The 72089-nt window shown below is 38.3% G+C and overlaps 2 protein-coding genes across 2 annotated transcripts in view; one reads left to right on the top strand and one right to left on the bottom strand.

Moving 5' to 3' along the window:
* The window catches only part of LOC139722635 (large ribosomal subunit protein uL30-like), a gene marked incomplete at its 3' end in the record, with an annotated part of 11150 nt that extends 180 nt beyond the window's left edge, over positions 1–10970 (bottom strand). Inside the window, exons 1-2 of the mRNA XM_071633925.1 lie at positions 10948–10970; positions 2502–2607 (exon numbers count right to left, since the gene is read on the bottom strand). Coding sequence (XP_071490026.1) covers positions 2502–2607; positions 10948–10958 — 117 coding nt within the window. The remainder of the gene's footprint in view (positions 1–2501; positions 2608–10947) is intronic.
* Positions 10971–24912: 13942 nt separating this feature from the next.
* LOC139722640 (uncharacterized) lies at positions 24913–50502 on the top strand. Its single transcript, XM_071633934.1, has 10 exons — positions 24913–24928; positions 27903–28035; positions 32353–32425; positions 34108–34206; positions 37719–37780; positions 39785–41140; positions 41609–42029; positions 42224–42329; positions 49381–49528; positions 50165–50502. Exons 2-10 carry the CDS (start codon positions 27951–27953, stop codon positions 50275–50277), a joined length of 2463 nt encoding a protein of 820 aa, XP_071490035.1. The 5' UTR covers positions 24913–24928; positions 27903–27950; the 3' UTR covers positions 50278–50502.
* Positions 50503–72089: the final 21587 nt, after the last annotated feature.

Raw genomic sequence — 72089 nt, forward strand, 5'->3', positions numbered from 1 at the left:
TTGATTTTGTCATAGCTTACTGTACTGTATATTGTACAGATTATCTCCCAGCAACTCTACCACGTTAAATTTATGAAGATACATACCGAAGATACATACCGAAGATACATACGACAGGAGACATTGAATTATCAGACTGATCATCAGACTGATGTCACAGTCATTTGTTTCTTAACCCTAATCAGGCTGGGGGGGGGGGGGGGGGGGGGGGGGGGGGAGGGGGTGACGGAATCCACCCCCCCTCGACGTTTCGCGCAATATCTTCGCAGCGCGATAAGCTCCCGCCGCGATGTTTCATGACTTTCTTCGTTGAAGTATCACACAACTTTTGAGATCAAAATTGTTGCGCATGCGCATACCGTTTTCACGCAACGCCCGTTTGAAAAAAATTTGTCAACCCCAAAATTGCTCCAAAACGTGATTTTGTGTACAAATCCAATGCAAATTGTGTTTTTTCAATTAATTCACATAAAAATTCATATCTTGACTTAGAATGGATGAAATTGATTTATTTTAGCTGAATAAAGCTTCGAAAAATGTCTGTGACAAATTTTGGCCAAAAAACAAACAAAAACAAAAGGTCGAAAAACAGAGAAATACATAAGAAATTAAAAAAACAATAAAATACATAAGAAATTAATTTCAATACAGATCTTTTTTTATCCTATGTCTCAGGAGAATGATACAAGAAACATTTTAAAATAGAAATTAGCTTAATTAGAGCATTAATAAGTGATTTAGAGCCCCAAACTGACTTTATGCATAAATTACAATAATTATTTAATATAAAATATAAGAAAAATTTTTCGGAGAAAGCAACCATACATTTTGATAGTATACGTCGCGGGCGTTGCGTGTGCCGATTTTCGGCGCGATCACGCCTTCCATAGGCGAGATCTGAAGGGGGGCGGAATCCCCCCCCCCCCCCCCCCCCCCCAGATATAGGGTGGGAAATCTGCATGATTCACTACGACAACTTCTGACTTCATACCTTGCAAATTACATTTTACTACAGGGCGTATCAAAAAAAAAGTTACACTTTTGAAAAAAATTGTCTGAATTACATTTCAAAATATATATTAAATTTTGTCATATTTATGGATACCCAATAGTCTCATCTATCAAGTGCAATCAACAAAACAAATTGTTGTTCACGATTGGCTGAACACTGACGCTCTTTGTCCAGAGTGTGAAAAATGACTTGCGCCAAATTGAAAGAAGATGGAAAATTCAGCCAGCAGTCCAAGTAAGTGTTCTCATTCAAACAAATTGGTCTTTGCTCACAGTTTTGATAATGTTATGATAGTTTAGGAATTTTCTGGCGATTTTCTGTCACGCTTTAAAGCATTCCATCAATTGTGTTATGGAAAGTTGATTAACAACATTAAGATCTTTTAAGCACAGTTATCACAAATCATGCACAGACATATCGAACCCACATGCCAGTCACTCAGTCAAGAAGAGCAGTACAAAATTAATGCATCCTCAGATCAATCGATCGATCGATCAATCAATCAATTAATCAATCAATCAATCAATCAATCAATCAATCAAATCCATCAATCAATCCAATCAAGCAATCAAGCAAGCAAGCAATCAATCATTCAATCAATCATTTAATCAATCAATTAATCATTCATTTAATCTATCAATCAATCAATCAATCAATCAATCAATCAGTCAGTCACAATTGTATGCATGTTTAAAGTGGCAGATCGACATAGGGAATATCACCTCCCTATTTTGTTTTGTTTAGGTTTTTGGTACTTTGTTCATCCAAAATTGTCACTGCTCTCTTCCATTGTTGTTCCACCACCGGCCCCTTTACTCATGTATTGATGGGTTGATTGATCGATCGATCGATCGATCGATCGATTGATTAATTGGTCAATCAATTGATTGATTAAGGGGATGAATTATTTGAATGTTGATTAATTTGGTACCACTACCACATTAATGAATAGCAGGCATATGGTATTGATGTGTCCGTGTATTGTGAAAACTGTGCTTTAAAGATCTTGAAGTAATTACACACTCTAATTCTCACCAATGAATTTACATATGAAATCATTAAAATTACGATAAAGCTGAAAAAAAATCTCAGACTATCATAACATAATCAAAGCTTTAAGCAAAAGAACAATTTGTTTGAATAGGAACACTTATTTGGACTGCTAGCTGAATTTTCCATCTTCTTTCAATTTGGCGCAAGTCATTTTTCACACTCTGGACAAAGAGCGTCAGTGTTCAGCCAAGCGTGAACAAAAATTTGTTTTGTTGATTTCACTTGATAGATGAGACTATTGGGCATCCATAAATATGAAAAAAATCTTCCATATATTTTGAAATGTAATTTAGACAATTTTTTCAAAAGTGTAACGTTTTATTTGATACGCCCTGTATAAGCAGCATGTGTCATGATGCAATCCAGAGCACATACTGATATTAAGGAGAGTGCTCAATGTAATGATATGCAAGTTAGCTACAAAGTTTAATTATACCTTCTTTGCTAGGAGACGAGCTTGGGCCCTCTTCGCCTTCTCTGTCTGCCTGTTTTTCCTCTTCTTCAGGAGGGATTCAGGAGCCGTTGGCAGCTTCTTTGGCTCACTGTAAGAACGGAATTGAAAAGTATTCCAATCAGACATAACCCACTGAGAGACTGCAACCTCAAGATAAAATATGGCTTTTGGATACACCATGTACAATAGTCCTGAATCTGCAAATAGCTCTAGATAGCGAGTCTGAGCTCAGCACTGCAGCGAGGTTGACTGTCACACATAAAATCTGACTTACGGATTACTTTTTGAAAGAAGAGTCTCGCATGGAATGACAGTTGATGGTTAAAGACTTTGGAAACATGATGCCCAGCAAAAGGGAGACTAGACCTCACTTTTGACATTTATGTAAAAAAAAATATGAGAATGAAAAAAAAAAATTGCATGTACGACCCAAACTACTCCTTTGATGGCATACTCCTGGCACAGATTGCCGAAAAATTCCATATTTAAGGGCAAAATTATACGGAAAATTTACGTTGTTTTCCAATAAGCCATAGAGGAGTACTTGGTACCAACGTAAAGCTTATGAATGGAAGAAAGCGATGATGTCATTTTCGAAAGGCACTGTGGGAGAGCAAGCCGACCAATGAGGGAAAACCTTTCATATTTGAAAGCAATAGCAAACTGATCATCAACCGATACTAGCTTGCCATCATCTGCTATGGTAGGGATAAACGGCATGGTGCATGCAGTGCACTGAGCGAGACATGACGTCATCGCTCATGAACGGTGGCAGTGCGAACCGTAGTGCAACAGGCGCCGCAACGTCCCCGATGCAATTTCCCGCCAACAAGGTATAGCGCGGCACATTTTTCAGCGGCCTCGAATGCGCAGTGACATTGAACGCGCATATCGCCTGATCGAATTCTGGTCGCGGTGATCGTATTCTGGGGGATTTTCAAGGTGATATAGACACTAGACCTCTATTTTGGGATTTTGTGAAATTCTATAACGTAGAGTCTAGATCTATTTAACAAAATAAGAATTGAGATGAGTGAAATTTGATAGATTCTATGGTATATTTAACATACATTGCTGGTATTATTTTAATTTAAAAAATATTGCAGAAAAGCTTAAGTGACCGAATACTGGGGGTTTCACTCTACAGATCCTATGACAAGACATTGAACAGACTGTAATCAAATGCCTGGATCAACACATGCGCTCAGCGCTAGTGTACTTTCACTCCTGTTTGTCAATCGACCTCCAAACATGCACAAACTCATCCTAGTTATTCAGTAACTTAAAATACTCGCACCTGAGTCTCAGAAGTCAAATAGAAGTGTTCACACTTTATAGAGTTTACAAGTGTCGAAAAATTGTCAGAAAATCTCTATCGCTGGAATTGCTGCTCTGTACACAAGCACAGTGCGAATACGTTCAGCGCATGCACTAAGCCAGGGTCAATTTTGGTCTGAATGTAGCGACACAGCGGCTTTTTCTATCAGTGTTGTTGACAAGCTAAAATTTGTTTTTCCCTTTTCCTTGGCCAAGTCTTGCATTAATAGCAGTTGTAGCTTCATAGCGGTTGAGCGCGTGCGTGACTGTATGCTGCCACTTATATCTTGCATTCTTTCCCTTTTATTTCTATCTTTTCTTCTTTCATTTTCAGGTAGAATCTATTCCTAAATTTCCCCTTCCTATCAATCATTTCTTTTTGGTTTACCTCTTGTCAAACTTTCTCAATTTCCTATTTATCCGTACTTTCTGCCTAATTGTTCTGCTTCCTTCATGGGTTGTTTTTCCCTCCAATTACAAGGGTCTTTCCATCCTCTTCAATATCTTTTTCTTACGTGTTGTTCGAATGAATCATTTTCTTCATGTCCTTTTCAACCTGTGTAATTCTTTCTTTCCTTCCTATTCATCTTTGCTTTCATCAAGTTCTGATTCATCTCTCATTCTATTATTCTACCTAGTACTTGTTTTCAATCTATATTTTTTTCTTAATAGTAATTGCTTTCCTCTTTTCTTTTCAAAAATAGCTATCTCTCCCTTGCTTTCCTTTATAATGCCAGTTTCTCTTCTTTCTTTCCTTCCATCGTCTTTTAGCGAACTCTCTATTTTGTAAACCTTTTGTTTCATTTTTTCTATGTTTAACTTTTTAAGACAGTATATCTTTTCTTTCATTTCCTTTTCCCCCTTTTCCTACCTACCCTTTCCAACAATTCTTTCACCCTTGTCTTATCACATTTTTCACAATCTTCTTTCATTCACACACCTTTTTTGTTTCTATCAATCTTCTATTTTTCTTTTTTATATAAATAATTACATACAAATTATTTAATTGCAAAATAATACACATTTCATTGTGGCAACATAAATTCCACATTGTCAATATCAAATACAACATTCTTCACTTAACATCAAGGTAAATCAAGGTAGATCAAGAATTTTGTGTATACACACACACCCACACACACACACACAATATGAACAACCCCAATCCTCAAATCAATCGCTATCGCGCTGCGACTCGGTACAAGCTGAGAAAAAGGGGGAATATCTTTTTAAAGACACCTAGAAGAACTTGCCCTGGCCACTACTATGAGATAGCTACATTTAGATCAATCACTGTGCTTGCTGCCGTGCTGCGCAAACATGTTTTGTAAAGCAAGTTGCCCTAGATTCGACCGTTTCCATGAAAAGACCACTCTAACAAATAAAAATTCCCTGAAATTCATGAATAAAAAATGGCGCAAATCAAGTGCGAAATTCAAACTATGCAACTACCTCCACACGTGTTCCAAAGAGCTCCACACGTGTTCCAAAGAGCACAACAGTGGGCCACGTCGCCGGACCCCCGAAATCATTGTCGCGACCCTCACGGGTCAGCTCGCATAAGCAGTTCAACGGGTAAGTAACAGGTATGTAAAGTTGCATAGCAACACATATAGACTTGTTTCATTCCAAGTTTCGAAGTTACTAGTCCGTTTATCTGCACTGAATCTGTACAGCGTGTACACCTACAGCCACGATGGCAGCAATTTCTGAGATAACTTGAGCGTTTAAGCGATCGTTATATTTTGCATGCCACCCGTGCCAGAATTTGCGGTATCGCCATAATTCGATCGCAACGTGTCATGTATGCGTTGAATCTCTCGCACAGTGTGGAGTACATGGAGTAGCGCGCTCTCATAGTGCGATGTACTATGTATACAGTTTCGCACACACTAATCCATTCATACTTTTAGTAGGCAGGGCGAGCGTACGGCGCGGTACGTCGCGAGTGTCGAAGCACGGACATATGGGGTTGAACAATGAGCACAGGCGTTCGAACGATGGTCGCAGCGCAGGTGTTCGAATCATGCACACTATTTTGCTTCCGCAATTTAGGCTGTCGAACATTGGGTGACTTGCTCTAATTGTACACCGTGCTGCCGCGATTTCTGCTCTTGTGCAACGCAATTATCGCAGAGCAAGTAGCTACATACGATCATGATCAACATCACTCTGAGAAGTAGAAAAGTGTCAAAATGGTGAAAATTCCATTTCTAACTTTTACTGGACTTGAATCTCACTCAGATGCTAATATCTTCGGCAAAAAGGTAAAGGTAAAGGTAAATATTCGTGGCCATACCAGTAGAGTGAGTTTGTGCATGTTTGGAGGTCATTTGACAAACAGGTGCGAAAGTACACTAGCGCCCGCACACTCCCTCTTCAATTCTGGGTGCCTCATTCGTACGCACGCACGTGTACAGTGCTTACTCACTGTTTACTACAGTAACTCATATCTCTTTGACCCTAACAATTACATAACCCTAACCTAACCTAGCTAAGGCCAAGTAAAAAAAGAAACCAGTTTCTCGTCCTCGCGCGCATCGATTTTGGCCGCCGCATCGATTTTTTTACTATTTACTATTTTCAAAATGGCGCTGAAAATACCAAGAAATTCATAATTCTTGTCCCAGCCCGCTCCCCGCCCGCATCGATTTTCAGTTGCCGCATCGACTTTTTTGATATTTACTATTTTTTCGGCCGCCGAAAAAAAAAAAATCAACAATTCACCTACCAATCGTGATGTCTTATTTCTAATTACGCCTTGCGTCCTCTACTTAGCTGTAGTACAGCTGTAGCTTCTGTAGTGCGTATGTTACAACGCATGCATTTCACACTGCGAGCTCGGCAAGAAGGAATGACCCACAAGGCAGTTGAACTGTAGTTGGATGGGCGGCGGGCCTGGGCTGTGATGTACAGCGCACTCGGTACGTCGTGATGTAGACAGGACGTTGAGCACCTTCTGTACATTTCTCTCGTGCTGTTGCCCGCTTCGTGTGCTGCTATAGATTGATTGCGCAATGTAACCACAAACCCCGTTATTACGAGATCCGTGGGACCGGCGATATTACCTCGTTATAACCGGTACCTCGTTATAACCATACTCATTCAAAACAAAAACAAAAAATATAAGCATGACGTCATATACCCATCCATGAAACTTAAACATATCCTTTGCGTTATTATTACACAATTATTGAGCGTTATTATTGAGAGAATAAAGGGAGATTATTTGTGAATTAGATGAAGAAATAGAGGCTGAAATGATAAGTTAATTCTTTATTGTAATTCTTGTTTGTTAAGCTTTTTCTAAACACCAGCGCAAATATGGGGGCAAACATATACTGTAGAGTAACATACAGGCCTTGTTTACCGTAACTTGCTAGGTATTTTTACGCTGTTGGTGCCCAGCGGGAATGCGACGATTTCATGAATCATTTCGGCTGTATCTGGTACTGTACATGTACAATGTATGATCGTTGCGCCCAAATGGATTAAAAATGCGTTCTTTATTTTCTTCCGAAAATCTCTTCGCGTTTTGTACGACCGTTCTTGAAAATATGTGACAGGATTGAATGTGGGAGGTTGTCATCCTGTTTATGCAAATCTGTACCAGATCTATTCAAACTAATAAATGCGTTTGTTTCTTTTTCTGATTTAGGTTAACATCCGTCATTCAACTTTTTTTTTTACGCTACTGTCACCTGGCGAGATCGCGATGATTTCAGAGTAACATACGTGCGTTGTTTACCGCTAACTTGCGAGGTATTTTACGCTGTTGGTGCCCAGCGGGAATTTGATAATTTCATGAATTATTTGGCTGTAATTTTATATAATGTATGATCGTTGCGCTCGAAGGGATTAAAAATGCGTTCTTTATTTTCTTCCGAAAATCTCTTCGCGTTTTGTACATCCGTTCTTGAACTGCTGAATGCGTTTGTTTCTATTTCCGAGCACCGATTAAGTAGGTTAACATGCGTTATTCAACAATTTTTACGCTACTATGTCACCCGGCGAGATCGCAATGATTTCATTCATTATTTCGGCTTTAATCATACACACTCATATTTAAATTATCATTCGTTAAATGATGATGAACACATCCAGATCTATTCAAACTAATACATGCGTTTGTTTCTTTTTCCGAGCACCGATTAAGTAGGTAAACATGCGTTATTCAACTATTTTTACTCTACTGTCACCTGGCAGGATCGCGATGATTTCACTAATTATTTCTGCTTTGATCATACACACTCATATTTAAATTAACATTTGTTAAATGATAATGAACAAATCCAGATCTGTTCAAACTAATAAATGCGTTTGCTTCTTTTTCTGAACACCGATTAAGTATAGGTTAACATGCGTTACTCAACTATTTTAACGCTACTGTCACCCGGCGGGATCGGGGCGATGATTTTATTATTTCGGCTTTAATCATCCAAACTCATATTTGCTCAAAACCAGCAAAAGAACTGGAAGTCGGAACTAAAATTGGAAAGGATATAATGATGAGTTGCACACGCATTCCAATTGTCCATTTTTTATCAAATTTTATTGTCGCTACATGAAAAGTTTTTGAATGCGTTATCTATTTTCTTTTCTCGTTGCGCTGTGCTCTGACCTCATATCACGCACGCGTTTCTCGCGAAAAAGAAAACCGAATGATTATGTTTAATAATTAGTAGGAACATCGGAAGGTGTTCCTGTGTCTTATCGCGTGATTAAGAAGAAAACATGGAAGGAACGGTTCACTGCAAAACGGGAAAAGACGTGGATAGCGAGATTTCGGTTTCCAAAGTTTCATTTGTCGCGTGTTTGAAAGCGGCAATTTGGTCAAGAAATGGAACCTCGTTATATCCGATCAAATTGTTTATGTTTTTCTTTATCATGATTTAGCGAAATTGTCCTCGTTATAACCGGAATCTCGTTATGACCGAACACGTTATAACCGATTCGTTCTGCCATTACACGCAAAGGAAAACGGGACCGACGCGATCACCTCGTTATAACCGAACTCGATATAACGGGGTTTCCCTGTAGTAGAGGGGACTAGCCAGCCAGCATAGCATGCGTTCTGGAGCTGGAAAAAAAATCGTGGAGTGATGGAGAGAACCGATCTCAAGCACACGTGTGCACAGCGAACGGCTTTAAATAGTGAATATAGTATTCAACTGGTTCGTATTGTCTTTCAGTAAAAAGGAAATCAGGTGGTTGTTTCACAGGGTTGACAATTGGCAGCACTGTCTGCGGCATTTTAAATCCTTGAGCGAATAAGTTTTCATATGAGAAAAGATCTAACTCAGTAAGTTTGTGTTGTGTTGAAAGGCAAAAATAATGCTATGCATTTCCAGAGATAATGGTTGGATTCGTAGGTTCAACAAGTGATGCATAAATGTGTATATTTTATGTTGAAAAAAAAAAACATGTTTTTTTTTTCCATACCCTTGATATGACTGAATGAATACAGTCACAGTGTAGTTAAATTGGTATACTTGTCATGCATTAACAGCAATATACGCAGATTTGGTGCATCACTCAAATGATAAGTGGTTTATATCACACATATAAACACATATTACTTTCATTTTGACAATCCTCGAAAAAATAGTAAGATATCAAATAGTAAGGACCTCCCTCATCGCCTTGCTCAAAAAACCCGGACGAGAAACTACTTTTTTTTACTTGGCCTAACATTAAACAGGCACAGAAACCCTCATAACCATGTAATTGCTTGCTAACGCACAGGGTCTATGCAGATGATCATGATGATGCACGCGCACTGCACTGCCTAGAATCTAGTCACATACTAGAGTAACTGCGTCAGTAAGCGGCCGTGCAGCCGTTCGCGGCAGGTACAACATACACGGTAATATACAGCTAAACACAGCATTGCACCGTTACATGAACACTACACATATACTAACACACTAGCAATCAACAAAAACCAACCGATAAAATGGGTACGATCTCTGACGAAAGTGAAATTTTCTCACCTAAATGACAACATATAGCATCCAAAATGAAATTTTCGGTACTTCTTAACATAACAGTTAAGAAACAATGGTCCAAGAAACTTGATTTTTTGTCATTTTCTCGATGTTCATGGATTTTGAAAACATATCCTCACGTAAAATAGAATTTTCGTGAGCCGATGTGGGCCGCCATTTTTTTCAGAAAGGGGATGTTACCATCGAAAAAAAATGAGAAAAACACGAGAAAGACATCAACAACACCGCCAGAATTGCGATCTTGTTTGCGGCCAATGCATGTGCGCACGCTATTTTCACGTGCTTTCGCAATGCGAATTGGCGCTTACGCAATGTTCGCGAGACATGTGAAGGCGTTCAGCTAAAGATCGCGGAGCACACGCGTATTGCATAGGGATTGTACATCGTGCCGCAAGCAGAAATACTACGTCGCATATCGCCCTTATCGGCGAAAATTGTGCCGGGTTTTGCCCTGGTAAATCATGAAAACTGCGTTGGTCAATGGTAAATTTCTTTCATGAAAACAATTGCATTAATGAATAATCTTGTCTATGATATATGAAATGGTTGAAAATAATTTGCCTGATTTGTTTACAAGTTGGAAAAACTCTTAACAATGCTTAAACTGCCGCAAACGGGATATCTTACTCTACATAGTGTGGTGGGGCATATTTTTCACGATTTTGCCATTTACTTCACAACATCAGGACTGTGACTGTGAGCAGTTTTGACATTCCTCACTACAGTGGCACAAAACGTAGGATTTAGACGAAGCACTAGAGGTATTTAAGAAAGAGCTCCAGAGAGTGCTAGCATTATGATACGACGACCACGAACAGCACTAACTCAGTTAGGCTAGGGCCTACAGTGACAGTGTTTGGTGAAAGACAGAAACATGTTCAACACAGTACTGCACAGGTCACGGACAGTATTCGAGAACGTAAGGGATGCACGGCCACTTTTAGGACGTAAAAATTAGTATAGCAGTGACAATTTCGTCGAAATTATACATTCGACTGAATGAAGTGATTATGTGACATCTTTCTCTCTATCTTTAAGTGCTATATTAGCCTCGATTGTTGAGATTGTACAGGATATCTTATCAAGGGATCACTCTACACTACCTGTCTGCCATGTTGGGCTGTAGGGAAAGAACGAACCGGAGGACGCCCTCTATTAATCAAAAGAAAAACTTGTGTAGACTCGACTATTATGTGTCTTGAGAGCGAGCGCAAAGAGTTTCATAAAATCGGGATCCAATGGGTTTATTAGTAGATCCTGCTGTATGCGCATGGATATTCATTGGCTTTGAGTTTTAAGTAACAGGGGCCGCGGAACCGGGTGGCTGGGGGGGGGGGGGGGGGGGCTGCAGCCCCCCACACTTTTGGATCGTGAAAAAAAAAAAAGAAAGGGGAAAAATCGGGGGAAAAATCACACTACCTGAATTTCTCACAAAAAGTGTTCTTCAACTGATCAGATCGCTTCATCTTGATTTTAAAAACGCAATTTAAGCTCCGTCGAGTGGGAGGGGGCATCCCCCTCCCACACCCTCCCCCTCTATCTCATTAGACTTTGTACATACACGTAGATGATGCACACGAGGAATAAGAACTAAATGCCGTGATTTTGCTATTAACACTTTCCTGAAGAAAAGTCCAAATTATTTCCAGAAATATATATATATATTTTTTTTGGGGGGGGGGGGGGGGGGTGGGGGCTGAAAAAAATCCAAGTATTGCACCAAAAGTTTGCACCAGATCGCTGAATTTCAGGTCTGAAAATGCAAAATCACCTTCGTGTGAGAAGAAAAATATACACCCTCGTGAGCATGCCTTTTCTGTTTGATTGCTGAACAGACAACGTTCATGAAAGTAATTGTAACAATAGATAAATACAAGAAGTTTATCTAAATGTTACCACTTTATAGACAAATTGTTCAATAATAATCCACATCAAAATATCCTGCTACCTTAAACAAGTGGGGCCGTTTAAAGTCGATAAAAGACGGAAAAACATGCATGAAATTGCACCATTTACAACATAAAAATGCAAAAAGTTCTCACCGTGGAGGGGGAACACCCCCTCCCACACCCTCCCTCGTTCCCTCCGCTTTCATCTTATAGAAGCTTGATTTCCAACAAGCAATTTAGTTGTGAAGATTTACCAATCACAGCTTTCCATGCGTCGTAGGTTGCTTTTTCTTGTGTTTCGGAGGTGACATTGTTTGTTAACACCATATTGTTATGTGATAGTGAAAAGCAAGACTTCAGTTCCTTTTCACTATCTATTAACATTTTCTAAGACATTTAATATCTACAAAATCATCACAACAGAAGTGACTTTTGTATACCTAGCTCACCAGAATTCCCTTGATACCAAAGTGATACATGTGGCAGTTCATGCATGCCCTATAGTCCACAATCTTAAAGAAAACAAAGAATGTAAAAAAAAAAAAATCATCAAATAATCAAACCCCACAAAAAGGCCACATGCCTATATAGCTGGTGCACAACTTGTTCTTGAATTTTTAGTTGCTGTTTTTCCATGTACAACGTGGTAATCATAAACAAAATTATGTGATTTTTTTTTTAATATGACAATAATTATTACATTTTCCAAGTTGAACCAACTGTTTATGACGTTGTATTTTTTAAGATTATTGAAGTTATGTGACAACTAAAGTGAAGTAGAGGAACAAGTCCCCAGGACTGGAAAGGGAAAGATACAAAAACAAGATTTGTAGTTCTATCTCAATATAATTTTGATGAGGTATTTACCTTGTTTTGTTATTATGTTTTATCGTAGAATTTGGCTTTGAGTACTGTAATTTCAAGGAAAAGAGAATGGTTTCTTAAAGGACAAGTCCACCTTCATATATTGTGGATTGAGTGAATGCAACAACATTAGTAGAACACATCATTGAAAGTTTGGGGGAAATTGAACAATCCATTCAAAAGTTATGGGTTTTTAAGTATCTGCGCAATCACTGCTGGATGAGACGACTACGACAGTGTATGATGTCACATGCGTACAACGATTATAAGGAAAATATAAGTGAATTTCACAAAACTTTACTTTTTGAAAAAAGTGCACATTTCTTCAACTTGCTACTGATGTATGTTAGGGCAATATTATTCACCCTTCCTTCCTAAAGAGAGAAGTCAAGTGTTCTTTTGTTATGCAAGAAAAGTGAAAATATGTTGAATTTTCTTGATACTTTCTCTATATCCTTGTACACATGTGACATCACAAGCTATAGAATTCTTCTCATTCAGCTTTGACTGAGCAGAAACTTCAAAAATTCATAACTCTGGAACGGATTGCCTTATTTTCCTCAAACTCTCACTGATGTGTTTTACTAATATTGCTGTATTTACTCAACCCTCAGGTCTATTGAGGTGAACTTGTCCTTTTTCGGTCCCTTATAGGGTTATTTAAGACCAGTTTGTGTCCGCGACCTTCTGTGAAGTTGATGGGGAAAATTACTGAACAAAAACGAATTTTCCCCTCAAGTTCATAGAAAAGCATTATGCTGCTCTCTTCAGCTGGGAAACACAAACTGTTGTCTTAACCAAACTGTAAAAACCTGTTAAAGCCGGATTAGTATGAATTACAATCGAAAACAAAATATGAGCTGGTATCCATTATCATGAAAGAGAATAACTAAACAAAATAACAAGTAAGAACTGAAAGAAAGAGCTTGTATTTGAAAATTAAAGCCATGAAGAAAGACATGAATATTCACAAAATAGTTCGATTGATTGATTGATTGATTGATTGATTTTATTTTCCGTTTAAAAACAACAACGGCTGGATGGCCCATATTCAGCGATGCCAACATGGCATCGCTGCTCTTCCATGGGGTCCAGAACATGGAAGTAGTACAAATACAATGTGACATTATGAAATACATAACTCTTGTAAAAACGTACATATTTGAAATACAACAGTATATATAGTTAACACCTGAGAAGTTGGGTTGTCTCTGTGTTGTGTCACCTCTAAAACAATAAAATGTTTTTTCTTATCTTATACTTTTTATTCTCAAAAGTGACTAATATGCATGATTTGCAGGTAATTTTCAAGCAATTCAGAAAGATACGTAAAATATATTTTAGTAATGTCAACAGTTTAAATGAATCTGGTGTATAGAAAATTTATCCCAGATGAACCAAACACCTTTCACCAGTATTATAACATTTGTATGGTGGCTATCAAGAATGATGAAGAATTCATAAACATCCTTGAATTAATCTATTTATAAAACTATGTGCAAACAAAAACGTACACAAGTCAAATAAGAATTTTTGCTTTTGGTATTCATACCGTATATGTCCCCACCAAAAAATTACAATGGTACCCTCCGCAACGATAACTTTAAAGATAGTGAATCAATCTAAAATACAATTTGAGGGATTGAAACTATAACTCTGTGCCCACACCTTACAGAAAACCCCATTCAATTTGCTTCATAAGTCAAAGAGAATTGAGGATTTTTGTAGAGCATGTCAGGAATCCCTTCCCTCCAAGTTCTGTATATTGTGTTTACACATTAATATGCAGTTCCAAGCACTGGCGTAGCCAGGGGGGGGGGGGGCGATGGGGGCGGTCGCCCCCCCCCCCCCCCCCCCCTAAGATTTGGACCGGGGATTTGGGAGGCGGAAAAAAAAATGCGTGTATACTGTATGCATGCACATGAAGCGGGTCTCCTTTGCAACCTTTCATCAAGTAAGATATTTTTACTGAATATTTCACTCAAAGTGTGCTCCAGATCGTTGAATTTCAATTCAAAATATGCAAAATCTCTCGTGCTTGGGAGTGGGTATCCCCCTCCCAAACCCTCCCCCTCTGTGCCTCTTTCCCTAGCTAAGTACACTTTTTAGATTTAAAAAAAAAATGAATTATTCTGAGTGCATAAGACTTATCACTTATATTCCGAAAACTCAAGGTTCCCTCATGTATAAGGGGAATTTCCCCTTTTAATCGACCCTTTCCTCCTTCAGCCCCCCCCCCCCCCCCCCCCCCATCAGTTTGTTTGCTTGGTTTGTTTTTTTTTGTGATTTCCCAAATGTTGATTCCATCAAATATGCGTATACGAGATATCTCAATTTCAACCTTAAAAAGGCAAAAGCTCCATCGGAAGGGAAGGGTGGAGATAACACTCGCCCACGTCTTCTTCCTGCTCGCCCGCCCCCCCCCCCCCCCACCCGCCATGCATAGAAGTAGACTGTGGCCATACCCAGATCGCTTTATTTCAATTCTAAAAACGCAAAAGCTGCGAGAGCGGGAGGGGGAATCCCCCTTCCCCTAAGCTCTACCTCACTAGACTTTTTATATACACACAAATGGTGCACATTCGGAATAAGAGCTAAATTCCGTGATTTTAACACTTCGATGAAAAAGTATTGCACCAAAAATTTGCACCAGATCGCTGAATTTCAGGCCTGAAAACGCAAAATCACCTTCGTGTGGCAGGAGATATGCCCCTATCTACACCCTTGTATGCATGCTTTTTCTGTTTGATTGCTGAACAGACAGCGTTCATGATATTCAGTGTAAGAATTAATACAAGAAGACTAGTGTATTTAAATTATACCCGGTGAGATAGGCAAATTGTTCAATAATAATTTACACTAAAATATACTGCAACCTTAAACAAGTGGGACTGTTTCAACTCGTTAAAACACGCAAAAACATGCATCAAATTGCACCATTTGCAACATCAAAATGCAAAAAGTTCTCACCGTGGGAGAGGGGACACCCCCCTCCCACACCCTCCCCTCCCCCCTCGCTCGCTCCACTCGCTCGGGTTCAGTTGCGTTCATGATGTTCAGTGAAACGAATTAATACAAGAAGTGTATTTAAATTGTGTCATTTTATAGGCAAATTGTTCAATAATAATCTACACTAAAATATACTGCTATAAAGCGGGACTGTTTCACGTCGATAAAACGCGCAAAAACAAGCATCAAATTGCACTATTGCAAAATCAAAATGCAAAAAGTTCTTACCGTGGGAGGGGGAAACCCCCTCCCACACCCTCCCCACCCCCCTCGCTCGCTCCGCTCGCTCCGCTCTCTAGGGTTCAGTCGCGTTCATGATATTCAATGAAAAGAATTAATACAAGAAGTACATTTAAATTATACCATTTTATAGGCAAATTGTTCAATAATAATCTACACTGAAATATACTGCTATATACCTTAAACAAGTGGGACTGTTTTACGTCGATAAAACGCGCAAAAACATGCATCAAATTGCACAATTTGCAACATCAAAATGCAAAAAGTTCTTATCGTGGGAGGGGGACAACCCCCTCCCACACCCTCCCCTCCCCCTTCGCTCGCTCCGCTCGCTCGGGTTCAGTTGCGTTCATGATATTCAATGAAAAGAATTAATACAAGAAGTGTATTTAAATGATACCATTTTATAGGCAAATTGTTCAATAATAACCTACACTAAAATATACTGCTATATACCGTAAACAAGTGGGACTGTTTTACGTCGATAAAACGCGCAAAAACATGCATCAAATTGCACCATTTGCAACATCAAAATGCAAAAAGTTCTTAACGTGGGAGGGGGGACACCCCCCTCCCACACCCTCCCCTACCCCCTCGCTCGCTCCGCTCGCTCGGGTTCAGTCGCGTTCATGATATTCGGTGAAAAGAATTAATACAAGAAGTGTATCTAAATTATATCTTTTTAAAGGCAAATTGTTCAATAATAATCTACATCAAAATAAACTGATACCATAAACAAGTGGGACTGTTTCACGTCGATAAAACGCGCAAAAACATGCATCAAATTGCACCATTTACAACATCAAAATGCAAAAAGTTCTTACCGTGGGAGGGGGGACACCCCCCTCCCACACCCTCCCCCCCCCCCCCCCCTCGCTCGCTCCGCTCGCTCGGGCTCGGTCGCTTCGCTCCCTCGCAGACTAACCGCCCCCCCCCCCTAAGATGAAATCCTGGCTACGCCGTTGGTTCCAAGAGCATCCAAGTGCTAAACTTAGAAGAATCAGACTCCTGACATCCTTTATAACAATCCACATTTCTTTGAGACCACTAAACCAAATTGACTGGGGCTTTCTGCAAAATAGAGCTAAGATATTATGATTTAAGACCCCAAAGTAGAATTCAGCTGATTTAATCATATTGGGTGCTATCAATGCAAAAGTCTAATTGTAAATTTTTTTGGGGGGACATACTATATGAATACTTGAACACAATGTTAACATTAAATGTCACCTCCGAAACAATGTTATTCTTCCCTGGTGTTGTGGAATAAAATGTTCTGAGAGCAAAGAAACATTACTAAAATGATCTTACACCCTCATTTCAATTTAAGGTAGAAAATGGAATGCCATGTTTCTTCAGGTTACAATATCTATCTTATGTCCGTCATATTCTTACTGTAAATGAATATTTCAACACAATATTAACATTGAATGTCACCTCCGAAACGAAGTGATTCTTTCCTGGTGTTGTGAAATAAAATGTTCTGAGAGCAAAGAAGCATTACTAAAATGATCTCACACCCTCATCTCAATTTAAGGTAGAAAATGGAATGCCATGTTTCTTCAGATTACAATATTTAGCTTACATCCTTCGTCCAAATGGAAGGCAAACTACCGGTACCCATGCTAATTAATGAAGTGTAAAAAAAACACTTGTTCTGTGTGGTTTATCTGCTTGAAACAGGAGTTAATTTCTTGTTCTCGAGTGATAATTATTAAAAACACTGATAAAAAGAAGTTTTGTGTTATTGTCACTTATTCTCAAAAAAAAGTGAGTGTTAATATTAATGTCACCTCCGAAACATTCTAGTATGTTAACTGTCACCTCCGAAACATCCATGTGTGAAAATCCAAGTTTTAAAGAAATGATTGGAATTTCATTTAACCTACATAGGAAGGTAGTATAGAGTTTGACCTGGCCTGCCCTCTAATAAATAGTTAAAATCTTAAAAATTACATGTCAATTCAATTCAATTCAATTTATTTTCATACTTGCCAATGAAGGAATGTACATCAAACATAATAAAAACATAGTGAATCATAATATCCGGCTTGGATGTACAGTAAATTAATGTAAGAATGTAAAACATACAGTGGTCAATCATCGTACGTTTGGTTCTATGTATAACGCTAAAGAAATATGACGGAACCTACTTAAAAATTCTGAACAGAGTGTAAAGATGAGGAGCACGGATGCAACGTAGGACCAAAATAAAGAGAAACAAAAATGAAAGCCAAAAATACCTGGGGCACTAACAGAATCTTCTCAATACATTAATAGTGATATACAGACAACCACATTCTGCAGATGTAAGAACAGTTGATTTAACAATGTTGACAATAGTGTAATAATATGATTTGAATAATGGTGAAAAGAGAACAACTCGACATGCGAGTCCTCGGAGGAGATACGGGAAACCTAAAGAGTGAACATACAAGTACTAACATTCAAAAAAGATTTGGAATTAGAATTAGAATTACCAGCCAGTATAGCACTGAGGGGAATACAACAAGCCAGCTGTTCACGCGTTCCGAAGTCTTAGGGTACAAAAAGGGGTACTGGTGTGAAGGAATTTAAGAGTGCAAACAGAGAGGCTTAACTGATTTGAATGACAACAACCAACAGAGCAGGAAAAGGCACATAAACAAGAAAGAAGGAAATTTCAATGGACTTACGCAATGTAATTATTCAATGAATTATGTCTTAATTTGTATTTGAAGGTCGACATAGACAAACAACCTGCGAGTTCTATGGGGAGATCGTTCCAGTACTTCGGCCCTGTATACATAATTGTGTTTTTTTTTTTCGCAAAAATGGTTCGGGTACGTGGTAGGTAATAATCGTCACATTGGCGGGTGGGATAGTTATGAATAGAGTAATTTCTTTTAAACATATGCAAAAAAATATCAGGAAGATCATTTTTGGATAATTTATACATGAATATATATCCCTAAATTGTAATAAAACAAATCTGACAATTTCAAAATTTTGTTCTTATGGAAAAATTCATCTGTATGAGATAAATACCCAGTCTTATTAATTATTCTAATAGCGCGCTTTTGTAACAGAAAGAGCGAGTCAAGCAAAGACTGGGACGTGTTGCCCCATGCCAGTATTCCGTAGTTGAGGTAAGGGGAAATCATAGTCGAGTATATAATTTGCAATATATTGGTGGGGAAGTAATCTTTCAGTTTATTTAGAATTCCTGCATTCCTAGATAAAACTTTGGTTAGAAAATTGATGTGAGACTTCCAAGATAAATCGCTATCAATATACAGTCCTAGAAACGTAATGCTATCAACCTTCGTTAAATTAATGCCATTAATTTGGACATGACCAGGAATATTAATTGCAAAGAGTTACTGAACAGCATATAATATGTTTTATCAATGTTTAGTGATAACTTGTTGGCATGAATCCAGGACTGAACAAGTTTCAATTCATTGTTTAACATATGAATAAGCGTATTAGAATTAAGATGTGAAAGAAATAAATTTGTGTCATCTGCAAAGCATATAAAAGAAAGAATCTCTGATGAATTTTGGAGGTCATTAATGTACAAGATGAATAGTAGCGGGCCGAGTATAATAGGGAACCCTGGGGGACACCACATGTAATTGACTTCATTGAGGACTCATGACCATTAAGATAAACATACTGCTTTCTATCAGTAAGATAATCTCTAAACCATTCTAAAGCCGTCCCGCGAATGCCGTAATGGCTTAACTTATAAAGGAGAATATCATGGTCTATCGTGTCAAAAGCCTTCGAGAAATCAATAAAAACACCGATGGTGTGTGAAGCATCGTCAAGAGCATGTGCCACTTTATCAATAAAAGCCAATAAAGCGTGCACGCAAAATTCGAAAGAATATTACAATTAACAAGAAATCTAAGAGTTCTTTTATGAACAAGCTTTTCCAAAAATTTTGAAATTGAAGTTAAAAGAGATATCGGGCGATAATTATTAACATGTTCTTTAGGACCCTTTTTGTATATAGGAACAACTCTAGCGACTTTCATTTTATCAGGAAATTTTCCACTTGATAAAGATTGATTAAAAATATAAACGAGAGGAGAAACTATTTCATTTATCACATTTTTTAAAAGAAAAATTGAAATACCATCATCACCTGTACTCTTCTTATTATTCATTTTACTAACAACTTCTTTAATTTCATCATCAACAATAGGAACGAAAAAGAAAGTCAGTGCGTTCCTATCCCCTAAGAACGAATGAAAAGGTGTCCGTGAATGCGGTAATTTGCTGGCAAGATCTGGCCCGAGGTTAACAAAGAAGTCATTAAATACATCCGCCATCGCCCCTGGTTCATCATCAAAATGGGTATTTTTACCAAAAAATTATAAATCTCATGTATTTTTTTTAATTCACTTTATATTCAACCCCCATATAGTTTTGATTCACAAACTATATATTGTTGTTAACCATATAAACTTTGCATGGTGAAGTTTGACTACAGAGTTTTGTCAATATGGTGCAATTCATGAAAGCAAAATTTTGCTTAAATTTACTTCAGGTGCCAGGGTTTTCCTTAAATTACACCAATAACCCTTCAGCTTTAAGGTCTGAAATGTTATTTTTTCAAAAAATTGAATACTTTCAATCAGGAATCAAACAAAATGATGAAAAATATTTTGTTTAAAATTTTGAACCTCCGAGTACAAAAGTTACACCACTAATCGTAAAAAAAAGGCCATATATACTTTACTTTTACTTTTCCGGAACGATGGTGTAGGTCAGAGCTGTTCATCGATCAGGATTGTAAAATTTGTATCCTCTGCTGCCTCGATCCTTTCCAATACAATTCCGATAGCCTGTACTAATCTAATTCAAATAATATGTATCTTCAAGTGATATTCTAAATATCTATCGAACATACAAGTAGCTGGGAGGGATGGAAACTGCTTGAGACAAAGGACCTATGTAGTATAGTTACTCGTAGTCAAATACATAATAATAATTATACAGTACACATTTATTCTTCCAATGCTCGTCCAGCTCCATATTTCAGCAAGAGTACGGTCTATATACGTACAGTAAGGGAGGTGAGAACACGTCCCTGGTACATTTCACTGCTCTCGACGGCACTCACTGATAAGGAGATCTTCAGCAGGTAAGATTATCTATCAGTAAGGCCAAACCAGATGAACAGAAAACAAAACAAAGCACGAGCAAGTGTAGAGATGAGATGAGATAAAGAATGTTCATTGAAGGATACCATAGAATATTTCAGGTTGTACGGTACTGCGGTCACGGAAACATGGCAGTATACGGAGAGGGCCCAGCCCAAGGATAGAGAAACTTTTGTTTTACCTACAATGCTACTAATGCCACTAATGATATGAAGAGTTTGTTCGCAAAAACCGATACGTCCATATTTGCCAAATGGAGATATTTGCGATTAAAGGTCAAGAAAAATAAAGAGAATAATAAGAAAATTTTTGCTTCTTTTGACCATAACTTCAAAATGTATACCTTTGATAGTGACCAATATATCATTTAAAAGGTGTTATTTTGTACTTTATGACAGAGACCGTGCTTAAAAATCTTCAAAAATGGACTTATCGGTTTTTGCGAACAAAATCTTCATATGTACCTTGCATTGTTGAGTGTTAATAAACGAAAGTACTACCCAGCCATCCCGAAGTCTGCAATGAATTATGATGTACCTCCACACAAAGTATACTGTAAATATCGAGACTACATGGTCATATCGCATTACAATTTGCATTAAAAATCTTGGTAGCGAAATGGCATCTAAAAGTTGTGGTGATTTTTTGTGAGTGTTCAGCCTTTTTTTTTCTTCCTTGCTTTGTGAATCCCGGAAATGGCAGCGAAAAAGCACTTTTTTTTTAAATGCAGCGTCGGCCCTGGTTGTCACTAAAATTGATCTATCAACATGCTTTGACATTCTATCCATGACTAACACCAACTTTCAAAGCATTAGCATCATCCTTTCAAAAGTTATTAGGTTGAAAGTGAAGAGTGTGGAAAGAGTTTTTAAAGGGAAGGTACAGTATTGGTGGAGATGAGAATTGGGCTTTTAACTTTTTGCGAGATACCAAGAAAACAATTGTGATATAGATACAGAGCATACCACTTTAAGAGGAATTCAAAGTTTATTTGATGAAAATCGGGTTTGGAATGCCTGAAACATCCAAAAACAAAGTATAACAAAGCGATCGTAATAAAGTGTGGGTCCCACACTTTATTAGAATCGCTCTTTTTGGATATCTCAGCCATTTCAAAACCAATTTTCATCAAATAAACGTTGAATTCCACATAGAATAACATGCTCTTTCATATTTCACAAGAGGTTTCTCATCATTTCACAGAAAAATGTTAGAAACCTGAAATTAGGTCTCAACCAAAACTGTTCCCTTTAAAGGGGACTCTATTGGACACACCTTGTCACAATATTCCACAAAGGGGTGTTGTATAAAAACTGCTAAAAACACTATTTCCCCTGCGTTTTATGAGATTTGATCCCAAACTTCAGAATAAAATAGAAGAAGAATTGATCTTTCAGAAAATATGAAAACATAAGATTGACTAGGTTGACAAGTTTCACCTAATTTAAGCCTTCACACAGTGCGTGCGACTTTATGGTTTTGTGATGCAAGGTCACATCTTAACGTCATCTTCATACTTTACGCCATTTTTACAAAATGTGACCCGAAAGCTTGACTGCTTTTATTGCTATTTTTTGTCTCCTCTCTGAAGTCCAAAACGATATTCCGTATATCTCTTCCCTATAGATGGTATATCTTGACTGAAAAATCAACAAAAGCATGCAACACACCTGATTCTATTGGACTTAATTACCTTGTAATCCATAAGATAGAATCCCTGTACTATAAATTTTTACTCGACTGAACTATAGGGGGCCTAATGCTCACTTAGTGTTCCAAAATCATTAGAAATATTGAAACGTATTTCTCGTTTGTGTCTTTCATAGGCAGAGAAATGATATACCATTTCAGTGCATATCATATATTATGAAGATCTAATTTTTCTAAACAATGAAATACTTTTGCTTTCTCTTTCAGTTCTACCAAGTTGGAAATTCAATTACAAAAAAAAGGGGGGGGCTTAATATTTTTCGGTGCCATTTCCGGGGTTAACCATCAGCAAGAAAAAAAAAAAAAAAAGGCTAAACACTCACACACAAAAATCACCACAACTTTAATGTGCCATTTCTCTACCAAAGTTTTTGATGCAAATTGTAATGTGATATATCATGCATCTCGATATTTACAGTACTTTGTTTGTGCTTTGTTCTGTTTTCTATTCATCTGGTTTGGCTTTATACTGACACATAACCTTACCCGCTGATCTCCTTATCAGTGAGTGCCGTCGAGAGCAGTGAACTGTACGTAGGCCGTATACTCTTGCATTATAGCTGACTACGACGGGGAAAAAATGAAAAATGCAGCAATGGAGCTGGACGAGCATTGGAAGTTTTATTGTGTACTGTAATTGGATCATTATGATGTATTTGACTACCCTCCCCCCCCCCGAAAAAGTGCAACCTTCCGAAGGTCAGTGGTGTTGTGATTTTTATCTGTCCAATCTTTTTCAGATCCCCCCCCCCCGGAAAAAAAAAAGAAAAAAAAAAACCGCGAGGGGTTGCGCGGCCCCTGGTAAATAAAGGGGACCAGCCCGGACCGGACCTCAGCAACGACGAGAACACCTTGTCTAAACCTGAACCAGGGCCTGAACTCACCGTTTTTTAATGTTTACACGAGCCGAAGAGGAACTATGTTGAAGCAAAATGATACCTTCATCAATAACATGAGGAACGCGTCCGAAGGCGTATACAACTATGCTATACCAGACAGTGGTTGCTCAGAATATTTACGAGGAATTAACAGTGCAGATAATCGGTGGACCCTAGTATTAATAGTAAAGCATGCAGTGTTTTTCTACTCTGGTTTGTCTTAGACCCATAGAATTCGTACCGACGGGGAGAGCCCCCTCTCCAATACATGCAGGAAACATCTCCGCGAGTATCCATACCTCTCGGAGAAGAGATTCCTTGTTTTTAGCATAATTCTAGCATAATTGCTACAGAGAGGAATCTCCAGGCGTTACAGTATCGTGTACTGTGGTACAAAGTGTATCTCTTTTTTTTTTCCCCTTTTTTTTTTTGCTTGTCAGCCATCGGGCACCACAATGCGAATGGGCATTACAATCCAATTTGATTTTTATTGTTGTTGTTGTTGTTGTTTGGTTGACATAATGTGACGTAATTTCATGGCAATTTAGCATGATTTTAGGCTGCTTCAAGCATAATCCTATGTTTTCGCTGGTGTGTGTCTACAAAATATAAAATTTACTCCAGCGACCACCCAAGGGAGACGAAGGAGACGGCCGCTATAGACAGGGGTCTCTACCATGGCTTTTCTCTCGTGGCCGATAAGGCAGGTTTAACTGTATGCATGTTCTTTATAGGTACGAGTGAGACCAATCTCTTCGTGATGAGACGCAGAGAGTAGGCCTACTGACATTCAAATAGAGAAATATAAAAAGCCGGAAGAACTCCCATGACAGTCCTGTGAGTGTCCGAGCATGAAACCTACTGGTCAAAATCATCCCTCTAGAGGGCGGATGTATCAATTATCGCGCGGGGATTTTGTACGCGCATAGTAACTACTAGTACATAATCAAGCAGTAGTTTCAGTACATGATTGACCGCGCACGTATTACTTGTATTAGCAGTATTTAGTATCAGGGACAGAAGGGAAGCTCGAGTTCTGTGGGAAAAAACACACACTAATCTCTACTCTGATCGTTGGGAAAAACTTTTTCCTCTCCTGTCAAGTTGTTGGTACGCATACATCTGCAATACGTCACAGCATCATCAACTCAAGAACATATTAAGTCAAGTGCAAGCAAGACGGCAACGGCATTCTGACCAAACTCCCGTGAATGTGAAACGAATGCGTTTGAATAATTAGCTACCACACACGCGAATGGCTACGTGTCGGACTGAGGTATTCATGGTTAACATTAAAAACACGGCATAACCTCATGGAAACACCTCCTCATGACATAGGAGGTTTCTAGATCTCGTTCTTTTTTTTGTGAAACCCGAGCCTAAGTAAAACTAGACTGTCAGACAGCAGTCTATCTCCAACTTCTTTATTGCAGTTGACCTACAAATTAATACAATATTGGCTCTTCTAATAATATTGCACTTGCATGCCATTGATTACTTATTAACCCTCTAGAATTCTAACTGTGTTAGAGGTTCTTGACCTACTTAAAGGACAAGTTCACCTTCATAAACATAAGGATTGAGAGAATGCAGCAATAATAGTATAACACATCAGTGAAAGTTTGAGGAAAATTGGACAATCGATGCAAAAGTTATGAATTTTTAAAAATTTTGTGTTGGAACCGCTGGATGAAGAGACTACTACAGCTTGTGAGTCATATGCGGTACAACAGTATAAAGAAAATGTAAAGAAAATTTTCGCACAATAAAAGAGCACTTGACTTGCCTCTTCCTAAAGGCAGGGGGAATGATACTACCCATAACATTTGTCGGTAACGAGTCGGGGGAATGTGCACTTTTTTCAAAAGATGGAATTTTGTGAAATTCTCTTTATATTTTCCTTATATTGTTGTACGCATGTGACATCTAAGTTATTCACAGACTGCAGTAGTCTTCTCATCCAGCGGTTACTGCACAAAAACTTCAAAAATTCATAACTTTTGAACGGATTGTCCGATTTTCCTCAAACTTTCAATGATGTGGTCTACTGATATTGCTACATTCTCTCAATCCTTATGTTTATGAAGGTGAGCTTGTCCTTTAAACTTTCTAACGTTTACAGTTTTAATAAGGCTATAAAGTCTACCTACTACGGCTAAACTGGCTATGTTAAGTAAATATAGATTCTGCATGTAGAACTAACGTTAGAATCTAGATTTTCGAATAGGCCTAAATATTCAATGACCATAAAAATTTATTTTTCGTGAAAATTACACATTCCATCAACTTTAATGATATGTATTAAATTTACCGGTACTGACATTTCTATGTCATTATATGTTAAGCTACATTTAATTAGTAAGGGTAACATGTTGGACCCCTACCAATTATTCCACCTGCTTTGTGGAAGCGGTTAGTCAAGTACTTTTTCATTATGCTAGAAAAGTGAATTTTTGTGGAATTCTGGATGTGACCTAACTAGTGGTAACTATACACACCGGTCGCTGTTAGCCCGACCAGAAGCTGTTAGTACGCTGTGCCTGTCGCGCTACGTACAGCGATTGGGCTGTGTATAGTTAGGTCGCTGTATAAATAGCGACAGAACGAACAAAAAGTCACACCCCTTGATTTTATGTGAGGACACAAGAAAGGTGAAATGGGTCAACCAAGTCGATATTAAGTTTTTCATATTTTCTGGAAGAGCTACCCTTCTACATTATTCTTAAGTTTGGGATCATAAAATGAATGGGAAAGGGCATTTTCAACAGTTTTTCTAAGACCCTTTTTTGTAGATCTACCATTAGAGAGTAGAGTAGTGAGATCAGGGTATGTCTTAGAGGCCCCTTTTCATTTCTTGATAACCCTTTAATTATGCACACTCTTCACTTTCAAGTCTGATAACTTTTGAAGGGATAACGCTACTGCTTGGAAAGTTGGCATTATTAATTTTAATCATGGACAAAATGTGTTGATACAGCATGATCAATATCAACTTAATCTGATAGTCCCTTCATTGTTGTTGCTGCTGTGGTTTACATCCTGTTTTTTGTCCCATTCATCACACAGCAAGCACGGTTTGGTAAAGATTAAGTGCTTGAATAGACAGACCCTGTACTTCAGAGCCTCTTTTCTCAGTTCACACTTTTCCAGAGTGTGTGCTTTCTTTCCAACATTTAGATGGGTTAGGAGAGTTCATTTCAGTTGAGCTTTACATCATTTTAAAGCTTAGAGTCTGCTCTTTTAGAATCTGCCCTTAACTAGAAATCCATGTCTGGCAACTTTTTGTTGGTTTTGTGATGCAGGGTCACATATTTTCTTTAGATTGTTGTCCACACATACAAATGTTGTACGTCATAATCTCTAGTACTTAAGTAGTCTGCTCATCCAGCGGTTCCAACACCAAAACTTTAAAAATTCATAACTTTTGCATCAATTGTCCAATTTTCCTCAAACTTTCACTGATGTGTTTTACTAAATGTTGCTGTTTTCACTCGATCCACATTTCTCTTTGAGTTTGGGTTTCCTTTAATATTACAAATAGCACCAGACTCGCAAAATTCACAAAGATAAAAACCTCAGCGTATACAGTATTATCATTAAGGACAAGTTCACCTTCATAGACATGTGTATTGACTGAATGCATCAATATTGGTAGAACACATCAGTGAGAGTTTGAGGAAAATCTGACTATCCGTTCAAAAGTTATGAATTTTTCAAGTTTCTGCTCAGTCACTGCTGGATTGGAAGACTACTACAGCTTGTGATATCACATGTGTAGAACGCTATAAAGAAAATATAAAGAAAATTCAACATATTTTCACTTTTTTCACATAATAAACACTTGACGTGCCTCTCTGAGGGCAGGGGGAATAATATTACCCTGGTCCTACCTTGACATACGTCAGTGACAAATCAAGGAAATGTGCACTTTTTTCAAAAAATTAAATTTCGTGAAATTCTCTATATATTTTCCTTGTATCATTCTACGCATGTGACATCATACACTGTAGTAGTCTTCTCATTCAGCAGTGACTACGCAGATACTTTTATAACTTGTGAACGGATTGTCCAATTTTCCTGATGGGTTCTACTAATGCACTGTGCACATTCACTCAATCCACATGTATATGAGGGTGGACTTATTAAGATAACAATTCAGCATCATGCAATAAGATGCGTTAAAGTCGTTGTTTTTTTTTTCTATCATCATGTTTGCATAGTAACATGAGTCACTGATCATGGACAATTTATGTAGAAAGGACTGTTATTGTTTCAACTCATATACAACTGTATATATTTTTTATTGCACTTGTAGGAAACCAGCACTCTTGTACTTCTTGTGTAGATCAAGTGTGACAGAAGGATGGAAGGACGGAAAATTCCAAAGGATTTTAATATCATCTGCCATCTGCAGCATCTTGAGGAAAATCTGCAAAAAGGAATAAAGCGTGAGTGCTTGCTATGCAAAGCTTGTGTGTGTATCATCAAATGTGTTGCAACAAGAGAGGCCTGCATCTTAACAAATGACATACCAGTACCTCATGTACTGTACACTATGTACATGTACATGCAGGCCAACCTCACTTGTTTCTATTTAGTCTATTTCAAGATTATATGGTCTGTTTCTTGTTAATCAATAATCTGTTGATACCTATTTTATGTTATCACACAAACTACTGTAAAACATGATATATTCGCGGCATGAATTTTTTGCGAATTGGAGCCGACGGCCTTTTTTGCGGCATGGAATTTTCGCGAACTGCCACTGGCATTCAGTGCATATAGTGTACAAAAGAACTTTCGCGTGCATTTTAATTTCGCGAATCTTCACGCTCGCGAAATTCGCGAAATTAAAATGCACACGAACATTTCTCGTTTTACAGTATTCTCACCACAGATGTTTGCAGCCGTGCTGAAATAACATTTTTGTAGGATGTGATATTGCTTGTTGGTTTCATGTAATGAGAGGCGTATCAGTTGCTGCACTGATAAACATTTGATAACAATGCAAGTACACTGTGTTCAAGTGGGCTTTCATTGGAAGTAAATCTTACAGGATTGGGAGAAGTTTCGTCAAAGTCAGACAATAAAGTAATGGGATTTTAGTGTTTCCCATATTTTCTCTGATAAGCAGTGATAGATGTACATTTTACACTGATGGTCAGGGGCAGGTCCAGGAATTCCGTAAAGAGGGGTTGCCTTTACAAAATTAAAGGGGGGCGCACGCACCCCACCCCCATTTTTTGTTCTTTTTTGTTCTTTTGTTTTAATAAAAAACTAGACTTGGAATTTGTCAACACTGACAAATTAGGTGATCCGATCTGTTCGGAAATCAATGATATTATGAGTCCTGATCCAAATAAGCATGACCATACAGGTTTCATCGGTCATGAGGGGACATTGGCCGTGTGATGTTTGGATTCTCATTTAGTAAAGGGAGTCAGACCTGCCATCTTTGGTACAGAATTCCGTATACACTAATAAAGATACAGAATGAAGTATATTTGACCTTTGACCCCACTTTGCACAGACAAGATGGCATCTGAGCAAAAAGTGGTTATTTTGTGAAATGATCCTTAATTGTAACATGGTCTTTACGTGTGCAAAATATGGGAAAGACAGGACATGTATTCACCAAGATACAGGATGAAACATTTATGACCTTTGACCCTAATTTACATACCAAAGATGGCGTCTAACGAAGTAGTTGTTATTTTATGAAATAATGTACGTGACATGAACTAAACATGTGCAAATAATGGGGGTGATGGGGCTGTTTTTCCTGAGTTATTGCAAAGAAAGTTGCAGAAAGAAAGAAATATCTCAGTACATCGAAGATAAGCTTTAATTTCAACCAAGTTTTTCGACATGATGTATGAAAGTATTGAGGGTACATTAACGATAGCCCAAAGTCTCAGCTACAACATATTAAAGTCTGGGAGAAATTCAATGAAGCATAAGTGAGCTAGTGCTCGATAAAGACAATCATGTCAATTTTCACATCTAGAAAAATTCCCTCCCATAGAGATAACACGTCATAACGAAGATAAAGAAAGAAGTACATATGACCTTTGACCCCACTTTGCACAGACAAGATGGCATCTGAGCAAAAAGTGGTTATTTTGTGAAATGATCCTTGTAACATGGTCTTTACGTGTGTGAAATATGGGAAAGACAGGACGTGTATTCACCAAGATACAGGATGAAACATTTACGACCTTTGACCCTAATTTAGATACCCAAGATGGCGTCTAACGAAGTAGTTGCTATTTTATGAAATAATGTACGTGACATGAACGAAAGATGTGCAAAATATGGTGGTGATAGCAGCTGTTTTTCCTGAGTTATTGCAAAGAAAGTTGCAGAAAGAAAGAAATATCTCAATACATCGAAGATAAGCTTTAATTTCACCCACGTTTTTTGACATGATGTCGACATCGTATGAAAAAACAAAGGTCACACTAACGATAGCCCAAAGTCTCAGCTACAACATATCAAAATCTGGGAGAAATTCACCGAAGCATAAGTGAGCTAGTGCTCGAAAAAGATAGTCATGTCAATTTTCATTTCCAGAAAAACTGCACTCCCATAGAGATAACACGTAAACTGGTCAAATTTGACAAGGTTACTTTCAATCCATTTTTACGAGGTGATGCCGTCATCCAATCAAAATTTTGTATTACCAACAAATATGAAAGAACATTAGATTAGCTACAACATACTGAAATTTGGGTGTAAATCGGCCAAGGATAAGTGAGCTACGCTCGAGTGAACTTGAAATTTGATGACGTCATTTAGAAAATTTACTTTTTTTAATTCATTAAGAAATTTGATATCTTTTAATCATTTTGCCAGCATCGCCAACCCATGAAATGACATAACAACTCATCAGCTTTCAGAATATGTAAAGAAAATGGGGGGTCACCGTCCATCCTGACGAGTAAAATCGAATTTAAAATTGGCGTTTTTTTGGCATAGTTGCACTGTATATCGCCATTGACGCGCGCGCGGAATTTCAACTTTGACGGGCCCGTATGACGTCATATTGAGTCGGATTGACTTGAAACTTACTAGAATTATTCCTTGACGCTTCAGACATCTGATACGCGTGAAAAACATAAAATTTCTATTGCATATGAGCTGTGCATGCGTATATGCGCGCGCGTGTACGCGTCCGTAAAATTTTTTCAATTTTTCAAAAAATGCTCCAAATGATCTGAAACGTGTGCAAAAAAAATTTGAGCTTGATTGGAGCATGTCAACATTTTAACGTGCGTGCTCGATTGGAGCATGTCAACATTATAATGTGCGCGTACGCGCACGTTTTAAGTGCAAGTGAATTCAGTGAAGTCAGTGGAATTGTGCACAGTGTAATCTGTCCGTCCTGTGAGCAGGGCAAGGACTTCGATGAGGACTTTGTACCTGACGAAGCTCAGCAGTAGCGAGCGAAACGTCGTACAGCAACATCTTGCCTCCGATTTCTTCAAGAGACAAACAAATATCTTTACCCCTAACTAAAACCCTATTTTACTTAAAGGTACTGTTTACCTTTTGTAATAGGGAGCAGTAATTTCAATAATGTTCAAGATATCACATTTAATTCATATGTGTAGGTCAATTGTATCACAAAACATCCTACCATGCAAAAATTCTGCAATAAAGCCTAAATTATTAGGAGATAACACTACTTTTCTCAATAAACCATAACTGTAGACGGTTTAATCTAGATACACTTTTATTATACTTCTTGTTCACATTTTGTATGTGTAACAATATTTAGCATTGATTATACTGATTAAACTTTTTACACTGGTTGTTTCTATCCCTATCTCGCATTTCAGAACTATTTTGAAGCACTAAAGCTGGGTTTTTGTTTCATCAGCAAATGGTGAATTATGCCTTTAAATGAATAATCGATAGACAATTGTACATATAACAGTAATCTGATGTGAAGGATAGTGATTTTTCTACATATTGTATTTCATAACCATGCAGATCAGTGGGAGAGTTCATTAGCATGCAGATCGATGGGAGACTTAGGAGGTGATTTTAAAATATTGCCTGATACAATGAAAACATTTACATGAAAACATGAAACTCTAGAATACTATTGTTTTTTAATTAACATCAGGTTTTGCTGAAATTTTTACAAATCTGATGTCAACTTACATGTATAAAGAAATGTGGAGGAAATCACACTGTAATGTAATAAATCTGGATGTTAAGACTGTTTACATTTTACTTCCTTCTTCCTTGTACCAACCCCCCTTTTTTTTACATACTGCTTCATGTACAGTATGTATCATGATATTGGTGAACATTTTCCAGTAGTGTTGATACCTTAAAGGGACTGTACAGTAGTTGTTAAGGTGGGGATTCATGTTTTGAACTTTCCTAAGTGAGATAATGAGAAACCTCTTATGAAATATGAAAGAGCATGTGATTTTAAGAAGGATTCAACGTTTATTTGATGATTATTGGTTTTCAAATGGCTGAGATATCCCCAAAAGTGAATAATAAAAGGCGACATGCCCCAACTTTATTAGGATCTCTTTGTTTCACCTTGTTTTTTGGATATCTCAGCCATTTCAAAACCGATTTTCATCAAATAAACTTTTGATACCCTAAGAATTGCATGCTCTTTGACATCTCATAGATTGGTTTCTGAATATCTCGCAAAGCGTTAAAAGCTAAATCCTCACCCCGACCAGAACTGTACACACCCTTTAAGTAGTAAATAAAATTGCCCATCTTTTTATTTTCAGTATTTGAAAGCCTGAAGTCAGAGGTAAAGGAGCTGTGGCAAGCCTGGGAGACCACATCAACTAATGCTAATGAGTGAGTTTTGTATGTCAAGTCTTACAAAATTTGTTGCAATAATATATTTTTATTGGGAAAGAGGTTTGCTGTAACGCCATGTGCATGTAGTCCTTCCAGGGACCATTGCTGGCAGAAGGAGAGCCTAGAAGCAGAGAGTTGAGGAGGGAAGCAACATAAGGAGAGTGTAAAGAAGGCAAATAGTGGCACTTGAAAATCAAATAAAAGGTTCAGAAATCATTGAGATTGTAGAGTAAGAGGAAGAAAAGAAAAGCAATGAAAGCTCAGAAAGTGAAGGAGAGGAGGTTGAGTGGATCCTTGAAGGGTTGCTGCATGGGAGAGAAAAAATAAAAGTTCATACAGTCCTGAAAAGGTTCTTGTGGAAAATAGGGAATGGGAGAGAATATAAAGTTAAAGTGTAGTCCTGAGGGAGAGAAAGCACTAGTTGAGAAATAACCCTGTAAAGCAACTGTACGATAGTGAGGTGGTCCTGAGAAGGTCAGTTGGGTTGTAAGCAAGAGATAAGTGGAGGAGAATCAAACTATAGTATAAGAGAAAGAAGTGGAATGAAAACGACCGAGCAAGAGATCTAGAATAACTAAGATACTCGAAGATTGACTGTCCTTCGTCAGAAGTGAGGTGTAACCTGAGAGAGTTTTGAGAAGTGAACAGAAAGTGTATGAAAGTCACGTGACAAACTTCACATTTTTTCAGTGATTAGCATGCACATTAAGAAATCATGGCATAAAAAGGCTGTCAATTTTCTGACGAAGTTTTTTTTTTTGGGGGGGGGGGTGGGGTGTTGTTAATTTGCTTCAATAAAGCAGCTTTCAACAAAACTTCACCAAATGTCCAAATTTGCAAGATTTCACTTGCAATGCTGTGAATGGCACTAAAATTCTACCTTGAGTCATGGAGCTGCTTAGTTCCATGATTGAATGGATATAATCATGTGTTAATTCTACTGTAATATGTCAAAATTCATGTACATTGTAAGGTAAAGGATTTTCTCCGGTCCCTTTAGATTCGACGTAGGCTAGGATGACTGTATTTTGCAAGCTGGATGTGTAGTTGAGGGTTGTGAAATAACAGCACTGTGTTCTCGTCTGTCTGCCTAGGCTTATGCAGTATGTCCCCAAAAAATTACAATCAGATTTTCACATCGATAACTTCCAAAATTATTTAACAATTGGAATGATATTTCAGGGAATGAAACTATAACTTCTTGCCTACATTTACAGAAAAACCCATTCAATATGGTTGAGTGGTCACAGAGAATTATGGATCCTTGTAAAAAGCATGTAATGGGTCTGTTTCTTCCAAGTTCAGCACTTGGATGCTCTTGGAACTGTGAACACAATGTATAAAACTTTAAGGGAAGAGATTCCTGACATGTTCCAAAAAGATCCTCATGTCTTTTTGACCACTGAAGCAAATTGGCTCGGTTTTCTGTAAGACATAGGGGATGCAATAAGTTACAATTTCATACCTTGAAATTGCATTTGGGTTGATTCGCTCTTTTAAAAGTTATGTTTGCAGAAAGTCCAATGACAGAGTAAAAGTGTTTTGTTTATTTCTTTCAAATAAATGAGTTTGGTTTGTAAGGAATAAGATAATTAAAGATTAGCTATAATCTTTAAGCCATGCTGATTATTGTTTGTTTGTATTTTTTTTTTTAAATTTACAAATCATTCTGTGGAAAGGAATGCGCAAGTGGCCTTGAAGGAGAAAAGCAGATGCCGGCAGTACAAGAGGGAGAACCAGATGCTACGAGCAAAAATTGCACAGCTCCAGGCAGCAAGGTACAATATTAAAGAGAAGCACTCTGGCCTCAAATTTGCCAACAGCTAGAGGTTGTCGTGGCCCGTGATACCTTCCATTGGCAGTAGTGACCGTCACATTTTTCCTTGATGCCTTCACACAAAGCCAAGTCCGCTTACAGGTTCTAGTAAATTTTGAGTGTTACAAAATGCCAAATGCAGCCAGAAAAAAAAAAAAAAAATACAGATAATGTCAAGGAGATTTATCCCTTTGCCAATATGAATGTGGTGGGTCCTGTACAAAGTTTAAGGAAATTGTGGAGTCTTAAGTAAGTGGTTGGGGCACCAGCCTTGACAGTTAAAACATTTGAGTGTTTCCTCTCATTCCAGGCTGTCATTGATAATAATGATAATAATATGAACACTTGTAATGCGCCGGTATCCATCATGAATAGATGCTCATGGCGCACAAAAGAGAGAGGCAGAAAGAAAATACCAGTGAAAAAGAGGTATGAGAGAAGGAATAAAGAAAATGTTTACGAAAAATCTTGTCTAAATAACCATTAGAAGTTGTTAGGCCTGTTAACCCATTTCCAAAGTTTGGATTTTACAATTTCCACCAGTCTCATCCGTTTTTGGTCTGCTTTAATACACTCCTCATGTTGGCACCAGCAAACATTAAGGAATTATGGATGCTTCCATTTAATAGCATCTATACATGTATGTTTTAGATTGTTTGGACTCCCCTCCTGGGCAGAGACACACAAAATATGACATTTGGAACCTCGGGCAAACCCCACAGACTCTAAAAAATTATAAATAAAATAAACTTCTGCCGTTGTAAATAATAGATCTAATAATGTTTAAAATTTACATTTGTAAGTCAGAGTTAGAGATCAAATTTCTGTGTGAGTCAAAGTAAATTCCAAGATTAAAATATGAAAAGTGTATATCGTCGCTGGGGTGACAAGACCTTGTATCTACAATTTTGGTGAAAATGACTTTTTTTTTTTTAAATGATCAAATAATCGGTTAAGTGATGTCCTGTCCAAATCCTAAGTGTCTTAACGCAAAAATGAAGCCACCACAGCATTTCCAAGGAAAGGCTATCCCATTCGCTGTAGTGCTTTGGCCGCCATGTTTTTTGGCTCCCCTGAACATTTGACATTGTGTAGATACGAGGTCTTGTCGCCCCAGCAACGATATGTTTGTTACACCATGCATTTTTATCAAATGTTAGTTGAGCATGTTATTCTCCTTTCCCATTGGATTCAACTTGCACAGAGTAGACTGGGGTAGAAAGGCAATACATATCTGATGCACCATGACACTCCCGTCTCAGGTTTCTCCGATCCAAGTTGGATGGTTTAAGATGGGTCTATGTCTTTTGAAGCTGAGGATCTCCTCTTTCAAAATTTTACATTTCTGCATCTTTAGATAACTGTTTGTGTGTTTAGTGATGCAGGGTCACCTTTTTTATGGCTTCGCCATGAAGTGTTGATTGAGGCATTATGCTTTTGGGTTGTCCATCTGTCCATCTGTCCATCTGTCCATCTGTCCATCCATCCTTCTGTCATTGCTTCCATCCTTCTGTCTGTCCGTACAATGTAACCTAAAAACCATTTGAGATATCCTAATAAAACTTGGCATATGTAAGTATGTGTGTAAAAGTTGTGCCTATCAATTTTTGAGTGCACATGCTCATGCTAAAGGTCAAAGGTCATGGTCAAATTCTGAAAATTCCACTATTTCCCCATATCTGTGCTATGCCTGAAGGTGTTTTTTTTTTTCTTTCATGAAAGATTGTGCATACATGTATCACAAGATGAAGAGTCTCCAGGAAAATTTTGGGTCTTGGGGTCAAAGGTCAAGTAAATATGCTAAAATTTAACTTTTTCTCCAAATCTTGAAAATGGCTCAAGGTGTAACTTAGTACCTAGTGCATATCCTGCCTGACAGTGATTCTCTTGAATATTTTAGGGTCAAAAGTCACAAGTCGGGTTAAAATGCAGAAATTCTATTTAATGCTCAAATTACATTTCTTCTCCGCACATTGGATATTACTCAATGCATAAACTTAATCAAACTAGGTATGGATGCATTACTCCATAGGAAAAAGTTTTGGCGTGGGGTCAAAGGTCAAGTGAAAATGTTGAAATATCTCAATTTTTTCCCATATTTTAAAAATAGCTCAAAGTAGTCATGAAAATGGATGTTACCAGGTAGTGATTATTTGAAGAGTTTAGGGCTATGGAGTTCAAGGGCAAAGGTCAAGTGAAAATGCTGAAATTCCTGTATATTTGCTCTCATAAACAATTTAGCCATCCACCCAAATTAAACCTAGTTCAAGGAGAGTAAATACTTAGCAAATTTGTGACGTTATTTCAATTTTTTGCCAATTAAGTGAAACTGTCATCTCGCATATGTACTCTAGATATTGGCAGAGGCATAGGAGTCACCATAGCGGCATTTCTAGTTTCTTGTTTTTTATCAGCAGCTGCTCTCACTAGTCTATCCTTAAAGGGAACTTAAACCCAAAGAGCAATGTGGATTGAGTGAAAGCAGCAACACTATAACACATCAGTGAAAGTTTGAAGAAAATCGGACAATCGATGCAAAAGTTATGAATTTTTAAAGTTTTGGTGTTGGAACCATTGGATGAGGAGACTACTAGAGGTTATGACGTATGATTGGACAACAATATAAAGAAAATATAAAGAAAATTCCACAAAAATTCACTTTTTCATGAAAATTACAAATTCCATCAACTTGATAGTGACATATGTTAAGGGTAGCTATTATTCCCCCTGCTTTCTGAAAGCAGTTAGTCAAATGCTCTTTCATAATGCTAGAAAAGGGAATTTTTGTTGAATTTCCTTACATTTTCTTTGTATTGTTGTCCACTCATACGTCATAACCTCTAGCAGTCTCCTCATCCAATGGTTCCAACTCCAAAACTTTAAAAATTCATAACTTTCGCATCGATTGTCTGATTTTCCTCAAACTTTCACTGATGTGTCCTACCAATGTTGCTGCTTTCACTCAATCCACATTGCTCTTTGGGTTTGCATTCCCTTTAACAGGTACAAATATTCTTAACAGATAAACACATAGCAATTTGTAATTACTTGGTTGATACTCAACCCCAGGATTTCATTCAAACTTGGTATGGTGGTAGATGGTTTGTCATCCAAGTTTCTAATATAGTCTTTTGTGATGCATTTATTCATGCACATTTGTAAGCTACCAAACTACAGCATGTATACATTGCTTGTATTTGCTATGCAAGCCTAATTTTTTGCCAGAATTTAGTCGAAAATGATATGGAGTTATATCCTGCAGCAGTCTACTCATCTAACGTTTTTGGTGACCATGCTGACATTGTTCTAAGTCTAAGTATCCCAGATAAACAATGAACACAGTACATTTGTATTGCATGACAATACTCGTTTGTTTGTTTGTGTGTGTGTGTGTGTGTGTGTGTGTGTATGAAAATCCCCAGTAGTTTAGGCATGTGCACATGTAACAGACTTTGGTTTCTCCTTTTCCTTCAGACTGAATACCTGCCAAATGGAGGAGTCCATTCCCAGATACCCACCACAAGAAGGGGCAACTGGTAAAGTTATCTCTTTTCATTCTTGAAATTCATGTGTAAGATTTTTTTTTTTGATCCTTCTGGTAGGTATATAACATTGAGGGATAGTGTATGTGTGTATGATGTCTATTAGGATATGTTGAAAACACCAGACCAGATGTCATACTGCAGATTACAAGTGTGACATTTTAACACGTGACATAGTTTCTAGTCTGCTATTGTCCTGGATTTAACAAGACTTTAATAGCAATACTAATGATATACATCAGTCATTAACTTCGTATGTGAGACATTTTTGTAAGTATAGATATTGTTGATCAGAGACATGAAGGATCTGCATTTTCATAATCAATATCTTATCAGTTAATATAAACCTAGCAGTTGAGAAGAGGCATTTAATATCCTGGCTGTACTTTGTCTGATTTGGACTTTTTAGGTACGTTTCTCTTTTAATACATCTTCCTTTCATACAAACTGGTTATTTTGTGTGAATATTTGATGGGGAAAAAACGATCCCATTTAATGCTAAAACATAGTTCTCAGAAGGGCTCAGAATGCATCTTCCATCATTTGGAATTTGCTTGCAATATTTGAAGGGTCCACCAAGAGGCTTGTCTTGCTGATGTGATTTGCCTGGATGATGAGTTGGTTTTTAGTATTTTGGGATCATGAGTTTGAAGTAATAAAAGTTGGTGTACCGGACATTTATTCTTGCAGCGTCCTCCCTGTTCAACAGTGAGTAGGATGAACATTACCAGTACCTGATGATTGAAACATGCCCTAGCTGTAGTATTGAATCGCATGCAGGTAACAGGTATCATGTTCAAAGCCCAAACAAAGTTCTTTCATACTTTCAGAACTGACGATCTTTGCTCTAATCCGTACACTTATGTATAAGAAATGTGTGAAAGAACACCATAATATTTACATGATTATCATCTGGTAATGATGAGAAATGTGAAATATGAACGAAAAAGTTCACTGAAAGTACCAGAGTTTCAGAGCTTACCCAATCGTGGTTGCTACAGAATGTTTTACAGTGATAACATCGATTACAATATATAGGGCCTTAACAGTATCCATTGCTTGCGAAAGTGAATTGCTTGCAGTTTGTTCTGCATTCCGATTTAATATTTAAGAATTGATCATCAGGAACTAGCAGCAGTCTACACAACCACTACTGAACAGGGGAGGGTTCTTCCAGAAATAAAGTTTGTATACTGACTTTTATTGTTAAATTCACACTCTTTGATTCCTTGAATACCTTTGAATTTCCTTTGAATACTACAAACAACTTTGATAACTTGGCAAATCATGCCAGCCAGACAAGTTTCTTGGTAGATCTGTCTCATAAATAGCAAAAAAATTCCAAATGGTTTAAGATGAATGTTAAGGTCCCACCAAGTACTATGTTTTGGCTTGAACTATTGTCTCATCCAATTAATGTGATAAAAATAATGTGCCTTGAAAGTGTTACCTGATATTGCCCCATTACGGCCATGTTCCTACATGTATTATATAGATATATATCCAATGCTCGATTATGTGGGGGCAACTATACATGTAACTGAAGAATGTCTAGTTTTTCAACATTTCAGAAAGGGAATATCAGACTTCAGAGGCATGCTGAGACATATAATGCAACCAAAATCAAAAGCAGCAGTAGGTGACACCTGTACAGTGCCATGGTAGGGCAGTAAATATGCTAAATTGATAGCCATTTTCCCCATCTCATTTTGCCATCTAGTAGATTTATCTTCCATCAGGAGTACAATCAATTGTGATAGATAAAAACATTACGTTGATGAAAATAAATTAGCAGACACTTCTCTTTTTTCTTTTTTAAATAATTGGTGGATACTGAATCAATTTGTACACCTAAAATACCAGTGTGTAATGAATCTTCGTATTGACATTCTAGAACAATTGATGCATGATGACAGTACTGTTTGATGAGAAATTGGATATCTTGTTCAGCAATTTTGTTGATTTCTGCTTAAACTTTGAAGATTTTATTTGTTCCAGACTCTTGTCAGAATGATACCGTGTCAGACCGGATAGAAAGGAAAGTCAGCAAGCTCTCCACTAACAAGCAGAAGAAAAAGGTACGCTACCAAGAAGTGCCGCTGGAGAAGAGGAGTCCATCCTCTTCAGGTATTTTGCTGGGAAATGGAAGGCAGACTTCTCGGGATGAAAAAGAACATGCAACTAAAAGAATTGACAGAGGAGGTTCATCAGGACAGGGCCAAGCAATGGAATTGGATTCCAGTGATTGCATATTTGTTCCAGACACAGAATTTATACCTGAAGATCATGCAAACACTGGTAAAACGAGTGATAATAGTAGTGATTGTGAAGTAGAAGGGAATGGGTTAAACTCCAGTGTAATCCTGCACAATACCAGTGCTTTTGCAGGGAATGATGGAATGGGGACATTTAGGAGAGCAAAGAGTAACAAGCATTTAGTGCTCAAGAGAGTCATCTGTGTCCCAGAAACATTGCCTACAGATTGTCCTGACCTTCCTGACGAAGATCACCACTTTCAAGAACACCAGCACCACCTGCTACCCCTTGACTCATCAACCCCAGTGATATCTGTTTCATCTCAGAACAACATGCAGAAAGACGCATTCTGTAAGAGTGAGGCTTCGCCACCTTTGGGAAAGAGGTGTGGCAGTAAGATGAAGATACCCCAGTCAGAGTCTCAGCTCTCTGTGGATTACTCAACAACTCAAATGTCTCCAACATTTTATGGCACTGAGGGTAGGAAGTTCACTTCAAGTAATGCAGAAGTACAAGAACAATGTCGCATTACCCAAGCTTCATCGATACAAGCAGGATCATCTTTGAGTGGATCAAGAAAATACAAAGAGAAACACAAGAACAAGCTGTCACCACATCCAGGGGATTCATGGATGGATGATTACCAGAAGGAAAATGGTCCAGCAGAAAGTAGTAGTGAGAATGATGATTCAGCAGAGCTTCATAGAAGCCCAGTGACAAGTCCTGGATGTTATGAGAGTGGAAATTCTGAAACATCTTTTCTTCTTCTCCAGCCACCACCAGATCATGAAATCATCTCAAGCACCAAAAGTGGAGGACATTACATGAAACAGAAGCATGATGATACAAACAGTTTATCCATTGCAAAGGTTACAATGACAGGGCATAGGAAGCGACCCATAGATTCAGAGAGGGAAGCATGTGCAGATCTGAGCTTATGCAAGAGGAAAAGAATGCATATGGATGCAATAAGTGATAATTGTCTTGAGACATCTCCAGCTGGTAAACTGTCTGCATCTCATCGTGGTGCTAAAGCAAGTGAAGAAGCCAGAAGGGGTGGAAATTCCAGAGATAAGAATCCTGGTGATAGCCTAGAAAGTAGACTTCATTGGTCATCAAAACTTCAGGTAGCCCCATTATCAAAGTACTGGAATGATGATGGCAGACCATCTGTGAGTTCTATTGATATTGAACAGACATCTACAAACAGAGCGAGACCCTTGGTTCAGACAACACTGTCAGCTAAATCTTTCAAGCAAGTCACAAGCAAAGCAAGTGGTATGCAGCCCAAGCACACTGGACATTTCTGTACAGATGCAATGAATGATATGTGCCACCAAAAGACAGTTCAAAATGTCATGGTTACAGATGATATATGTCAGGAAGAAAATCTTCACGTTAAGAGAGATAATACATTTAAAGTACCTCTTTTACCCAAGAGTTATAATCTTAGCAGTGGCCATCATGACAACAGGGGACAATTGGCATCATTACAAAAGGAATCAATAAAAGGCAAGGAGGCGAGGCATGACTACTATGAACAAGGTGTATGTGTGTCTGAAATAGATGAAGAGCAGAGAGTTAGTAGTTTGAACCTGATGCTGTGTGCCCCTAATGGCAGTATTGACCCTGCTGTTAGATCCAGCTTTCTGGAAGACAAGAGTGATGAAGAGGATCAATCAGAGAGTCCAAGGGAGACTGCATCATACAGACACAGAACTGTTCATGAACAAAATGACGATGAGAATCTGGAGTTTGTTAATGACAGCTTTGCAGACATGTTTGAAGATGAGGCATTCAATTCAGGCAAGGCAGATATGAGAGAAAATTGCCAAGATGATGAGGAGGAAGAGAAGGAAAAAGATCAGTTGTCAAAGAGCAGCGTAGGATTCATTGATGCTGAGGAAATACTGCCTGGAGTTGATCCAGAGAATCAGACTGATGGAAGTCACTGTGAACCAAGTAGCCACCTGACAGACTTTGACAGGTGAGCTTAGCTTCTTTCTTCCAGTGGTAAAGCTACTCATGGTTACTTAAGAATGAAACAGTGTTGAAACAAGAAGCAAGAATCAGTCAGTATCATACCAAACAAACAGTTCATCTCAAATTGGTGACCTTTATGTGCAAGAATTCAGTATCCCTTCTCCATAACACCAGCCCATGTGCTTGTTTTCCCCTCAGTGTTCCAGTGAAGAAGGAGGCACTACCCTACAAGTTTAAGGACGTAGTAAGAAAGAGGCATGAAAGACAGAAACTGAAAGGCTTTGACTGCAAGGAGTGTGCTTCAGTAAGTGATCACTTTACAAGCTGTATGTCATTCCATAGACAGGACCTTTCCAGTTTCTTGTGGGTTCACCTATTCATCTTCTTTGCTTGTTAAAGATAATATAAAGTTTTGGTACCTCAAAAGTTTCCCTGAATTTCCTTGTCTTACGGTGTAGTTTGTGTTTCAGGTTAAAGTACCTTTCATATAACTGACACTGTGAGACTTACTCGCCCCAAAGTGCTCTCATGTCTTAGTAATCATGCAATAATGGTTTCGTACCAGAGCCGTCGACGGCCAGCGCATGCGCACACAGACATCTTATCCGTTCATGGATTTGAAATTTGCACTGACCGTCAATTCAGTGTAGCTCTCCCAAGGTCCTCTCGACCGAGTCACATTCAATCATCAATTCGAACAGAAAGGGACTATTGGCAGAACCAAACGTTGCTCGAAGCCTGTTGTCAATACTTCAACTTAACTGGTGAGTCTTCAAATTGAAGAAATTTTTGAATTTTTAGGTTGATATTTACCCGCGATACTACGTCTGTCGTAATCCTGAATGCTACAATGCGCAGCCTCATTACGCTATGCGTATGGGGCTGCTGGTCGCAGTTAATTGCATGATTACTAAGACATGAGAGCACTTTGGGGCGAGTAAGTCTCACAGTGTTAGTTATATGAAAGGTACTTTAACCTGAAACACAAACTAAGACAAGGAAATTCAGGGAGACTTTTGAGGTACTGGTACCAAAACTTTATATTATCTTTAGATATCTTATTTACTGAGTACATTATTCATATCCATATGTGTACCTTTCCCTTTCTACATGATCTACAGCTATCTACGTCTCGGGTTCTAGCTTCCCTACCTCCTCAATCCCTCTTGTTTCAGCCTACATACGTGCTGTGAAAAATCCTGCTCACTGTTAGAATCATACACCATATGTGACCGGCGACAACGGTTTCAGGCAAAAGTCTGGAATTTTGAAAATCCATTTTTTCACTGAATCACATAGCCCATTTCCTAAGCTTTGCATTGATAAAAACACTTGTATTCTTCGGCACCATAAGTGGGCATAGAACGAGAAATGAAATGCACTTCTTTGAAGATTCACCTCTTTCTCAAAGACAATGTCCGAGCAGCGATGCGAGGGGAGAATCACCCATCCATACGATGGTGCCAATCGATGTTAAGCTCCGCCTCTAGCAACCACATCACCTTCTGATTGGCTCACTGAGAGAGTCAAATTTCCCCGGGCACCCTCCTCAGAGCTCAGAGTATGGAGCCGAAAAACAATGCATTTCGCTCGGGTTTGTTTACCAGTACGTCTTTCAAGATGGCGAATACGATAATTGCACGTATGATGTACATGTACATTGTGTATGGTGCACACATTACGCAATGGCATCCACATGCCATGACCGTGTGCATGTAACAGAAGCGGTGGCGAATCCACACATTTACAAATCGCGTTTTCATTGTGGTTGATTTGTCTTTATCATTGGCGACCCTTTTGAAGGGAGAAAATTGCTAGTGCTGGCAAGGGTCATGCTTCCTGTTTGTTTTGCTTTTACAAGACATGCATATGCTGCTTTGTTCGGTGGTGCTAATTAAATTAAAACAAACAAACAAACAAACACGACTCGTAAGTTTGGTGCGATCTTGACGTGTAGTATTTGAACATAATTGGTCACATGTGACCGCTCCTTTCCTCTCATCTACCTTCCATTGAGTCAGTCTGCTGTCATAATTTTTACTACATGTACAAGTAGACAAATGTGAGAATATTTAGTTTTCTTTTCACACGATTATGTCATGCTACATGATTTTTTGTTTCACTTCCGTTGTCGAACATTGCGGTAGAATAGTTTGGATAGAAAGCCAAACGAAGAGCACGCCTACAGAGCGAACGTATATAAACCACTATAGCAAGAACAATGGAGCATGTAATCGTGCACGCGTGGACAAAGCATTCCCCAAACGCTGCAACTGGTGTCTCCGAAAGCCAAATTATGTAAATGTATGCGACGCACCAGCCAATCGCATGCGAGACCATGCGCCGTAGCAACGCTGGGGATATTGGCACGGCATTCGAAAGAAGCTTGAAACTGACAAATGCGATCCAACATAGGGTGCTTAAAATTCCAATTTCAATAGGAAAAACTTAGTCTTATGCTATGAAATTTAGTGTAGATGTAGAAACATATCAAAGATTCGATTTCTGCAAAAAACCTAAATCGACAAAAATAATGGTCAAAATCTTTGTACCCCGCCTAGGAGGGAATTTGCTCTTGCGACTTTTGCCTGAAACCGTTGTCGCGGGTCACATATACATGGCCGGCAGAACCGTGGGGGCTGTGGGGGCTCGTGCCCCCACACTTTTTGTGCACCATACAAAGGAATACATATTAAAGGTGTCATCACTTTGGGCCCCCACACTTTTTTTAACCCGGAAGTACGTAAGTGGCACTTAAAGGACAAGTTCACCTTCATAAACATAAGGATTGAGAAAATGCAACAATATTAGTAGAACACATCAGTGAAAGTTTGAGGAAAATTGGACAATCGATGCAAAAGTTATGAATTTTTTAAATTTTTGTGTTGGAACCGCTGGATGAGGAGACTACGACAGCTTGTGAGTCATATGTGTACAACAGTATAAAGAAAATGTAAAAGAAAATTCAACATATTTTCACTTTTTTCGCATAATAAAAGAGCACTTGACTTGCCTCTTTCTAAAGGCAGGGGGAATAATATTACCCATAACATGTGTCGGTAAGGAGTCAGGGAAATGTGTACTTTTTTCAAAAGATGGAATTTTGTGAAATTCTCTTTATATTTTCCTTATATTGTTGTACGCATGTGACATCTAAGTTATTCATACACAGCAGTAGTCTTCTCATCCAGCGGGTACTGCACAAAAACTTCAAAAATTCATAACTTTTGAACGGATTGTCTGATTTTCCTCAAACTTTCAATGATGTGTTCTACTAATATTGCTACATTCTCTCAATCCTTATGTTTATGAAGGTGAACTTGTCCTTTAATAGAAATAGATAGAGATCTTGAAGTGTGAGGGTGGTAAGGTTATGTTTTTCAGTGAAGACCTTTATTTTTGTTTTGGATTTGTTTTTTTGTTTTTTAAGCTGAGGACCTTTTTTTATTTTTTTTGCTTGTCAGCTGAAGAAACCTGGAAATGGAAGGGGAGAGATGAGCCAAGGACTTTTTTTTTTTGCTTGTTAGCTCATGAAACCCGGAAGTGGGCCCCCACACTTTTGAAAACGCTCCACCGGCCCTGATGTATGTAATGCTGTCAGTTTGTTCCCACTCTATGCTCCTTTTCTCTGGCTCTTCGTGTCCCTTTTTTCTGACTTTTTGACACACTCAGATACTAGCCATTTGCTTTCATGTACATGGGATGATAGGCTTGAAATTGATGACATATATTTCTCCACAAGTATCTTCATTTTTCTTTGTTCATACTTACTTTTTGTTTTGTTTCCCCCATCTGTCTGTCTCTTCTCTTCCTAGTTCAGGCGCAGCGATATGGTGCAATTAACTCACCAAAAGCTTTTGACTTCACTACCTTATTAAATTTGCATAAAGTAAACAGCTTGTTTACGCAAAACCGCTGGGGAAGTGTTGCAGGACAATCGCAATATCTTGCCTCAGAAGCCATCAAATGATAAAATCTATACAGCAAATTGACAGAGAAACTATTCTCTAAATGGCAATGTTAGTTATTTGGGGTTTTATTGAGGATAAACCTGTGAAAATAATATGGAAACTTAGCCTCCAAAAAATAAATTTTGGTCTCTGAAAAAGTGTTAATTTTTCACATTTTTCTATATTGCCCCAAAATGAAACTTCAGTGTATGACTTGTGGTAGTATGTCCATACTGTGTTCCAAATATCAATTCTCTAATATTGTCGCATGGTTATGTCGGGAGCAAACCTAGACCACTGTCATTTGTGACCCACATAAAATCCATAGCGTAAGCATTATGCATTCCAGTGTTCATTCGGTTTTCATGCTGCATGAAACAGTTGAAGCACGTTGCAGAGTTCATTTCTCACCCACCCACCACCCTTCCTGCGGACCGAAACTGATCTCTGTTGCCGTGCGCCGAACCTGACACCACTAATTGGTGTGCACTGTCCAATTGAGAATGCATGCGCAGGAGGATGATCTAGTTGTGCATGTCCAGTATTTTCTCTAAAATTAGGTTGTCTATTTGCTCTGATTTTAACCTAACTATTAATTGTGCAAACGTGAAACTTCGCAGGTAGTGAGTCTGGGGTATATAGACTAGCAATATGTTAATCAAGTGCATATGCTATACATAGCAGACTTGTGTCAGGAAATAATCATAACCCTTTCCCCACGATCGACTCAAACAGAAAAATGCAAATATCTTGAAAGATACATCAGCATTTTTGCCCAAAATTCAGATGAAGGATGATATATTCATATTAGATACATATGTGGAGTTTCAAGGGATTTGGTGGTAAAATAAGGGAAATATGAGGAGGTGAACTTTCAAGATTTTTTGTCCTTTGCTCTGCACAGTGCTTCGATGACCACTAGGAATTCAAAAGCTTACGCCCCTTTTCGAGGAGTTAATTGCACCGTATCGCTGGGCCTGAGTTTTGATCACATGATCTACCAGGCATCTTCATCTATCTCAGTCATTGTCAGTAACTCTGTCTCTCCCTTCCACATCTTTTCTGTTTTCTGGTTTGTTTGTTTGTTTGTTTTCTTTTTTTCAACCATAAAGATGTCAGTCAAGTTTATATGTTAGGACCTGCCTGGATATGCACTCTCAGCATTGTGTGCTTTGTTATCACAATCAAATTTAAAAAGGATGCTTTCCTCCTGTACAAGCTACCATACTTTCACGTGGAGATGGCATGCAAATCATAAAAGAAAGAGAGAAAAAAAAGAAGTTACAAATTGTAGCTCAGACTACCTTCTTGTTCAGTGATTGGAAATTAAGATATTCTTGATGACAGAGCAGAAGCTTCTGTTTCGTACATAGTGATGATAGAGACAATGAGGATTTTACAGTAGGAAGAACATACGTGACCGGCGACAACGGTTTCAGTCAAAAGTCGGGAATTTTGAAAATTCATTTTTTCACTGAATCACATTGCCCATTTCCTAAGCTTTGCATTGATATAAAACACTTGTATTCTTCGGCACCATAAGTGGGCATACAAAGAGAAATGAAATGCACTTTTAAAGTTGTTAGCCTGACAAAATTGCGTGAAAACAGGCTTTGAAGATTCACCTCTTTCTCAAAGACAATGTCCGAGCGGCGATGCGAGGGGAGAATCACCCATCCGTACGATGGTGCCGATGTTAAGCCCTGCCTCTAGCAACCACATCGCCTTCTGATTGGCTCACTGAGAGAGTCAAATTTCCCGGGCACCTTCCTCGGAGCTCAGCGTATGGAGCCGAAAAACAATGCGTTTCGCTCGGTTTTGTTTACCAGTACGTCTTTCAAGATGGCGAATACGATAATTGCACGTATGGTGTACATGTGCATGACGTGTATGGTGCACGTATTACGCAATGGCATCCACACGCCATGACTGTGTGCATGTGTAACAGGAGCGGTGGCGAATCCACACATTTACAAATTGTGTTTTCATTGTGGTTGATTTGTCTTTATCATTGGCGACCCTTTTGCTTAAATTAAAAAAAAAAAAAAAAACCCAAACACGACTCGTTAGTTTGGTGCGATTTTGATGTGTAGTATTTGAATATAATTGGTCACATGTGACCGCTCCTTTCCTCTTATCTGCCTTCCATTGAGGCAGTCTGCTGTCATAATCTTTACTACATGTACAAGTAGACAAATTTGAGAATATTTAGGTTTTTTTTTCACACGATTATGTCATGCTACACGATTTTTGTTTCACTTCCGTTGTCGAACATTGCGTTAGAATAGTTTGGACAGAAAGCCAAACGAAGAGCACGCACTACAGAGCGAGCGTATAAACCACTCTAGCAAGAACAATGGAGCATGTAATCGTGCACGCGTGGACAAAGCATTCCCCACACGCTGCAACTGGTGTCTCCGAAAGCCGAATTATGGAAATGTATGCGACGCACCAGCCAATCTCATGCGAGACCATGCGCCGTAGCAACACTGGGGAAATTGGCGCGGCGTTCGAAAGAAACTCGAAACTGACGAGTGCGATCCAACATAGGGTGCTTAAAATTCCATTTTCGATAGGAAAAACTTAGTCTTATGCTATGAAATTTAGTGTAGATGTAGAAAACATATCAAAGATTCGATTTCTGCAAAAAACCTAAATCGACAAAAATGATAGTCAAAATCTTTGTACCCCGCCTAGAAGGGAATTTGCTCTTGCGACTTTTGCCTGAAACCGTTGTCGCGGGTCACATACTGTTTATGTGTGTGTTTGTGTTTTGCATGAGTGTGGGTATGGATGCATATGAGCACATGGCCTGAGAGTAAATTAAAGTATTGGTACAATTGGTTATGAGTTGAGCAGTCAGCCTGTCAACTTGTATACAAGGACTGCGTCATGGTGGAGGCAATACGTCAGTCCTGCTGCCCTGTCACAAAAATCTCTGCCTTAAAAAAAAAACTTGCACGGCTTGTGAGCTAGCAAAACTTTAAACCACATAGCACTTCTGTTTAAAAAAGACATAAACTACCCTACCATCTGACACTTGAAAAGACATAGTTAATTCCGTATTGCCTTTTCAAATGCAATTTTGAGCCTGCCTGGTACTTTAGCTATCACTTGAGTTCTTTGTCCACCATCCATCTTTAGTGATATGTTGTTCTCGTATCACATTTTCTCTAAAACCCATCATTAGATTTAAAGCAACTTGGAACAAATTATCTAGCAGCAGTACATTGCTACACTGTTGTATTGTAGTATTCTTTTGTGATGTGAAAGGATTTGAAAAAAAAAATCAACAAAGGATATAAAGAGACTGGAAACAGCATGAGCCAAAAATGATCTTTTGAAAAGGGCCTTTTGAAAATTTAACCAGAGTTTGCTGTTTATTCTTTTTACTGTCCATAACAGTACTATGGAAATCTTGTTTTATCGGACGAAGAACTTGCTGAGAGGATGAAGACCTGTTCCCGTCACCGTGGCCACTACAGTCCACCTAACACCCCACAGCACTACTGGTCCATTGACTTCCCAGATACACCCACATGCATGGAGAGAGGTATGATGATGTCTGTGAGTGTGATGTACTCTTAGAACAGCAGGTAGGAACATCTTTGTGTCTTTGCAGAAGATTCTGCACATACGAAAACATGTTCGCTTCAGGTTAACATAGTGTGCATAGGTAATGGGCATGATACCTACATTTTTTCATTGCATAAATCATATAACATGGTGCTGGGAGAACACTGAAATTGGATGTTGTTAATTTGTGTGACATCCAATACACTACCAAAGAGAAATTTCACAAACATGACAGAAAAAGAGGAAGAAATTGACATACAAAGTATTTATTCAGATTTGAGATGGATCTCATAACATTTTGATGAGAATAAAAGTCCAGGAATACTTTTGGACTTGTAAATACGTATATCAGCTACAATATTTATTCCTACCTCTTCTCTTAACAATGTCTGCATGTTAGGCATACCATTTTTTGTTTACAATTGTTAGTTACTCGTATCTGACAGGGATCAGCCTGTAAAAGGCCTATGGGCTTATTGACTCCTCCAGTTTTTATATATCCTTGTAGTTTACATGATGTAAGTCTCAAATTTTTATATTTCATTTGTGTTTTTTTAAACAATATGGAAATAAATGAATTCAATCATTTATTTACTTGTACTTCCATCCCCAGGTTACATGCAAGAAGGGGTGGGAGAGATTCCAAAGAAGAAACGAAAGAACAGATACAGACATAACTTTAACAAGGCTGAAGTGGACAAGAGACCTGAGAATCGGGAGGTATAATTGTGAGGACTTGGTGTTGATGCACTGAAAATAGCCTCAGTGTACTTCTGCTGATGCACTCAAATTCAGGGATATTCATTGCACACAGCTAATTTCTGGTGTTTGCAGTTAAGTTGATGCAACATGATACCTTCAGGTCATTTCTATTACTGGCATGTGTGTTGTGAAATTATTGATTTATTATGGGAAGGTCACACAAGTTTTAGTAATCAGGAAAAAGAAATTCCTTCTGTATAGTCTCTTTGTTGCAAGTTTCATACTTATTACCTGTAAGCATTTTCACAAGATGAGTATGCAGGTTCAAAAATTGAAATCGTACTTTGAGAAAAATGCTTTATGAGGGTGAAGGGATATATACAACTGTACAATGCTTAACCCTAAAAAGACTGGGCTATTTTGGTAGCTCGAAAGACTGGGGGGGGGGGGGGGGGGGGGCCTAAAGGGCCCCCCCTTAAGATCTCAGCCGTGGATCGCGCGATCGCCGCGGAAATTTGCACAATGGTAGTGTGTGATGTAATCTACAAGATCGTATATTTAAATTTTCCAAAATAGTCTTCTTTTATTTTATTTTGATTAATTATGCTAATTTATGCGATAAATCAGACTTTTTTATCTAAATCAGTAAATAAAGCTCCAAAAGTGCTCATTTTTGGTCTAGATATTCTTTGTAGCATTCTTAGCAAATGTACTTGAAAAAAAATTCGGTATCAAAATTAATTTCTTATTTATTTTATTGTTTTATGAATTTCTTATGTATTTCTTTGGTTTTTTCGACCTTTTGTTTCTGTTGTTTTTTTCAGCAAAATTTGTGGCAGACCCTTTTTGAAGCATAATACTACTAAAACAAATTGATTTTAGCCATTGAGAGTAAAAATAAGCGTATTTATATGAACCATGTGATAAAACTCAATTTGTATTGACTTTGTACACAAAATCACATTTTTGAGCCATTTTCGGTCTCACATGCATGTACAAAAAGTTATGTAACTTCAGAACCGTACCCCCGGGCATCACAAATTTGGTGTCAAAATGTGTGGGAAACTCGAAAGAAAAAAGTCATAGAGCATCGCGGCGAGAGCATTGCGTGTTGCTGAGTAATCGCGCGAAATGTCGAGGGGGGGCCTTTTAGGCCCCCCCCCCCCCAGTCTTTTTAGGGTTAAAGCACAAAAAGTTGGGGTTTGTTTGGCCAAAGATGGTAATTTTTATGTACAACTTAACTAGGCAAATTACATACGCTATAGATCAAGTAAAAGTTGATTAAATTGTACAGTGTACATTGTACAATGTGAGTCCCACCATGTAAACATGCATACTCTACCTCAGATTATATCAATAAAACTTTAGTTCTAGCTACTAAAATGATACAGATAGAATGCAAATGTTATCTGTGTTAGAAAATTTTGTCCTCTCGTGTGTTTTAACAGCCAAATGCTGCCTATCTTTGAGGCATTTTGGGTTCCTGAACTGTAGAGCAGGTGTACTATGTGTGGAACATTCGCAGTAGCTTTGTTTTTTGACCCCTTTGTTAATGGCCGCAGGTCATTCAAATGAGTGTAGTATTGCTTCTATGTACGCACGCATACTCTATTAGGATACAGAACCTCTTTACGGTTACTGTTGAACAATGCTTCAACATGTTTGCTTTCTATGTCTGTAATATCTCATGCAGTGAATTATCTTTCATATTGTGCAGCTTACTTTAGTATCACTTTATCAAATCCCCACTCAATGCATCTGTATGGATTGACTTTTCTTGGTGAACGTGAAAGGTGTATGATGTTACATCAGTTAGCGGTGGTTGTGAGGGTTAGTCATATTCATAATCTGTTTGCAATTTTGATCATAGAGTCAATGCTGCTCGGTACGGTTTCTTTGTTTTCAAAGGCCTTCCCTTTACACAAAAGCCTAAAGTTACTGGTAACAGAACCTCCAAGTCTTAATAGACTTAACTCAATGTCAGTGAACATGAAGTCAGTGACCACTGGGTGAAGTCAGTTAAAGAGTATGCCAAGGTTTTAATTACATGTATCAGATTTGGTTTCATCTCCACAATTAAGACAATGTAAGGTACCAAACTTATCCTCACTGAAACGAAGTACAAATCCCATCAGGCTAAAACTTGTACCTTCGTTTCACAGAAGGTAATTGCATCCCATGTGCTGTATTTGCTTGTGTAACTGTGCACATAGCTGCAATACTGGTCTGAAACCACAGAAATTGCCTTTAGTTTGAGATGTTTTTATTCAACACAATGTAATAAATCAATGTTCCTAACTATATTTTTGCATCACTTAGGCGTTATTAACCGCATAATGCTATAAATAGTGTACACTGTACTTACTGAAAATTGTTTACAGTATGTACAGCAAACCTGGCATTGGAGTCATCAAATTGCCTTTAAAAGTCAACTTAATTCAAAAGTCTTGATTTTATGCATACATTATTTCATTTCTGATGAAATTCTTTGTGTAAGTTGACAAGTAAACAGGTAGTTTTGCTTTGCTTCGCTTTGATAACTAACAATTAATGCAAGGAGGAAATTCAGATCCCCCCCCCCCCTCCTCAATACCAACTACACTGATGATGACAGTTTATAGTAAGCCATAAGAGTTTTGACCAGGAGAGAGGTTATGCTTGGAGTGATATGATTATACATGTATGCTGACATTGGAATGTTACACCCAACACTTTTTCATCAGATACGGGTTTGTTTCTTGATTCTGAAATGTGTTCATTTTCCATGCATTTACACAGCATTTCCCATATGAAAAGGAGATGCAGATCGTCAACACAGAGGCCCAAGCAAATTAGAATGAGAAACTAGAAATGAATTGGAAATGCAGGCATTTCAAAATCAAGAAATTTTCTCATTCTGATTTGCCTGGGCCTCTACGCTGAAAATCTGTATCCCCTCTAAATGTGGGAAATGCAGTGTACCTTTTATCAAATTCAGGTCATGCATTCCCAGATGGATGTCTTCTTGTTTCTCTGATTTTCACATAGAAACTGAAACATCTGTTTTAGGAAAGGCTGTCAATCTACCTGATCATATGTTTTAGTCCATCAAAACAAAACAGCAATTTGCCCACAAGACTCATAGCTAAACTTGCTTTTTCTATTAATTTCAAAGGATTTCATCAATGAGAAAAGGTAAAGAAGTTTAAGGTCGTTAAACTCAAAAGAGTTTACCACATCAGCACAGTCAATGTCGTATCACCCTGCAACCATGCCTGTGTTCATTAAGGTGATGTGCACGATAATGCATGTATAAATCAACATGTTGTTGATTTACATTTGAGTTGACAGTTATGTAACTTAACAAATTTCTCCAGTCCCATGTATGTTGACTGATGAAGGGTTTACAGTATTTTATTTCTATTGAACAGGAATGAGGGAAAAAAGTTGTCTTACAGTTTCTGTGGTTAGGGAAAATGTATGCATATACTTTACCTAATAGTTGCTTTGCTGAATATTCTGCTCACTTTACATAAACTGTACACCCATCCTTACTTTGAAAGTTAAGTTAGTCATTCTTTCACTGTTTCTTACTTTAATTTACAGGGAAAAATAAGTTTCTTTACAGTTTCAGTAACGTCCCCATCCCTCAAGTCTCTATAGATAAAAACTGTGAAAATGTAGGGGGGGGGGGGGGAGTGTGCATTTTAATGTGCAATTTCATGCCCATATGCTCTTTTCTACAAATGCGTAATGATATCAATATTTTACAGGGTAAGGGTATTCCTATCATTGGATGTTTGGAGGGGGGGGGGGGGGGATATACTGAATGCAATCTGACTTGAATTATTAACCCTAACCAGGCCGGGCTTTTTTGGGTGTTCTGTGGCAGGGGAGGGGTTGATTCCCCCCCCCCCCCCCCCCCCCCCCCCCGAGATCTCGGCCGTCGATCGCACAATCGGCATGAAATTTGGCACGTAATCTACCAAGCTTAGCAAAAAGAAATGGCTAATATATGCATAAAAACATACATACTGCTCTAAATCAGACATTAAAGCTCCTAGAATCCTAATATTTTGGTGAAAACATTCTTTGTAGCATTCCTCGCAATGTACTTGAAAAAAAAATTTAGTATCAAAATCAATTTCTTATGTATTTTATTGTTTTATGAATTTCTTATGTATTTCTCTGTTTTTTCGACCTTTTGTTTCATCATTTTTTTCCCGCAAAATTTATGACAGAACATATTTCAAGCATAATTATGCTAAAATTAATTAGTTTCAGCCTATAAAAGTGAAAATAATCATATCTTTATGAATACGAAGAGAAAACTCCATTTGCATAGACTTTATACACAAAATCACGTATTTGAGACATTTTCGGTCTGACAGGCATGTATAAAACGTTATGCAGCGTCGTAACGGTATGCATGATTTTCGCGAAAATGGTTTCAAAAGATGCGCGAGACTTGAAAGTAAAAAGTCAGCGAACGACGCGGTCAAAAAATTTCGCGTGGCAGAGTAGTCACGAAAAATGTCGAGGGGGGGTTGATTCAACCCCCCGGCCTTTTTAGGGTTAAAACACATATTGGCAGATGGTACATACAATGTAAGTCCTTTATTGTCCTATCACAGCAAGCTGCAGTGTATGGCAACATTCAAGATGTAGAAAATAAAGCTGCCATCTTGTATGAGGTTTGCTACGTTAATCAGATAATATGTAACACTTGGTAGTCCTATTCTCTGTGTCTGATGAGTAGTCCATTCAGCAAAAAAAAAAAAAAAGCATCTTATTTCCAACAAAAAAAAGTTTGTAAAGGTCTCCTGTCAACTGGCAAGACCAAAAGGTGTTATCTCTGGAACATTCTCTTTCTGATATATTGATCCATTAACAGACAATCATTTCCAACCTGCTTAGATTCAACATTGCCACACATTGATAAATCATGCATTAACCCTAAAGGGGCTGGGCTTTTTTGGCTATGCTCAGACCAGAGGGGGGGGGGGGGGGGGGGGGGGGGGGATGGATTCCGGACATTTTGCATGCGTGAGACCCGCGTCATAATCTACAAGATTGTGTCATAAGATTTTTTGAAACAATCAATTTCTATTTTTAGTTAATTAATTATGCAAATTAAGCTCAAGATCATATTTTAGCCTAATTAAAAGAATTGAGAGTCTAATTTTTGATCTGTAAATCTGTTTTAGCATATTCAGCAATTGTACATCACAAAAACTTCCAAAACTCATTTCAATTCTAATGTATTTTATTGTTTTCAGAATTTCTTATGTATTTCTTTGTTTTTCAACTTTTGTTTTTTCTTTGTTTTTTCATTGGAATTGTTTTTTCTTTGTTTTTTCATTGGAAATTGTCACTGACCACTTTTCTACCATAATTAGCACAAAACTAATTGATGAAAGTGATTAATTGTAAAAATAATCAGGTTTTTATGACTTTTATGACAGATTACTGTTTTCCATAGGAAATGTACATAAAATCACAAAATTGTGCCCGCTTTGGGGCGACATTCCGTTACAAAAACGGGCGTGGCTTCGCAAAAGCATGCGCGGACGTCGCAAATTTGGTCTCAAAAGTTGCGTGAGACTTGAACAAACAAAGTCAAGAAGCCTGGCGACGAGGCCTTCTCCCGTTACAGAATTATAGCGCGAAACGTCGAGGGGGGGGAGGATTCTGCCCCCCCCCCCCCCCAGCCCTTTTAGGGTTAAAGTGAGTCATTTCATGATCCAGTAATCATGGGGTTCCTTCCTTCACAGCACAATATCACACAAAATCATCACATTTAAGTTTCCCCTTTTTAGCAGTTAATTACCATACATGCTTATAATAGGGTGAATTTCCCTCACAGTGAAAGTTGCAAGCTACAATGTAGCTTTTAAAACATACTGTAACCCTGGGCATCTGCTATTATTGTTGATGGCCAGTAATGTGTCATTTTGGGGGGTTGAGGTGGTGCTTGATACAGGGGAGATAGGGCAGGAAGGGATATTGCCCAGATTGCATGGGCGGATAGGGAGTCTGAGGTTTAATAGCTATTGTTAGTGCCTCTGTGGGCCATGGGGAAAGTATAGGGCAGTGTAGGTCAGTGTTTGTGTGAGGGTAACAGTTGCAGGGTTTTTCTGTCCTGCTGCCATATGGAATGGCAAGGGGGGAGGAAGAATGGATAGACATCTGGTCCCTACGGAGCTGTTATCTCAAAAATACCAGCACTTTTGAGGGTTACATTAGCAGGGTTTACCGGGGCCTCATATGTAGTACACGTAGTGGCTGGTGGTCTTCTCCCTTGCACCTCCACATGGTGCATTAAATGTATCACAGGTGGTTAAATCTGGTTTCCAGAGCCAGAGGCTGGATCTGGCGCTGACGGTGTGTTATAATAATGATAATAATAATAATAATAATAATAATAATAATAACAATGATAATAATAATGGAGTCTTGTAATATGCCATGTCTGTCACACAGTGGCACTCTTGGCGCAGAAAGGTAAGACCTCCTCTCACATCACTTCATTCAGGAAAAGATCGCAATTGAAAGAAAGCACGCAGTTACTAGAACAAAAGGTTTTGAGTTTTTTCACTACTGTATCACTTACATTTTCTTGTGGAGGTGAGCCTCCTTGGAGCTTATCTGTGCTTGCAGGATATTCTGCAGAGGTTGCATTCCTTCTTGAGAGACCAACATTGCTGTTCCCACATCTGAGAAATTTCATCTGTTTTGGGGATGTGATTTTGTGCCATACAGTAGTAGCTCCCCTCTCCCAGGAGCCAGTTAACCATCTCCTGCTCCCTCATGTACCTCTTATGAGGACTTGACAGCCTCATTTGGAGGAAGCTTATCACTGTCAGAGGATGAATGTTGTGCTGCGGGATTGTGAACCTTGGCCACTATGTCTATCTTGGAAGCAGGGGGAGGGGCAGTAGACCCAGCTTCAGATTCTGAAGGTGCTGGGGCATCTTCAGGCTCTTCACATGCTTCCTGGGCAGCAGCACCTCGGCCCTATCCATGGCAGTCGCCATTGGTGGTTTTATCCTTCGCGGCATGACATGATATTGACCAGGTACTACATCTGTAAGTAAGTTAATGCCGGCTGATGCTCCAGCGGCAGCTGGCCATATTTTCATGCAATTCAGCAGTGTTCTGAATTATTTTTAGACTCGTTCAAGAGGCCATTTGGAGTTATCGACTGCATCGAGGCACATTTAAGCAGCAACTGAAAGATTCTGACAGCATTCAAGCTGCATTTCCTATGAATTCTTTTTGATGTAAAAAATAGATTTTAACAGTAATTGAGTTACATTCAAGGCTCATTCCGCCTCATTTGAGGCTATTTGAGCAATTCTGGCAGTATTTGAAATGGATTGCCATTTTGGATCTACTTCAAATGCAAACAGAATGTTTCATATGCTGTTGTAATATTGTAAGAATAATGTAGAATGCAGTAAGGCTGCAGATAAAACACCATGTGAATGCTGTTCTATATTTTTCCACTTCAGATGTACATGTACACATATCTTAGAAATTTTGAGCATGAGCAAAACAATTTTGCTAACCACATGAATGAGCCTAAATATTTGGTATGTACTCAGAATGCAGTTAGCATTTTTAGATTGCCTGCAGAATATCCAGGATTATACAAAGAATTTTCATTCTGATGGTATTCTGGCCCATTAAGTCTATAGTGTGACTAGGGACACAGTACAGTCATGTACATTTCAATCTCTTTCTGTATTTAAGGCCAGTAGAATCTGCTCCATCGGTTGCTGGAGCAGTGACATTCTCTGCTCTTTGATGTCCAATTTCACCATGGAGCTGCTTGAGGACAAACTCTTGGAATTTCTCTGGGAGATCAAGTTGCAGCCATTTTCTTGCATCTCTGTAGAGAATTCCCTCCTCATTTATCCTTAACTTCTTCCACTTGTGTAGAAGACTCTTTGATTTCTTACTATACACGAGTTGCTCATTTTGAATTGGGGAAGTGCCTACAACCTTCCTTTGTTTTAGAAACAGAAATGATTAGGTCATTGCCCTGTGTCTTCTCTTTTTTTTTTTTTTCCTGAATTTCACCGTTGGAGGGGTCTTGGTAGAGTGTCTTTTCCTCGAATTGGTTGGTTGTAGACAGAAGCCAGGGCATTGACACAGAAGCTAAATGAGGACTCTTGCACAGCCTTCGTGATGTCTTGCTCTACCTCTTCCTTACAACCCTGTTGGTGTCCACAAGTTAATTGGGCATATGTTACAGGGTGTCTGCAACAGAAATGGTTATGCCTGGGTGGTACGCGATGTTGAAGCGGACATCTGCAAGTGCTGACGCCCATTGGTGTTCTATGGCATTTAATTTTTGTACAGCTTTCTTCATGCTGTAGGTGAGGGGTTTGTTATTTGTGAACATTAAAAGATTTGGCAAAGGCAAGGTGGTCTGGAAATGGTCACTGATGGCCCACTTAAAGGCCAGGAACTCGAGCTTCCCAAAGTGTAGGTGGTAGTTGAGTTCTCCAGGTGTGGGAGTACACGTATGTGGTACATATCCAATCATCTTGTTCTGCCCATCTACCTCCTGAGTCATTACTGCTACCAGGCCATCCTGTGACACATCTGTGGAGAGGCTTGCTAAAATTTTGGTACACCATGATTTGAGGTGATGAGAAGGTATTAACTACATGTACATGAATGTAGCTCATTAAATGTAGTTTGGTGGCTTTCCTCCCACTATGAAGGGTTATTGGATAACAATGTGTTTCCTCTCTTCTTTATTTTGCTGGTTGCCTTTTGTTTTTGGTTGGAGGGGCTGGTCCTTTGTGTACACGTGTAGCTCGTTCAGTGGTTTGGTCCTTCTGTGAGGTGCTTGGGGTGTCTTTGCAAGTACCCCACAAGTCCCAAAAGTTCTTTTTCTTCAACTGTTCTGGGCTGCTTCTCTTTCGGAGCTTTGAGGCAGAAGTATGGCCTGATGATGATACAATCCTACCCAGGAATGTTCATCTGTATATGAGTATATCATCAAGGTGCACCACACAATATTCCTGGATGAGGCCTTCCAGGCATCCTTCCATGTGGTGCTGTTTTACTTGTGTGACATTCTTTTAGCAAGTTCAGATTTCTTGTCACTCATATAAATCATATCTTGTCACAAGGGTTGTTACATGTTGACTGTCTGGATGGACAAAACCTTGATGGTAAGCCTTCCCTTGGGTGAGAGTGATGGACCAGGTGCTGTCCAAGACATCTTTGATCAGAGGTATAGGCTGTCAGTCATCAATGGTCTTCTTGTTTAGCCCTCAGTAGGCAATGCTAAGCCAAAGATCTGTGTTCATCTTTCATACACAGACAATTGGTAAGGTGCAGGATGAGGCAGATTTCCTTATCCACCCTCACTCTATCAAGTCTCATAAGCTATCACATCAGTGCACAAAGGTCTAGGGATGGAAACATATACATTTTCTTTTTTAATAGGGGCATCATCTGTAAGTCTAGAATACAACCCATGTCGGACTCATCTTGGGCAAAGGCATTCCTCTCCTCCATAAGTATCTGTAGGACACATGCCTTCTGTGACAGGATGAGCTCTGCAAGGTCTAGTGTTTTGGATGGGGTGGACTGTCGTGGTTGGTTTGGTCTCTGTCTTTTGAAAGTTGACTTGAATCAACTTACTGGACGTGGTGGAGTCAGCCCAAGAATCTGTGTCCCTTTAGTACACATGTAGAACATCATGCTGGATGGGGTTTGAGACACAGATTACTATCCGTTTACTTTACCCCCTCTTCAATTCGACCAGGCTTTCATTACCTGGAAGGTTCTTGATCTCATCAGTTTTGCCAGGCAGAAACAAGGTATCGGTGGCATTTGAATGCACATGGCATACCACACCTCTGTCTTGAGATTGTTGTGCTGTTCTGTCTATTCATTTACCCGTCCCATCTTATCATTTTGATCTTGGAAAAGGAGATTAATGAGACAGGGCATGTCTTTTAGGTTTGGCTGTGCTTACAAAGAAGACGACATATCTTGCTGGTCGACTTGTTATGTGTATGTGCATCTTCTCCAGAGCAGGACTTTGCAACTTGATATGACCTAACCAGTGATTGGGGTTTCTAATGAATCTGGGATGACCATGGTGGGTGGGTACCTTGATGGCATTGCCCTATCCAGCAATGTTGAATTTAACATTAATCCATCCGAAGAAAGGGCTGCCAATGCCATTAGGGGCCTTGAAGGTTTGATCTTCGCTGAGTAATTCAGTCCATTTGGGTGTCACATTTGGTAAAGAGTCTTGTCTCCATTTTTTTAGAGATAAAAAGGACTTGTTCACCAGTATCCCATAATTAAGGAAACAACTATAACAGTACATCTGCTACCTAATTACTTGGATACTATGCTGGTGTGAGAGCTCATTAAGACTGGATAATGGAGGAGAGAAGAATTTCCTATGATGGCTGATGAGACTTTGGCCCAGGGCTGTTTCAGCTGAATGTCACCTCTCTCGGCTGCTTCCTCAAAGTTTCCTGAGCTCTGACATCGGAATATCTAAATTCCTCAGAAAGTAATCACCGGATTTGTAATCATAGATGGTGGTCTTGATGCTGACATTGGTTAGCTTTCTTGCTTTTCTCTTAAAAATGTTTAGGAGATGGTTTGAGTGATGTAAGAGGGCATTGTGCTCTGTTTATTTTAGCACTACTCATTCCCAAAGTTATTTAGTACTCAATCATTCCCAAAGTGTGTCATGTGTTTAATTGTGTAATGATTAGATAATTGTTCAAAAAATTAGTAGGGGATCCTACTTTTTAGAAGCTCCACAATTGTAATGCACTGTTAAGTGAGAGCAGTTAAATACCTTCTTCCTTTGCACATCTGAACTGTCTAACATAATTTATTTGTCACATAAGACTCATGTCTACAACTCTGATTGGACACCATGTATTAGAAATGTAGGAATTTTCACTAGTTCTTTTTACACCCTTCTGTGAAACCAATGATAAATACATTTGAACTTACTAGTACATGTACTGACAGTTAAGAGATTATGCTAGAGTGGAGACTTGCCACTGCTGTCTTCAATGTAGGGACCTCAAATAGTAGGCTATACATGTACAACTACACTGAGAGATACCTCAACCATTATTATATTTGCTCAGCTATAGAAGAATCAAGAGAGCAGTTCCTGGAGGCAGATGTACCTGCCAGGTAGGTATTAAGAAGAATAACATTCATCGAAGCTCAAAGTATTATCCCCTTTAAAAAACAAACAAAACTGTGCATTACTTTATTTTTTATGGAGATATTTAAAGCTTCTTCAAAAGTTATAAAAGTTAAGTGGTCGCTTGCCATTCAGCAATATTCACTTCATCTAGGCTTGCAAGTGCAAAGGAGTTTTGTACTGGCTGTGCTACTGCATTGTGTGGTTTTTCTGCAGCTATTATAAAGCTTGATTTGTGCATGGTCCTGACATTTTTCAAACAGGCTTGTGCATATAGGGCTACATGTACTTTATGATCTCTGCCACACATGCACTCACAGCATCTACTGTCCTTCAAGTGTACAGAGATGAAAAATGTAATTCATATGGGAGGGACAGGGAACAATCTTGTACGCGTACTGTGTTACATGTTATGTTAACATCACTTTTGCAAATGGCTTTAATTTTGAAAGAGCACTTCAGTTTTCTCAGGAAGCTACCAGCACCTTCCGTCATTCAACAGGAGATTTATTAGTTTTACATTGTCAGATTTGTAGTGCTTTGTAGATTCTTTATGCACTATTTATGCCACCCAATACAATTTTATAGTATTTAGTACGATAAACAGTGTGAAATATGATAATACGATATTGCCTCCTGAAAGTATGACTTTCATCATTCAAGTAAAATTATAATGAAGCCAAGATCACCGCGGAAAACTGCAGAAAATAGCGTTATCATATAGAAAGATATACTATAAATATCTGCAACACCTACAAAAGCATTGAATGACGAGCCTAAAATGGGCGGGAAATGCACGGATGCTTTACAATTTTCTCATCGATGTTGATGAAGTAGCAACATTTTTACATGCCTGTCCTTACTGGGGAATCTTTTTTTTTTCTGACATTTCACTTGCCCAGAGCCAACAGGCTACTGATGGTGTCAAGATTTCATGAAAATCTGATTTTTTTTTGATATTCCCATCTGTTTTTCTATGTCAAGAAGTTGGCATCTCTGTATTTTAGTACATTAATACAATGTTTTTCTATATTGTCTACATTCCCATGAAGCAAGAATAATGTGTATTGTTTACACATTTTAATTGCAAGTGATAAATGTGTACATTGAAACACCAATGGTATCCAGTTTTCACAGGTTGGTCCATAGTGTACTCGTCAGAACAATGTAGAAAAATCTTGTTACCCAATAACAATGATTGTAGTTTGACATGAATTCATTGACAATATGAGTTGTAACAGCAATGTATAAAGATAGACAAATATATTCAAGATACAGGCTATATTAACATGTGAAGTAAATTATGAGGTCCCAGGAGCTGTACATATCAGATTTTCTTGTGCAATAATTCTTTGTCACAAGTTGGCATAACAATAAATCAAAAGTCACCATTCATAATGTCAGAAAAAGTTTCTTTGATTGTGTTTTGTTACTGTGCTGTCATATCATTCACTATAGAGTAACATCTTGCAGCTGATTGAAGGGCTTCCTTGCAGTGATGTACAATGTGTGTATGTGTATATTTTAGATGCAGGTTCCATGTAAGCAGCACTTTCAAAATAGTATACATGTACTACAGTAGTACACTGACAATAATCAAATATGCAGTAATGGTCTTATATATTTGCAGCCTTTGTTATGTTAATGAAAAGAGAAAATAACATTTCTTTAGACTTTTTTTTTTCAAAATGCTTACTTTGAATTTTTGGTACATTAATGTCTTTTAGATAGTAATCGTACATGTCTTCATACTTTAGAGAGCCTGCTGATATTCTGTGATAAAGATTTTACGCATTGCAGTTCACAGGAAGAAGAGTGTGTAATAAACATGTGGATAGCAATCATTTGTTTTGCAAGTGCACCCCACAGAGATAAGATGATTTATGCTAGAAAATAATGAACTTGCGAATTTGAATGAAGGCTGCAACTTGTTATATGGAGTAAAGCTCTAATACATGTATGAGGATTGAGTGAATGCAAAAATACAAGTGAAGCACATTAGTTTGTTGGTTTCATTTTCCATCACAAAAGACGGTTGGATAGCTAGCCCATATCCAGTTGCACATTATGTCGTTGGTCTTCCATGGGGTCCATGAGGCTGACCACTTTACCGGATATTTCACCCTGCTCTCTGACATGAATGAATGATGCAGGATCTCTAGTACATGAGTTCGGAGTTTCCCGTACACAGTTCCGACAATTGAAAGGACCTCCGTGTCCTATGCAAGTTGCAGAGTTGTTGTTGTTGTTTTTTTTGTATCAACAAGGAATATAAATGTACTCATCACACTTGTTATTGAGCATTATAGTGGTTTAGTCGAATGAACGGATCTAGACTGGATTAATATCTTTTAGGGATTACAGGGTATCATTTCAAATATAATTACGTGAGTGAATGCTGTGAGAACTGTGGTAAAGTGTGAAATCTCCAAGTCAAGTGCAGGAAATAATTTACCCTCAAGGGAAAAGACACAGGAAATGTGTTTTTGCTTTTGTTTTGGCTTTTATACCCCGCATGCACAAAGTGTATAAAGGGATATTTTATATACACTGTAAGTTGATCGGGCGGTCCATTGCAAATCTTGCGTAGAGAACTCATTCTACAGTTTTGAAGCAATGTAGGATGAAACTTAGGGTACAGATGTCATTAAGGTGTATTTATGTGCAAGACATGTTTTTGTGTGAGTGTGTTTGTCGGAGAAAGTGTTGCCATGGTAACCACAATTTTCCAATACCTTGTGGAGCGAACTACTTCCACAGTATTTAAGCAATTTATTTCAGATATGATACTGTATGTATACTGCACCAAAATTGTGGAATAATCTCCCTTTGTTTGTAAGACAAGCAATTACAATTAATGAGTTTAAGGTCAGATTAAAAAGTCATCTTTCGAAGTAATGTATTTTTTGTTTGAATTTCTTGTATGTATCTGATTTTGTAATGCGCAGTAGAGTACATGTATATTATTATAGTAGCTGCGCAATATAAATGTCCTTTATTATTATTACTATTATTATTTAATGATCTGTAGGTGTAGTTATGCAAGACACTCTTTGTAGTTGTACCCGACAAAGCGTTGCCATGGTAACTGCATATTTTTCTCGCAAATTTGTGGAGTAAATTCCACAATTTTGAAGCAATTGAAATCAAATTTGTTGGACATTATGGCATTGAGGTTGAGATGTGGAAGAAATTTGTGTGTGTGTGTGTGTTTGTTGGACAAAGCATTGCCATGATGGCATACTTGCCAACTAGTAATATTTTATCAGATTCAGTAAGATTTTTTACATTAAAAATAGCAAAATCAGATTTTCTGTCAGAGAAATAAGATTTTAAAAAAGATATTTAGATATACCTTTCATGTGTATTTTCTGAAGATTTGACAGAAAGTAAGATTTTTAACTTCAGTTTGCAATATGAAGTAAGATTTTTGCAATCCACGAGTAAGATATTTTATCTTGAAATGTTGGCAGGTATGTGATGGGTGCTGTTCGTTATTCCGAAGGTTCGTTAATCCAAAACACACAAGTTCCCTATGTACCTATAGAGGTTTGTTAATCCGAAAATGAAAAAAGGTTCGTTAATCCGAACATTTGTGGCATTATTCTGAAGGTTCGTTATTCCGAAGGTTTGTTAATCGGAAAATGAAAGAGAGTTTGCTATTCCGAAGGCTCGTTTATCCAAAAATGAAATAGGTTTCGTTATTCCGGAGGTTCGTTAATCCGAAAATTAAACAAAGTTCGTTATTCCAAAGATTCTTTACGGACCCTATTTCATTTTCGGATAAACGAACCTTCGGAATAACAAACCCTATTTGATTTTCGGATTAACGAACCTTCGGAATAATGAACCTTATTTCATTTTCTGATTAATGAACCTTCGGAATAACAAGCCTTGTCACATTTTCGGATTAACGAACGTTCGGAATAACGAATCTTCGGAATAACAAACCTTCGGAATAACGAACTGTACAATATAGCCGCCATGATAACTGCAATTCTACCAAAACCTTGCGGAGCGAACTACATGTTCTTCTACAGTATCTAAGCAATTTATTTCAAATTTGGTATGTATAATGATCTGTAGGTGTAGTTATGCAAGACACACCCAACAAGACGTTGCCATTGTTACTGCATATTTTCTTAAAAATCTTGTGGAGTGAATTACAACGTACATGAAACAATCGAAATCAAATTTGGCATTGAGGAAAGATGTTGAAGACCTGATTTTTGTTTTTGCCAGACAAAGCATTGCCATTATAACTAGCAGCAGTTTTTTTTTTCTTTTTCTTTTGTTCGTTTGTTTGTTTGGTTTTTGTTTTGTTTTTGTTTTGTTTTTTATTTTTGCTTTATATTAGAGGACAGGAACTTAACTTTCATCAGCTGCTGGAGCTCCTTCAGTGATAGTTCTAGTTTAAGTTTACATGTTACTAAACAGAAACCAAATTTCTACATACAATATAGAGTATATATTTTAAATTACAGACAAATAAACAGATTTATATGGAAATGTCCTGGATTCACTTCAAACTCCTTGGGTTGTTTTAATGTTTCTTTGGTTTTTTTTTAATAGAGTGTATCCTATGTATAGTAGGGCTTATGCTGTACAGTAACAAGTCTTTCAATGCGAATTTAGTAAATTCCATGTTCTTTATTATCGATGGTCATTCCTAAAATGTTTTCAACGGTGATATGTGCACGATCCACCCCTTTATGCCATGTAAGCGTTTCTCCTTTAGTTATACATTGTACCTTTCTTTTTATGTAACACTGACGTAATAGCTACTCCTTTCCCTCTTTCTTCAATTTTACATTTTAACTTCCGTGATATTGCCTTTATGGAAGTGATATATCAAAATATGTTTACACATTAATATCATCGATTATATACTATTAACCTTGCCAACGGATGATATGTGCTGTCCTCTTGCAGTAAACACACACACACACACATACATACACGGCACATTCGTAAGGGTGATTGTCATCTTTTTACAAGTAACGTAACGAATGTTACATCTTCCATTATTCACAACTATGCTTACCTATATGTTATCACACAACTTATACGATACAAGGAACTATCGCAGTTTTGTCATAACTCCATTTTTATAAAGATTCGTATTTGTTGTAGAGAACCACAATTCGGCTTGGTGCCTTTGAAAATGTATTTAGTATCAGAAGAAAAAAAAACCGTTTCAAGAATGAAGAGAAAAGACGAGTATTGTTTGATATCGATACGCCATTACTTTTAATGAGATGACCGAAAACCCACCCTCAAGACATATCGTATACCTGTAATGGTCGATGGCAGCGTCACACCTGCAGAAAAACACGACAAGGTTCTATAGTAAGGTGCAACGTGTCAAGTGCTCACGTGCCCATCTTGACAGCTGTGGCCGCTCGAAAGGGCACGCCGAAGAGGTAGCAATGCGGGTCACTCTCAATCCGGTCAAGAACTAACATTACATCGATGTTACGACACAGTTCTGATTGACCTCTCGCAATGTATATCAAGCCTTCTGCGTTACACAAGGTTTTTGGTAGCGCGTTGTCATTATAATCATAGATCCAATTTCAATTCAGTTCGATTTCAATTTATTTTCACAAACCATTCACATGTAACACAAACCCCTTGTGGGGACATGTACATTGTTTTGTATAACTATGATTTAAAAAAGATCGAACTAGTTTGATGTTTACATGGAATGTTGCGTGGACCTTGAAAAGCACAATTTCTTAAACAAGGTCCCAAAAAAGAAATATTACATGCAGATGAGTGGAAGTGATAAACAATGTATTGCAAAATAAATAAAGGGCTAAGATGATCCTCACTCCTATGTATGGGAATCTTTTTGTATGGTAGGGACCTACATTGTCAGTACTGTATATGAGAAGAATTTCATGGAGGCCGTGCCGAATCTTTGATTTTGATGTCAGTAATCATCCCCCGCCCCGACCAACCCCAAATGATTCAGTACACATCGTACATGCACTAGACCTTGCAACAGAAGTAGGCCTACATAGTAGCTATGTGCCGGTAGTGACGTTACATAATTACTAGTAGTGCATTTACCTCTCAACACTCCATCTGCAGTGCAGTAACACTTTGGATGAGTCTTTCCGATAAAAGAAACTCTGCACCCTTGTTTAAAAATTTAAGCAGGGGCAACGGTCGGACTTAAAATTTCAGAGCTCAAATAGCCTATATTTAAAGGTTATTCAATTTTTTTCAAAACTCCCCAAATAATTACTTTGAATTTACACCCAGTGTGTTTGAAAAAAAAAAAAGTTCATAAAATTTTTTAAAATTGGATCAGAACACAAGATTAACAGAAACGACAAAACGAAGAAGAACTTGCAAATTACTCTCATCCTCATCTGAAAGAATCATAATGAATCATCCACATCATACTATTTTCGGCCTTTAAGAGCTGTTTCTCCGATGCATGTTGTTCTTATAGTTACTTTCATGTGCACGTGCGGTTCTAAACACAGTCACTGAAATCATAAAACGGCTTACATTAATGCGAGTCTTCCAATGAGCATAGAGGAAATCTCACAGCCCTAAATACCTAATCAATGATCAATTGACCAAACTAACACACACACACCCACACACACACACACATACTCCTCCACACATATAACCTTCCACTATGATAACTGGACGGGCGCAAGCGTGAAAAGCTGTTCTTGATGCCTGAGAAAAGCAATCCGCCAGCTACAGTCGAAAGCTACCTGCTTCGTCACGGGTCAGAGTTTTCCCGCCGGCTGACGGCATTACGATAGCACAAAAACAATTAGTACTTTATTACATGTACTTAGCAATTGACCAGCACAGGAGACAAGACTTAAGTGAGGAAGAATTCAGTGTCGTAATATGATATCCGTTCTCGGGCAGGCATGGCAGGAGAGAAGAATGACGGAGAGAGTGTCGTCGGCGTCAACCATCGATCACACTGAATCACAGAATGTCAGCCACATGAGATGTCCGAGGGAAGAGTTCTTGTGAGAACTTGATTACTTTACTTTTACTTTTACTTTTCCGGAACGATGGTGTAGGACAGAGCCTGTTCATCGATTGAAATACACGGACATCATACAAGAACAGGACAGGAGGCTATTGTATTATATCTACCAGCTTTCCGTCAAAGGAAAAAACGTTTCACGGTCATCAACTTTGGCATACAAGGACAATGGGCCAATTGGATTTTTCTGAGGAAAACCTTTCAACCGATCATGAAGGTATGTCGCGCATCCGGGTCAAGGGCAATTACCCCCTGGGCAATTACCCCGGACCCTTCCCTTGGCCCTAATCCTAATCCTAATTTTGAACCTAATCCTAACCCTGACCCAATCTTTACTCTAATCTTACCACTAACCAGAATTTAGCCGGGGGGTAATTGCCCTGATACGCGCGCATCCTATCAAGATCATTTTAAATCAGCTCCACTTGTAAAAGATTTATATATGATGTAGGCCCTCTTTCTGTATTGTCGACATTCCTTGTATATTACATTTCTTTGTCATACATAATCATTTTGCATTGTCATCGTGCTTACCCGGGTGTAGCCCACAGACCGTTTCGGTATGTTGTTGTTGTTGTTCATTTTCCATCTGTGAAGATGACTGGATAGCCCATATTCAGCAACACTAAGCTGATCTTCCATGGGGGTATTCAAAGTCTACGCAAAAGTTGGCCTTGTAAGTTTACTGTACGTTCGAAGATATCAAACATGAATAATATTTTCATGAAATTGCAAACAGAGTTTAAGCCAGTCTCATTACAATTACCTACCTCACGCAAAAAAAAAGAAAAGAAAAAGGTTTGTACAACATGAAGCGAGAAGAATACCATCTTCCTTTCTATTTCGAAAACCTACCGAAAATCACCGAACACGCCTGATATTTGTGACGTCATTGAATGGACTATTAAAAGCGAGCAAAAGGAATGCCAAATTGTAATTTTCTTTGAATTTCCACTTTAACAACTACAAATCTTGCCCCACCTCGCAGCAACGAAATGAATTTCTACCTCGGGTTCCGTTATGTATTCAGATTTCATGCATGCTTTGTTCACAAAAGTTACCCTTAACAACCTCAAAGCTTGCGCAGGCTTGCCCTATTTAGCAACAACTATGTGAATTCCTGCCTATGGAACTTAATGGGAGGGAGCAGGTGAATGAAATACATGTATTTCGATAGGCTGTTGGAAAAGAAAAAATATAGATTGATATACATGTACAGAAAGGGTCTATTTGATGGAGCAGGTGAATGAAATAGCTGTAGGAAGAGAAACGTTTATGAATAATATAATTATGGTAATACAATACAGAAACGGTCTTTCAGTCACAGTTGTAAAGAAAAGTACACGTACTACGTAACGGAGCAGTATGAATAAAAGCAGTATTTCATGCTCGGCGCCGCTCTGTCAAGATGAAATAATTTGCTTTTGATGTCAATTGTTGTGTCCTTGCCAGTGGATCAGTGCCTGGCGATCGATTCATCTGTTTGTGCTGCTGACCCCTGCTACTTTTCCAATAGTGAATACACTGTACTGTAGTCCTACCCGAGCTCTCTCTAAAACTGCCCTTCCCAGTGTCTCATGCTGTTTGACCTGTCTACATCCAGGGAGGTGTTACAGAGATGGAGTGGCAACTCTTCGTAATTCATGCAAACACATGTTTGGGTTCAAGGCGTTACAATGGGATGTCTAGCATTCCACTACGTTTTTAAGTCATGCTCGGCACCGCTCTATTTGCAGGACGAAGTTCGGAGACGAAGAGCGCATTTCACCTTTCGTTGAATTACAAGCTTCATTTCACCGTAAAATTTTAAATGAAATACTCGAATTGATTTAGAATAGTTTAGGAAAGAATTCAATATTATAAACATGTATTTCTAGTTTCTTCGTAATGCGCAAATCGAAATGAAATGAAAATTAGGCCCTCTTAAAAACCTAATACTTTTCTATAATGCGCACATTTCCGCATGTTAGTTCTTATTTTTTAATATAATATTATGGTATATTTTGATCTTTCAAATAAAGTACTCCGCTAAAGCGTGTTCCAGCGTGCTTTTAAACTATTTGCTGTTAAAATTGTCAGTTTTACACTGCATTTTGATTCGCTGCTCCAATTCAAGGTACACAAATTCATTGTTGCCATCACATTGAAAGAGAGAGCGAATTGCAGTAGGGGCAAGTATTTCTAGATGTGAGAGCGCTACTCCCGATTACTGACGGTCTCTTTTGTCAAAGCACATGGGTAACACCTGTAGTTGAACGCATAACTTCTCGGCGGTGCTGCGCATGACTTCAAAGGAGAGCAGTAGTTGTCTCTCCTTCTCTAGCACCTCCCTGCTACATCTTTGTTTTCCCCATCTTGAGGATGTGTGTGTGTGTGTGTTTGTCTGTGCCTGTGTATGCTTTCATTACTTTACTTTCTCCTTAATAAAGCCCAATGCTCACTGTGCGACCTGAGCCTGCGATCTGGCGCGAGTAGATAGCGACCTCGAGGTCGCACCGATCGCCGCGAGTTAGCGCGATCTAGCTTTGCGGACGCGATCTCTTCATTGTCCACTGTGCGACCGCTTTGCGATCTCATTGCGACATCCCTGGGAAATGCCTTTTTGCCCCGTTTCCGCGCATGCGTGCACGGTCGAAGAATATGTAAATTTCGTGTTCTTGCGCATGCCGAACTTGGCGCGTGTCAAAGGAGGGAACGCGGTACTTCGCCTGTCAGGCTTGCTTTATTTTATTTTTTGTTTGTTTGTTTGTTTAACATAAATCATCAACTTTCGAAGTTTTTTTTTCTGGGTTTCTGCTCTGCAATTCATCTAATAATTTGAGGTCATACCAGGATCTAACGATAACGGAGTTCTTAATGTAACAGTGTCTTCTTACATTGTTCTAGAATTACAGTGCAGCTGAAAGTTAGTCTGAAGAGGAATAAAAGTAACCAGCAAAAACAATGAATAAATAGTTTGATAAAAATACAGAAGTTATGACATTTTGAATTTCCGTTATTTTTCAGGAAACTGTACGTGAACAGACAATGTGAATATTATGCAAATAAGAAAGTGATGATGCCATCCCCTCACTACTTGCCGTATAGATTGTAAGCCTACATAATATTTTGACATTCTTTTTTTTTTCTTTCATGTTGGTGATTGTTAACTATTAAAAGCTAGTGCGATATCATCCAAACAGATATTGTTTATCATATTTCTCTCTAAGTTCACAGATGAAACACCGCTTTGGATTAATTGTGGTGTATGCATTTACCCCCCCCCCCCCGGTACAGCATACAACTCTCAAGTCACATACTCTCACTTTATAGGAAATGCATAATTATGATACTAGTATACTCGACCACCCGATCACATCCTCCATACCACTTGCACATATTATCGGAATTCACCAACTGCATCCAACAGAATAGAATATAACTACATGGGTTCTGGACACGTATGATAAACTAAGCAGCTATACGATATTGTATCTTAGTTGTTTGATTCATGATACATACGAAATGATTGATAGCGGTATTTAGGAGAGATTTTTACGATATTAGCATTCACATCGACATCATCAATAATTGGCCACTGATGAAGACTGGGCGTATGATTCTATTGTTTCCAAG

Source organism: Diadema antillarum, unplaced genomic scaffold, assembly GCF_040938485.1.
Source record: "Diadema antillarum isolate AM-2024a unplaced genomic scaffold, OU_Dant_1.0 scf00000168, whole genome shotgun sequence".
In the NCBI taxonomy this organism is placed as follows: Eukaryota; Metazoa; Echinodermata; class Echinoidea; order Diadematoida; family Diadematidae; genus Diadema; species Diadema antillarum.

Excerpts from the sequence above, each read along its gene's own strand:
- LOC139722640 (XM_071633934.1), top strand. The coding sequence starts at position 27,951 with ATGGAAGGACGGAAAATTCCAAAGGATTTTAATATCATCTGCCATCTG. Across the intron at positions 37,781-39,784 it reads ACCACAAGAAGGGGCAACTG|ACTCTTGTCAGAATGATACC; the intron begins GTAAAGTTATCT and ends TATTTGTTCCAG. Across the intron at positions 42,330-49,380 it reads ACTGCAAGGAGTGTGCTTCA|TACTATGGAAATCTTGTTTT; the intron begins GTAAGTGATCAC and ends TGTCCATAACAG.